This window comes from Gekko japonicus, unplaced genomic scaffold (assembly GCF_001447785.1).
Source record: "Gekko japonicus isolate JY-2015 unplaced genomic scaffold, Gekko_japonicus_V1.1 scaffold37, whole genome shotgun sequence".
NCBI classification, from domain to species: domain Eukaryota; kingdom Metazoa; phylum Chordata; class Lepidosauria; order Squamata; family Gekkonidae; genus Gekko; species Gekko japonicus.
Genome location: NW_015171503.1, coordinates 2,301,132 through 2,373,220, shown reverse-complemented (window position 1 = coordinate 2,373,220; position 72,089 = coordinate 2,301,132).

The window sequence follows — 72,089 nt, the reverse complement described above, 5'->3', positions numbered from 1 at the left end:
GTTTCTAGACACTCTAAATGACTGTGCTATGGAGCAGATGGTCATGGAACCTACCAGGGGAGAGGCGATCCTTGATTTGGTCCTAAGTAACACTCAAGACCTGGTGAGAGATGTAAAAGTGATTGCACCGCTTGGGAACAGTGATCATAATGTTGTTGAGTTCAACATTTGTACAAATAGGGAATTGGCCAAAAAGACTCACACAACCACTTTTAACTTTAAAAGGGGTAATTTTTCTGATATGAGGGGACATGTGGGGAGGAAACTGAAGGGAAAAGTAGAAAGGGTCAAAACCATTGGGGAAGCTTGGAAACTGTTTAAAACTACAATTCTAGAAGCTCAAATAAAATATATTCCGCAGGTTAGGAAAGGCACAAACAGGTATAAGAAAAAGCCTACATGGTTAACAAACAAAGTAATGGAAGCTGTAAAAGGTAAAAAGGATTCCTTTAAGCGGTGGAAAGCTAGTCACAGTGAGGCTGATAAAACAGAACACAGGCTATGGCAAATAAAATGCAAGTCTGTGGTCAGGCATGCAAAAAGGGAATATGAGGAGCATATAGCAAAAAATGTAAAGACCAACAATAAAACTTTCTTCAAATACATTAGAAACAGGAAACCAGCCAGGGAGGCAGTGGGGCCCTTGGATGACCAAGGGGTAAAAGGAGTACTGAAGGATGATAGGGAAATGGCTGAGAAGCTAAATGCATTTTTTGCCTCCGTCTTCACTGTGGAAGATGAGAGGTGCTTGCCCACTCCAGAGCCGCTGAGTTCGGGAGGGGTGTTGAAAGACCTGAGTCAGATTGAGGTGACGAGAGAGGAGGTCCTAAAACTGATAAACAACTTAAAAACTGATAAATCACCAGGCCCAGATGGCATACATCCAAGAGTTCTGAAAGAACTCAATTGTGAACTTGTGGATCTCCTGACAAAAATATGTAATCTCTCCTTAAAATCAGCCTCCATTCCTGAGGACTGGAAGGTAGCTAATGTCACTCCCATCTTTAAAAAGGGTTCCAGAGGAGATCCGGGAAATTACAGGCCAGTCAGTCTGACGTCGATACCGGGTAAATTGGTGGAAACCATTATTAAGGAAAGAATTAGTAGGCACATAGATGAACAAAACCTATTGAGGCAGACTCAACATGGGTTCTGTAAGGGAAGATCTTGTCTCACTAACCTGTTAATGTTCTTTGAGGGGGTGAACAAACATGTGGACAAGGGGGATCCAATAGATATTGTTTACCTTGACTTCCAGAAAGCTTTTGATAAAGTTCCTCATCAAAGGCTCCTAAGCAAGCTCAAAAATCATGGGATAAAAGGACAAGTCCTTTTATGGATCAAAAACTGGCTAATTAATAGAAAACAGAGAGTGAGTATAAATGGGCAGTTCTCCCAGTGGAGGGGTGTAAGCAGTGGGGTACCACAGGGATCAGTACTTGGTCCACTGCTTTTTAACTTGTTCATTAATGATTTGGAGTTGGGAGTAAGCAGTGAAGTGGCTAAATTTGCGGATGATACGAAGTTGTTCAGGGTGGTGAAAACCAGTGAGGATTGTGAGGCACTCCAAAGGGATCTGTCAAAGTTGGGCGAGTGGGCGTCAACATGGCAAATGGGGTTCAATGTGGCCAAGTGCAAGGTGATGCACATTGGAGCCAAAAATCCTAACTATAAATACACGTTGATGGGGTCTGAACTGGCAGAGACAGATCAAGAGAGAGATCTTGGAGTTGTAGTAGATAACTCACTGAAAATGTCGAGACAGTGTGTGACTGCAATAAAGAAGGCCAATGCTATGCTGGGGATTATTAGGAAGGGTATTGTAAACAGATCAGCCAATATCATAATGCCGCTATATAAATCAATGGTGCGACCTCATCTGGAATACTGTGTGCAATTCTGGTCACCACACCTTAAAAAGGATATTATAGCTTTGGAAAAAGTGCAGAAAAGAGCAACTCGAATGATAAAAGGGTTGGAACACTTTCCCTATGAGGAACGGTTAAGGCGCTTAGGGCTCTTTAGCTTGGAGAAACGACGACTGAGGGGTGACATGATTGAGGTTTATAAGATTATGCATGGGAAAGAGCAGGTAGAGAAAGAGGTACTTTTCTCCCTTTCTCACAATACAAGAACCCGTGGGCACTCCATGAAATTGCTGAGCGGTCGGGTTAGAACGGATAAAAGGAAGTACTTCTTCACCCAAAGAGTGATTAACACTTGGAATTCACTGCCACAGGAAGTGGTGGCAGCTACAAGCATGGACGGCTTCAAAAGGGAATTAGATAAGCATATGGAGCAGAGGTCCATCAGTGGCTATTAGCCACAAGGTATAGATAGGGACTCTGGGGCAAGTGATGCTCTGTCATCTTGGTGCTTGGGGGGGGTCAACAGTGGGAGGGCTTCTAATGTCCTGGCCCCACTGGTGGACCTCCTGATGGCACTGGTATTTCTGGCCACTGTGGGATACAGAGTGTTGGACTGGATGGGCCTTTGGCCTGATCCAACATTGGCATCTCTTATGTTCTTATGTTCTTATCATCATTTATTGCAATCTGCGATCGGCTAATGAAAAAACAAAACAAAACCAACCATGCTTGATACACATAAGATACATAAAACCAGCGTTCTTTGCAATTCATACAATTAATGATAATAAAATTATTAAAATACTATACCACTTGTTTTCTTAATGAGGATGCCAGTGCGCAAAATCTTGCTACCCTGAAGGTAGTTTCATTAAAACAATCACAAGAAGAAGAGAAATATGAAAACCATTGGGTCTACCTAAGTATTTGGATGTAATTGTGGTGTTATACGTACTGCAAATGTCCTTGTAAAATGGAAAATATAAAAGGACATGTTCGACTGTTTCTATCATACCAGACTGAGCTGTTGTACATATGTGGCATGTGCATATCTCTGTTCAAGAAGGGCAGATGGGAGAACAATAAAACAGGCCACAGTAAACGCTCAATGGTATTTGGGGACGTATGGATGTAATTTGTTGGGATCCTCATTATATATCAGAACAACCTCATTAAGAAGTCTGCAGGTACATTTTAATTATTTTACCTTACATTTTCCCTTAAAATGGCTGAGGTGGGCCTCTTTGGGTAATAAATTCCGTACTATTGGAGCCACAGCTGAAAAGGCCCTTGTGTATCCCCTTACAGGTTTTACTTTCTGAAAGACTGCCACTTTCTGCAGGCCCTCTCTTGCTGATTTAAAGTGAAGTGTAGGTTCATATAGAGTGTGTGCATGTATACATGAACTTCCCATGCTCTGTGTTGGATTTCCCCCCCACTAAATCAGAAGGGAGAAAAAAAGCCTTGACTATTACCTCTCTGTTGATACTATGGATGGCATACTGAGTGCAGACTCACAAGGATCAGAATGAGCACCTCTAGTTTCTGATCACTCTTTGCGCCTGCCGTTAGGTGGCAAAGTACAAAGCTCCCTCTGCATCTGTGTAGCAAGTAGCTTTATGGACTCTTAATTTCCATTAATTTTTAAGGACATTTCCAGGGCTTTTTTCTTCTTCTTCTTCTTCTTTTGAAAAAGTGGTGCTGGAACTCTCAAGAGAGAAATGAAGTTTTCCATTTGTATACTGAAAACTTATGAAGTTTTAAACATTTTAAAAAGAATTTTGTCAAAGAGGTTCTGGAACCGCGTTCCGGCGCGTTCCCCCAGAAAAACGGTACTGGCATTTCTATGGCCTATAGCCTCATAAACCAAGCATGCTAATTCTCTCTCTCTCTCTCTCTCTCTCTCTCTCTCTCTCTCTCTCTCTCTCATATTTTATTTACTTTTGTTGGAGAGAGATTAATAATTCATCCTCCCAAATATGCTGTAGCTGGGCATATGCACTTACATGCCAAATGGTCACAGTGTCAGCATGTGTGATGCTTCTCTCTCTCTCTCTCTCTCTCTCTCACACACACACACACAAACACACACAACATGTATGTAAAGGAATGTGCCAAGTGCCAACTTCTTAGAACACAAAGTCACAAAACACCGAGAAATGGCCCCTCACTTAAAAATCACACATACAATGAGCAGCACGGTAGAGTGTGGTAGCTGCTTGAAAATGTGACTACAGGGAGGGCTGCTGGATCTGGAAAACTCTGTGTGAGCATTTCCCTGCGTCATTTCTGCAGTCATCATTACGTCATTGCAAGAAAGGAAGGGCTTGGTCAAAATTGTCAGTGGTGGTGGGCAGTGCTCCCTCTAAGCTGTGGAGCCTTGTGAGCAAAAATTCTACTGGCTACTGCATAAATTAGTTTGCCCTGGAGCTATCATTCCTGAGCTAAGACAAGAATGTGTGAGCTGGAGGCTAAAAACCTATGAGCCAGCTCACACTAACTCAGCTTAGAGGGAACAGTGGTGGGGGGGACTTGCTTCTTGTGAACCTGTGGCTGGATTTCCAAGTGGCTATAGGTTGGTTGTTGTAGATTTTCTGGGTTGTATGGCTGTGGTCTTGGCATTGTAGGACCTGACGTTTCGCCAGCAGCTGTGACTGGCATTCTCAGAGGTAGAACACAAAAAGATGGAGTACTCTCTGTGTCAAGGTGAGAAGAAAAATGGTAGGCAGGTAATTTATATCAACTCAGGAAGGTGGGGTAGGGCTGAGTCATTATCTTATAGGAGTTCCCCAGGCTGTGACATGCTAATGGAGGAGCTTTCCTGAGAGGTTCTTTTGCATGTGGATTGGCTGTTGGAATTCTAATCTTATCTGTAGTGCTATTGTAAGATGTAGAACATTTTGTGTTTTTCAGGACAGGAAACCGTGCCCTATTTATTTTTAAACTCTCTCCTTTCCTGTTGAAATTTTGTTTATGTTTATGAATTTCAATGGCTTCCCAGTGTAATCTGACATGGTAGTTGGATGTGTTGTCCAGCCTTTCAGTGTCTTGGAATAAGATACTGTGTCCTGTTTGAGTTAGGCTATGTTCAGCCACTGCTGATTTTTCAGGTTGGCCCATCCTGCAGTGTCTTTCATGTTCTTTATTCTTGTCTGAATGCTATGCTGTGTGGTCCCGATGTAAACCTGTCCACAACTGCAGGGTGTGCGGTATACTCCTGCAGAAGTGAGGGGGTCTCTTCTGTCTTTTTCCGATCGTAGCATCTGTTGTATTTTTCTGGTGGGTCTGAATATTGTTTATAGATTGTGTTTTTTCATAGGTTTCACCATCTGATCAGTGATTTCTTTGATATATGGCAAAAACACTTTTCCTGTGGGAGACTATTGGTTGCTTTCACACATGTTGGCTAATGCACTTTCTCTCTCTCTCTCTTTTTTATAGGATTTTTTGTATTGCTTTTCACTATGAACTACAAATCTACACACTACAAATTCAGAGTAACACGGTACAGTAATGATCTATCTTGTGCTTTGGATGTTTCTTTTCCCTACATATTCATGGTTACAAGATATCATTTAATTTCTAAGTAATAAGTATTCAAATAGAAAGAACAAAAATTTCTTAATTTTAGTATCGCATATGTGCAATAATATCAAATCTTTAAGTTCTGACATAGAAAAATCTCAGATCTTCATTTGGATGTCTTCTTGCCTCTACGCTCCTTATTCTTTTGCCAGGGGATTTTAACCTTATAAGATCTGGGTGCAGCAGCTCCCAAATCAGAATCAAAGTCAGAGTCAAAGATTCCACCCAGGGACACCAAAGTAGATTAGGAGCTGTCAGTGGTTGGCGCCTGATCATCACTGTTTTCTTCTGTCACCTTCTTTTCTTTTTTTTGTTGGAGTTTGATGTTGCTTCAGGAATGCTTTAGAGAGAGAGTCAATCTTTTCTTTCTTCTCTTTGTAGTTGAATATAAGACCTTCTGGTAAAATCCATCAATATTGGACATTGTTCTTTTGAAGGAATGTTGTGATGTTTCTGTATTGCTTTCTCTTCTTACGTATTTCAAATGGAACATCTTTCAGTATTTTTATCTCTTCCTCTTGGATTTTTAATGTTGTGGCAGTAGAAGCTTTAAGTATTGAGTCTCTTGTTGATCTTTTTGCAAATTTAACAAATATTTTCCCTGGAAGATTATTTCCCCCCACAAACTCTGAATAAGTTCTATAAATCATATCTATGTCTGCTTGCAATATTTCAGGTTTGCTGTTGATCGGGGGCCAATGCTTCACTTAAGATTTCTCTTAAATTTTCATCTTTTTTTCCCGGTACCCCTTGAAATCTTAAAACATATAGGGATCTTTCCACTTGCAATTGTAGTAATTGTCGTTTTTCAGAAGCTCTTTCTTTATCTGCAATGTCCATTCTTTGATCCATCTCTTTGATCATATTTTCAACCTTTTTTAGCTTTTTGACCATCTTCTGTGATTCGTCTTTGGTCTTCTTCAGCTCCTTCTGCAAGTCGTCAAATTTCTTGTTGAGGTTCATCAGCTGATCCAGCAGGGGGCACAAGGCTTCAGAAATCGTACCAGCTAAATCAGTGGTAGTTTCCGGTCTTGTGACCGGTGATGCTGTGCTGGCACTTCCTGTAGTGCCTCTGCCTCTGGACACCATTCCCCCCCACACACGCTGCGACATTGTTTACATTAAGGTAAAAGTTCTCAAAAGTTCTAAGGTTTTTCTCTGAACTGAATAATGAGCCCCGCCACGATCCGCTTGGGTTGGGTGGGTTTCTAACAGCTTATTGTCAGCTTGCTTTCTGTTTCGCTGCTTTTTGCGCTGTAGGGTAGGGTTCTTCTTCCCAAGAGTCCCCCCCCTTTCTTTGTGGGGCTTTGCCATCTCACTGTCAGTTCCTCCTCCCTCTTTACTTTTGTCTTTCTTTTGAAACTTGTTCACTCACTATTTTTTTCCGCTGGGTGTCATCCCGTAGGAAGAGTTCTTTTGCTTACGTCCTTGTGCGCTCTGGTCCGGTGACGTCTCTGGTCGCCATTGCTGGCCTCGGGGCAGTGGGACCGTAAGGAGCTAAAAAGAGCCTCAATCCTTCAGCCATGGCGTTGGGAGCGGCTCCTCCAGCACTCCAGGCAAGAGTTCAGGGCGGGGGATAAAAAACTTCTGAACCCCCTCCCTGCTGCCTTGATCCGAATCGCACCCATCAGAGATCGATGGAGTGTGTTCGTTTACGAGTTGCTGAAGCAGTTGCCATAAACCAGAAGTCCAGTTAATGTGCTCTCAATGCACTTGAGCAGTCATTTTGCAACAGGATGTTCCTGTTCCACACAGGAAAACCCAATTATAAGCAATTGCCAAAAGGCATTGAAAGTGCATTATTCAATGTTTGTGAAAGTGTTGCCACCACTGGCTGTGTGCATAGGACCTGGTCTCTCAGAACTACACTGCTACAGTTACCATATGAGATGAGTCTGGTTCTCTGCCCCTGGATACTTAAGCTCCATTGAGCCAGCAGTATTGGTAAGAGTGCCAGAGAGTGCTCCTGCTTAGCAAGGAGCTGGAGCCTGGTGGAGAGAGAGAGGCCATGACAGCAACAAGCTGCTGCCACTGAAACCCTTTGGGAATGATTTCTGTAGGCAGATGGGGGGAGGGTGTGGATCCAGATGGAGACATCTGCTTCATCTGCTTTGTACATGGATCCATTCTGCATGCAGATGTAAATAGTTTCTTGTGTCCTGGTGAATTGCCACCTGTGAGAGAGTTTAGCATTATGAGCTACTTTACAGAGAATTTGTGGGCATATTCTAAAATGTTCAGTCCAATAATCCGGGCACAAGCCAGATCTATAGGCCTACATTGCCAGCTCCCAGTTCTCCATGAAGTGGCCCATGGCAGGACAAATTTAGTACCAACAGGAAAGGTGTCCTGCAGGGAAGCTTGACCTACATTATTGATAACAGGGGACCCCTGCTGAGCTCCAGAGGAATCCAGGAGCCAATTCAGAGTACACAGTTTTGGAAAGCACAGAGCTCTGCATTGCATGCTGCTTTCACTTCCTTTGATCGTTAGATTTTATGACACCCTCTGCATTGCATGCTGCTTTCCAGGGGTCATTTAGTAGAAAAAGAGGTGCAGGAGCTCATTAGCATAACTCATTAGCATAACTTATTTGCATATGTCACACCCCCTGACATCACTGGAAGTGTGTCAGAAGGCAACACCCACCACTCAGGCTCCACTGGACTGTTTTGGATTGCTAACTATTGGGGGGGGGGAGTGCAGATCCGTCCTCACAGAGGAGGGGAGAGCCTTTACCTGAAGGTGGGCCGGGGGGGGGGGCTCTGCAACTTACCTGGCTGCTTCTTGCTCCTCATGGCCCGACTGAGGGCTGTTGGGAGCAGGGGGTGGGGCTTGTTGCATGTGCCTGCCCACTGGGCTCCTTACTGCGGGAGCTCCGCTCCTGTGCGCTCCGGCAGGAAATGACCCCTGCCACTTTCACTTTCTTTGATCATTCGGTTTTATTGTCCCTTCTGCATAGATTTATGGCCGTTTTATGGCCGTTCAGGGGTGACTTTGCAGTCAGTACTGTGGGGTTGGCCAGGGTATTTGAATGTGGTTTTGAGCTGCACCTTTTCCTCAGGGCTGAGAAAATGTGGAGCAAATGCCAGATGCAGAACCAGGGAGTATACTCAGGGTCTGGATAGGAGACCACTAGAAGCCTTGTGGAGGCAGGTCTCCTAAGGAAATATGAGATCTTTCCACATAAAAATTAGTTTTCAGTCTATCACAATCTATCTTGATCAAAACCCAATTCTGGGTGGGATTAGGCAGCTAGGAGCAGGTTTAATGGACGGGAGCAGGTTTGGTTCCCCACCCAAATACAGTCCCCTATTGTACCCGTTTGGTTTCTCCCATATAAGTGAAAGGTTGCAGTCTGCTCTTGTGTGGGGCAAGTGAGGCTCCATGTTTGGGGATACTGCTGTGGTTGGGGGGCAAGGCTTGCGTTGTCACAATGCCAATGGGTGGCTTGGCTTCTCTGACTGAGACCCCACAGGAAGGCGAAGTGTATCTCTGTGCAAAGTGCTCCCTCTCCTCCAAAGGTTGTTGCAACTATGCAAGCCCTTCATTCATAATATACTGCCTGTCACAATGATGCCTGTTCTGGCAGTGTTCGGGTAACAAATAAATAACTAATCAGTGGCTCCCTTCCAGCCTTCTGGTTCTGTTCTAATCCCTTTCCACCAAATTCTGGGGGAAAAATGCCTCAAATTCTTAGCTACATAATTGGCATGCTTTATCCTGATAACTTAATTTGGGTTGTATATAGATGTACATATGTTCACAGAATTTGGGATTTTCCCCACAGAGTTTTTGTGGGGATAGGAGAGTTGTGCCAGAGTGTCTGCAAGCCGTCTCTCCTCCACGGAAAGGAGCCAGTGGAAGGGTCACAAAGTACATTGCAACACAAAGTAGGGATGGGGTGGGGTGTTCTCATGCTAACCCTGTGGCGACTCCTTGCTAGCCCAGATCTGTTCTGTCACCTGCATCCCTGGTGCTCAGTTGTGCATTGGGGTACAGCTGAACCAAGCAGCAATGCCAAGCGTTGGGGTTAGTTGCTCATGCATGGAGTGCAACAATTGTTAAGGCCACGTGGGAGTTAGGTGGATAGAGGCAGGGGGACACAAAAAGCAAGCCGTGCAGAATCAAATGGCTGTTCTGAGTCTGGTCAGCCATGGTGGTGTAGTAATCAGAGGGGTCAGCCTAAGATCTGGGAGACCCAGATTTGAATCCCTGCACTGCCACAGAAGCCTGCTGGGGGACTTTGGACCAGTCACACACGCTCGGTCTAACCTACCTCACAGGGTTGTTTTGGTGAGGATAAAATGGAGGAGGGAGAAACAGTGTTGTAAGCCACTTTGAGTCCCTCCTGGGGAGAAAAGCAGGGCGTAAATATCTGAACAAATACCGCCTTCCGCACATACATCTTGTTACAGAACTGAAAAGCTGATTGTCTTCAAAACTTGTGCAGAAGGTAGGAAATTGTGAACATGATAATATTCCATGAAAGTGACAGATTCCATGCTGATATGCTAGATTCCATGATTTGCATTCCTACCCTGTTTGTATAGATGTGTGTATTAATGTCCTCTTCCAAAAGGCAGCTGTCTGTGGCAGGGTCAGGTCCCCTCATTTCAAGTATTTGGGTTTTCAGTCTGCTGTGCTTTCTCTTCCACCCCCCCCCCTTTTCTGGCTTGCTAATCTGCTCTGTCCATGTGCCCATTAAACAGGCTGTTCTTTTTCAAACACTGCCAGCCTCTGATTCTTTCCTCTCAAGGGACTGGTTAAGCAGTTCATTATCACTTGCCTATTAACGTGGGATTTGCAGAGACTTCCTCTGGCAGTGCAGTCAACCACCCCCACTCTGGAACCATCCCTCCTCCTTGCTGCTCGGAACCCCTAAGCAGAAGGATTGGGAGGTTTCATGCTGGGGTTCATTCTCATCTGGTCAATCCTTTGGATGAGTTCCAGTATGATTATTTGGGCTGCTTCCCTTTTAGCTTGGCATGTTTTCCCCCTCCCTCCCTCCTCTCCCCCCTCCCCCTTCAGCATTTGCCTTCCTGCTCAGATGTCATGTCACTTTCAAATTGAAAAGCCAAATGAAATTTCCAGGCGGTTTGCAGCTTTTATGATTCACTTGTTTGCTTTTCTCCCTTTGCACTTCCTCCCCCCCCTTTTTTTCTCCAGCTTTTTATTTTTAATTTATTTCTCCCTCTCCACCTCCCGCTTTTTTTTCTATTCACTCTTGCCAGCTGCCTGCTTTGAATTTCGTTTGTACCGAGGGCAAGAGAAATTCATTTTCTGCCTTTTTATTTTATTAGAGTGGGATTCTGGGGGGGGGGGGGATAGATGCAGGATTAAATGGAGAATGTCTCAGAAGTGTGTGAGTGTCTGTTTAAAATGTCACCTCTTTTTGCCCTTTCCAAATATCTGCCCATCTGCTGAAAGTGCTTGACAGTTATACAGCAGTATTTCTCTCCGATCAAACAAAGTGAAAGGGAAATAATTATCCTGTTTCTTGGGTTAGGTGTTAATGCCTAGGACAGGGGTACTGCAGAGTACTATGAAAGGTCACACTTGACTACCAGGGATAGGGCAGCATCCACTTACTTGACTAAGTATATCTCACTTGACTAAGGCCTTGGTGATATTCTCTGGCTCCCCCATCACCCACTGTTGGTGCTCTGAAGTCTGTCTGAATATTTTATCCTGCTTTTCCTCCCCTTGAAAGGGGTGTAAGGGAGCTTCCATTAAGAATATATGATTCTATACTGTCATATAAGATATATGAAAAATAATCATAATATCAGAGAGAATAAGTGCAAGTACAAAATATTACCAGATACAAACAGCCAGAAAAAAATCCATTCACTGTATTCAGCCACATCTGTAAAGAAACCTCCTCAATGACCATCCTCAATAATAGCTTTCCGGGTCTTTCTAAAGGCAGGCAGAGTAGATGTCCTCACCTCTTTAAGGTCCTTAAAAAACTGAGCCAGCTGGGCTGGGAGAAAGAACCCAGGAGAGAGCTGGTGGGAAGGTGAAGTCCCCCGCCCCTTCTTAAACTGCTAAACTACTAGGGACCATTAACTGAGGTTGCTTTGTGAGAGGACATCGTTTGAGAGTGAGTGGGTGCTTGTGAGGGATGTGAGGGGTGAGGGAGAGTGGTGTTTTGGGGCCTGTTTAGGTCGTTTGCCTGGTCTATTGCTCATTGAGCAAGGTATGTTTGCCTAGGGTTGATAGCGGCCCCAACCTCTGCTGTTGCTGCTGGGAAGTGGGGGCTGTGGACCTCTGAACTGTACAGCTCCTCCTAGGCAGAGGGCTGAGCCTTTGGAGCTAGCCAAAGGGCGAGAGTCAAAGGGCTCTGAGCCTGGGGATCAGGCTTGAGGACTCTGCATCACTCTAGATACCTTTAAACCACTAACCAGTTATGAAGATAGAAAGCCAGCAGGGGAGCAGGGGCTATCCAGTGTTTTGCAGAGAGTGCCACATGTACAATTATCTACCCACTGGGTGGAAATCATGGGGGTGTGCTTGCTGCATAAAGCTTGTGGCCCTCAGGGAGCAGGTTCATTCCATGGAGGCTAGGGTTGCCAATCTGGAGAAGCTGAGGCAGAGAGAGAGAGGTTTGGGGAAGAGACCCTTAGGCACTTACCAGAACAGTCCCACTCCTGTACTGACAGCTCTTCTGCTGTTGTGAAGAGTGAGATTCTCAAGGTCAGAGGGTGTCAGTCTGAGGAGGAAAGGTGTGATCCCTGGCCATGGGATGGAGACGGCTCTGGTCGCCCTTACAGATGACCTCTGTAGACATCTGGATCGAGGCGGGTTAGCGCTGCTGTTGTTATTAGATTTAATGGCAGCGTTTGATACGGTCGATTATGATCTTATGACTCACCGCCTTGCCGACGTAGGAGTCCAGGGGACTGCCTGGAAATGGTTTTCCTCCTTTCTCCATGGTTGGGGACAGAGGGTCGTGCTGGGCGAGAGGGACTCCCCGCAGTACTCACTAAAATGTAAAGTGCCACAGGGGGTGATCCTCTTATTTAACATCTATATGCCCCCCCTCGCCCTGTTAGTCCGGGGTTATGGGCTGGGCTGCCATCAGTATGCTGATGACATTCAGCTTTATCTGTTAATGGACAGCCATCCATCCTCCATTCCTGGAAATTTGGCTGAGGCTTTGGATGCTGTGGCTGGATGGTTGCGGCAGAGTCGACTGAAGTAAAATCCATCAAAGACGGAGGTCCTGTACCTGGGTCATGGGGGGTTGGAGGTGGGCACCAGGCTTCCCACCCTGGAAGGGACACCTCTGGTTCCGGCCCAGTTGGTGAAGAGCCTGGGAGTAACACTGGATACCTCCTTATCTATGGAGGCCCAGGTTGCTGCAGTCGCCAGATCAGCATTTTTCCATCTTAGGCAGATCAGGCTACTGAAGCCCTGTCCCTACCCCCAGGACTTAGCTACAGTGACCCATGCAATGGTCACTTCCAGGCTTGATTACTGCAATTCGCTCTATGCAGGCTTACCCTTGAAGTTGATCCGGAAATTACAGCTGGTACAAAATGCGGCGGCGTGCCTGCTGACATTGATGCCTGTGCGGGCCCACGTTTGGCATGTGCTCTGTCAGCTGCATTGGTTGCCGGTTGAGTACCGGATTCATTTCAAGGTGTTGGTAATTACCTTCAAAGCCTTATACGGCCTGGGACCAACATACCTAAGGGACTGCCTCTTCCCATATATGCCTCAGAGAGTGTTACGCTCTGAGAGTCAACATCTCCTGGTGGTCCCTGGCCCAAAAGACGTCCGTTTAGCCTCGACCAAGGCCAGGTTTTTTTCTGCCCTGGCCCCCACCTGGTGGAACATGCTCCTCATTGAGATCAGGGCCCTGCGGGATCTTAATCAGTTCTGCAGGGCCTGCAAGACCTGGCTTCCACCAGGCTTTTGGTTGAGGCAGCGGGCATCCACATATGGCCCTCCTGAGGTTGCGATCTCCCACCTACTGATAACCGGCCATACCTAGTTACATCAATGGGCCGGATTCTCCCTTCGGCAGGCATGCCTACCAATTGTATATGTTTTAATGTGTTTTAAATTTTATTGTATTTATTAAAATGTTGTAAACTGCCCTGAGCTGATTTACGGGATGGGCAGGATATTAATGCAAAAAATAAATAAATGAAATAAATAAAAGGGACCCCTTCCTTGGGTGATGGGCTGATACCCTCTCATACCAAGGATACACCTGGGGGGAGATGGACTTCTGATAGTGGATGATTCAGTCTTTATGGATAAAGAGAGTGGGGTCCGTGGCAGGTGTTTTGACCGCATGGTGACTTGTCTGCCTGGTGTGAAGGTTGTGGACATCCCACGCTGTCTAGATATGTTGATAGATAGTTCTGGGGAGGAGTCAGCAGCCATGGAGCACGTTGGCACCAATGACATTTGGAAATGTAGTTGTGTGATCCTGGAGGGAAAATGTAGGTTATTAGGCAGAAAATGAAAGGCCAGGACCTCAAAGGTAGCATTCTCAGAAGTGCTGCCAGTTCCACATACAGGGTCAGCTTGACAGGCACAGACCATGGTTCTCAATGTGTGGATGAGAAAGTGGTGCCGGGAGGAAGGGTTTAGATTTGTTAGGCACTGGGGAACTTTCTGGGACAAGCTGAGCCTGTACAAAAGAGATGGGCTTCACTTAACTAAAAGGGAATCAGGCTGCTAGTGATTAATATCAAAAAGGTGGCAGAGCAGCTTTTAAACTAATTAGAGCTGGGGAGCCTCTCATTCAGGGTAAGTCAGTCCAAAGTGCGTAAACACTCGGGGTAATGTATTTATGTATTTATTTATTTATTAGGCTTATATTATATCCTAATGTTAATAGGAATGTAATAGAACTTGGATTAAGGGCATGATAGCAATTTAGGGACACATGTGGTGACTAAGGGGCCGAGGAAAGTGAAGATTACTGAGGGGGGGGGACACATTATAGGTGTCTATATGCCTATTCTAGAGTCTCCAAGCCAAGATGGGAGAGATGGTGTGCCTGGGGTTCAATGACAATTTATATGTAGTAGGTATCTCAGGTGAACATCAAAGGGCATAGAATCAAGTAAGTTAGAAAACATCAGGGGAATTAACTCCCCAACAGAAGCAATATGGGTGGAAATACTGGGCCCTAAGGATTACTTAAAAGTGGGGGTGTACTATCACCCAGCTTATCAAACCCTTGAGGCTGATCTTGAGATGAAGAAGGAAATAAAGGAAGTGGCTAAAGCAGAAAATGTTCTTATACTGGGAGACTTCAACTATCCTCCCACTGACTGGGTAAACATGTGCTCAAGTCATGTTGTAGATATGAGATTCCTAGGCATCATAAATGAATGTGTGCTGCAACAGTTGGCCACAGGGCCACCCAGAGGGGCAGTGATCTTGGACTTGGTTCTGAGGGGACCTGGCAACAGATGTAGAGGTTGTTGCACCAGTTGGGAACAGTGACCACAATGCTATTAATTTCAACATTCAGATCAATGCAAAGTTAACCCTAAAGTCCAAAACTGTAACATTTGATTTCAAAAGAAGGAACTTTACAAAAAAGAGAGGAATAGTAAGCTGAAGGGGAAACACAAGAAAGTCAGATCCCCAGAGAATGCTTGGAACCTATTTAAAACCACACTAATTGAAGCCCAAATAGAATGCACTCCACAGGTTAGGAAAGACACTGCCAAGTCTAAAAGAAGGCCTGCGTGGTTAACAACACAAGTCAAGGAAGCTATAAAAAGTAAAGAGGCTTCTGTTAAAAAGTGGAAGGTCTCTCCTATCGCTTTGAACACGAGGGACCACAGGCTCTGGCAAAAGAAATGGCAGTCAATAATTAGGCATGCAAAAAGAGATTTTGAGGAGTGGGTTGCTATAAACATCAAGAAAAACAAGAAACATTAAAAATATATATATATCTGGAGCAGGAAACCAGCCAGAGAAGCAGTGAGGCCTTTGGGGTGACAAAGGACTCAAACAATTGCTAAAAGAAGATAAGGAGATGGCAGAGAGGTAAAATGACTTTTTTGTACCAGAAGACTGGAGAGCAGCAAATGTTATACCAATTTTTACAAAGGGATCCAGAGGGGAATCAGGAAATTACAGGCCAGTCAGCCTAACATCTGTTCCAGGGAAATTAATAGAAACTGTAATCAAAGACAGAATTATTAGGCACATAGAAGGACAAAGCCTGCTGAGGGAAAATCAGCATGGCTTCTGCAAAGGAAAGTCATGCCTCACCAGCCTTTTGGAGTTCTTTGAGAAAGTGAACAAGCAAGTAGACAACAGTGACTTGATACTTGGATTTTCAAAAGGCTTTTGTCAAGGTACCTTACCAAAGACTTATGAGTAAATTTAGCAGTCATGGGATAAGAGGACGGGTTCCGTTATGAATTTAAAAGTAGTTAACTGACAGGAGGAAGCAAAGAGTAGGAATAAATGGACAGTTCTCACAATGGAGGGAAGTAAGCAGTGGGGTCCCACAAGGATCAGTATTGGGGCTAGTATTATTTAATTTATTAATATATTATCTGGAACTAGGGGTGAGTAGTATAGTAGCCAAGGTTGCAGATGACACTAAATTATTCAGGATGGTGAAAACCATGGCTGAGAAGAGCTCCAAGAGGACCTCCACAAACTGGGTGAGGGGGCGACAACATGGCAAATGAAGTTCAGTGTAGGTAAGTGTAAGGTGATGCATTTGGGACAAAAACTCCCAACTTCAAGTATAGGCTAATGGGATCAGAACATGCTGAGACTGAGAGGGAAAAAGATCTTGAGGTTATAGTGGATACCTCAAAGAAAGGGTCAACCCAGTGTGCTGCAGTAGTGAAAAAGGCAAACTCTATGTTAGGGATTATTAGGAAAGGGATTGAGGATAAAACAGCCATTATTGCGATGCCCCTGTATAGCTCTATGGTGTGGCCTCATCTGGAATAGTATATACAGTTCTGGTCACTGTATCTGAAACAGGACATTGCAGAAGTGGAAAAGTACAGAGGAGGGCAACTAAGATGATTAGGGAGTTGGAGCACTGTCCTTATGAGGAAAGGCTGAAGAGTCTGGGACTTTTTAGTTTAGAAAATAGACGCCAAAGGCGGGGTGGCATGATAGAGAGTTATAAAATTATTAACGGGGTGGAGAGAGTTGGCCAAGAGTGCTTTTTCTCCCTCTTTCAAAATACTAGAACTCGAGGGCATCCAATGAATCTGATGGACAGTAGGTTCAGGACAGACATACTGCTTTACACAGAGAATGATTAAAATGTGGAATTTGCTACCACAGCATGTAGTAATGGCTACAAAAATAAACAAATTTAAAAGGGGATTAAACAGATTCATGGAGGATAAGTCTATCAATGGTTACTAGCCATGGTGACTGAGGGGAACCTCCACATTCAGAGGCACTAAATCTCCGAATCTCAGAGCCAGGAGGCAACATCCGGGAAAGGCCTCAGCCTCTACGGCCTGTTGTTGGCCCTCCAGAGGAACTGGTTGGCCACTGTGTGAGACAGGATGCTGGACTAAACAGAGTACTGATCTGATTCAGCAGGGCTCTTCTTATGTACTCATTATTTGGACTAAGGCAAACCTTACTGCCCTAATGGAAGGCACAGCAAGCGAGCATTATTGAGAGGAACAAAATTGGAGTACGGTTCATATTGGACCCTCAATTACGTGGGTGTCACAGTATGAAGGACTTCAAAGGTAGAAAAACAGCACATTGAACTGGACCCAGAATCAAATAAGCAACCAATGAGGATTTCCAGCACAAGTATAATCTGTTGATAATTGGCTCACTCCAGCCAAAAAACTGATATATTCCAGCAGTTTTCAGACCTTCTACATTCCAGGTTTCCTCATTCTGCTGAGGAACCTCCTTACATTACAGAGGATTTAAAGAAGTGCTTTAGGTTCTATATACCCAGTTCACATGGATGCTGACAAGCCTGTAGGCCTCTTGGCTGCTCTGTGTGAACTCTGAAAGTACTCTTTAATGTATCCACAAGACTGCTGTCAGTGGGCAAGCAGTCTTTCATAGAAGCTCGTCCACGCCCTTATCCTTCCTTGTTCATATTAAAACATTCAATCAAAATTCCATGGTTAACCCATAGAGTTTTGAGCGACTGATCAAGTATCACTGGCAACATGCTGATATCACTTCCAGTCACACAGGAAGTGGCATTAGTACATTACTGGTGACATCAGTACATCACCATTGAGGAGCCCTCCTACCAGTTTGTGCCAGCCTCAAGATGACGATGCTAAATAAAATATTACTAGTCCCTTCTACTGCAGCTAACTAAGGCCTTTAGGAGGTGACAGTCTAACTTCCCTGGGGATGTATTTTAGGGGGAAATTAAATCTTATCTGTTATGAGGTATTTACATGAAGAGGTTTTCAGGATAGCAAGGGTTGGTCTCATGCCTTTCACTTTTAGCGCTGTTGCAACCTGTGTCACACAGCCATTTCCCTCACAGTGCAACTTTTCCAAATGCTCATTATTGCAGCGTTCTGTAAGTGTACTGTATTGCCTGGCACCTTTGTGCTATGTGATACAGGGTTTTATGCACATTTAGATTCAAGTCTAGAAGCACCTTTGAGGCCAAAAAAGATTTTCGAGAGTCAAAGCTCCTTTTGTGAGACAGGAGTAGGAATCTAACTGTTCTCCTCCAGACTGACAAAGCTACCCTCTGAAACTGTCTTCCTGGAGGGTGTATGTACGTGTTCATTACCTTTAAGAGAGGAGGGACCATTTGTCTCAACATTCTAATTGTGTCCCATTAAAATGCAAATTTGGGTTTATGGCTTGAAATTGTCAGTAACATCGCTATGGCAACAGGAGTTTGAGGGTGGAGAATTGGAAGAGGTGGGCCTGTGGAGTATCTTTTCACAGAATCCCCGCTGAATAACTCCAGGTAATTGAAATCTGCTGTCCTTTGTGAAAAAGGTCCAAGATCAAATCATAATCTGCTAGGAAAGTGAGAGGGTATTGGTAAAGCTCTTCTGGCATTACTACTGTCCTAGTAAAAGCAGGCCATTGGCGGATATTGCTCACTTTTGTATGCCCACCAAGGACCACGAATGATTGCTTTAGAAGGAGCAGTTATATTTGAGTCCAGTAGCACCTGAGAGACCAGGACGATTTTCAGGGCATAAGCTCCCTTCATCAGACACGAGTAGAAGGACATCCATGATACTTGGTCCTAATAATAGTTCTGTGAAATTGGGTATGTTCAAGATGGCCTGTCTACAGCATGTTGAAATCAGCAAGATGAGAGGGTACAGAATGCTTTTGGTCACTGTTGAGTGACCTGTCCCTTGTGTGTGTTTGCCATCGGATTCTTCGCCCAATGAGTTCACGCAGTAGCGACTTCTACAGCTCAGCAGCATTTTACAAAAAGTAAGCCTGGGTTTTCTTGCGAAGGCTTAGAAATAGGGCACATTTTATTGTCATAAACCCAGGGTGCCATGGAGATTTTTGCAAAGGGCGACAGGGGCTGACGGTGGGAGCAGTGGGAGATGTTTCTGCTGTGGAGTCTTCTCTTTACCTTTGTTGTAGGGAGGAGAGGAGAGGTTTAGAACATTCCCAGTATTGTTTTTCTTGGCTGAAATATCTCATTGGGCAGTGAGGATTGGAAGGAAAGAAGTGTGGAGAGAAATGAGAAGGGAGTAAATGATTTCATTTTCAGGGAGAAATTGTGCATCTCTGGTTTGATTGTTGACTGAAAATTTAATAACTGTGCTGGGCAATAAAGCATGAAGAGTTGTACATCGTCTGCACCACCACAACTGCTGATGCCGTGTCTCTCCCAACCCATTCTCTCTCTCTCTCTCTCTCTCTCCTCCCCCCTGAAGGACTTGTCCCGTTTACCATCCTTTCTAATGTCAGAATTAAACAACTTTCTGCTTGTGGTCCAGAAATCAGCTTTGCAGAAATCAACTCTGCATGAGAAGTATGAATCTGACTCTGGGATCATTGGCTGTAATGAGATGGGGGCTCATTGTTTGTGGAGCTGGTGGAATGCGGGACAGATCTCCAGTGCCTTTGTGGCTTAGCTTGGGGAGACCCTTGAGCTAGACTGAGGAGAGTGGAGACTGCTGACGTGAAACCTTGGCGCGTTTGTTTTCTTTCGCAGATATCCCAGGGTGTGCCATAAAAAAATTATCAGTTACAGAATGAGGTGGAATGAGATCCTGGGGTTTTTTTTCTAGTTGAAAGGGGGGGGCATGTTTTATTCTTAGCACTATACAAGCACTACTCCCAGTGTGGCTCAAGTGGTGCCCTCCCCATATAACTCATGGATGGAGCAGGGATTTAACTGGGCTGTACTGGAGAGGGCTGGTATAAGAGAGACTAGACGTAAGTGTTGGATTTCAGCTTCAGGGGGCAACGATTCTTCCAAACATTGAGACCTGTCATGCATTCCCTTGAGAGGATGCTAGCATTCTTCAGCTGTGGCAGTTGGGTCAAACCAGATGTACAAAAGGAGGGAAGTGGACTAGTGGAAGGTATGAGTAATACATGGAGAAGAGAATTTGGAATGCTTTGGCATGGTCTGTTGTTTTGATGCAGCACAGGCTAAGTGCTTCCTAGGAGTGTTCCATTGGGCGTCCCGTTAGATATAGACTTGGTGAGCGGAGCAACCCTAAAGTGTGCAGCATTAGCATACCGGCCGCACATCCTCTCAGGCAGCAGGCCACTGGAGTGGTGTGTGTGAGCTGGCACATGCATTAAGGGACAGTATCCGAGCAGAAGGCACGCACAGGTAAGTCAGCAGCGTTGTATGTAGGTAATCAGACCTCAGTTAAACCAACGAGGCTGTGGTATGCAAGTATTAATAATTATTGCATAGCAGTGTACATAGTATAGCCAGGAGGTCCTAAGACTGTCTGGCAGCCAGAAGTTCTAGCTCTTCTAGTGTTATGCACCACTAGGTGGCAAGCTAGACTTGTTTTTAAGGCAAGAGATGTTTCAGAAGTGGTTTGTTATTTCCTGCCTCTGTCCCACAACCCTGGCATTCCTTGGAGGTTGCCAATCCAAATAACTAGCCAGGGCTATTGACAAAGTGGAGAGATTCCAGAGAAGGTCAACAATGATGACCAAGGGTTTAGGCGGTGTGCCATCTGCCAGGGGAATTATGTTAGCAAACGATATGGTTACTGCAAAAAAAATTGTAATGGGACAGGTACCGGAATAAGGAAGATGTGAACCATTTTGCAGAAAGGCTAATATACGAAAAACCCGGGCATTGTAGGATGGAAATCATGCAGAGGGGAAGGACTAGGATCTGGGAGACCCAGGACAGAATACCCACTCAGTCACAGAAGCTTGGAGGGCGCCCTTGGGCCAGTCACACATTTGGAGTCTGACCTACCTCACAGGGTTGTTGTGAGGATAAAATGGAGGAGAGGGGAATGATGTGAAGCTGCTTTGGGACCCCATTGGGGAGAAAGAAGGAGGGTCAATGAAGTAAATAAATTAAAAAATGGCAGCTTTCCTGTTAAGTATAGGGATGCAGGTAGTACAGGTGTCTCACAGAAGCACTAGGATGGACTCGAATCTAACTGTTCTGCTGCAGACCAACACGCCTACCCTCCGACACGATCTTCATGGATTTCGTATTTCATTAAAAATGAAATATTTTCTGGAGGTAATTGCCTGCTTGCATCTCACAGAGAATGCCTGCAAGATCGGATCATAAGATTGTGACTGGCATAATCTGCTTCCTGCCTCTCTGTCCTGTCTAATTTCCAAAGAGTTCTGGTGAGCTGGAAAGCTTGCAGAATGTTTTGTGTCAGTCTGGTTGGCCCTAATGAAAGGCGTTACACAGATTTCATTCTTGTTTTTGGATAAAGGCTTTTTGCCTTTCTGTAACTTTCTCTCTCTCTCTCTGCTTTCTAACTGGAAAACAATTAAACATTGGCTGGCATGTCTAGCTTGGGAAAAGGAAGATCAAGGAGGAACACCAGTCATTTTAAAAACGCATAAAAGGCTTCTTCAAAGGAGCAGCACCGCCTCCACAGCAGGGCTGAAGAAGGGAGGGTGAAGAAGAGCCTGCGGCGGCAGGATGCGGAAGACCCACTCTTTGAATCTGGAGCTTTGGTGAACGGCATGGTCCCCAGCTTTTCTGTGCCAGCTCTGGGCTGACTTTTTGCTTCCCTTGTCTCTCCCCTGGCCAGCACAGTAGAAGAAGGCAGAGGGAGAAGGCTCCGGCTAACAGCAAACCGCAGGTTTAGAGTCAAATGAAAAAGAGAAACAGGGCAAGAAAATGAAGGGAATCTGTTGTACACAGAAAGTCTTGTCCAGTGAGGGGCGGCTTCCTCAGTTCCTTATGTTGTTATCCCAGTGACATCCTTTCTTTTAGTGAAGAGCCGGGTGCTTCCGACCCAGAGCCTCTGCCTGGCTTTACTGCTCATGATTCCCAATGTGCGTCTTCTTTCCATCCTACTCTTTAAGTCTGTTATCACTTGTGACATGTTTTCTTTACATCAAAGCCAAGGGGTTGCTGAGACTGCATTTCTTAGTTGGCTTCGGGTGTCAGGGGAAGAAAACATGTTTTTAACCCCCTGCATGCCAAAGAAGAAAGGTTTACAACCTAAGGCACAAGCTGCATACTCATGGCGTACTGCACAGCTGGATCAAACTCCGATGAGCTGTGATTTCTGAATGCAAACACTCCAATCCTGGAAGTGCTGACTGGTACCTAATTGGGATTTCAGCATAGTATTTCTAAATGATTTGATAGCCTCCGTTTATACTAACTGTGATTAGTTATGGTATCTGAATTCACAAACTGCTGTTCATTGAACGGAACCTGGAGCAGTTCCAGACCAGGTTTTACTCATGGCTCAGGGTAAGGTACCTAGGCAAGCTACTGTGAAAGACTCTGGTAGGGCTTGTCTTCCTTTCTTTGTTGATTGTGAATGAAGTTTATTTAAGAAGTTCCTTGGCATATTCCTGGGTGATTACAGCATCTTACAAGTATATGGGGAATGTCTTCCCTGCTGGGAGATGGAAGAGAGGCAAGAAGATGCCAAACTGGGGGTTATGCATGTACTTATGTCTAATGCACTAATCCAAGTTTGTTGTACATCATGATTTATTGTCTCATCTGAATGCAGCCTTATTGTCCTTTGATCATAATGGAAGAGAGGAGAATCATATGGAGAGTAAGAACAAGATGTACCTTTCATTCCCAGGCTACTAGTTCAGTGTGGAAGGAATCAGTTCTATTCCCAGTAGACAGTCACTCTCATAACCAAAGTAACCCTAGTTACCATTGCAACCCCATACTCAAGTTGTGTTTTTTGTCAGAAAAAACAAAAGCTGTCTTGGTGAAGCCTTCAGTATTCTTTTATAGCTCTTAAGTATGGGTTTGTTTGTCTAATGTGGTCTAGCAGGCAGTACTTGATTGGAACTGGGAAGACACAGGATCAAGACAAATTTATGACGATGGTGTGGTATGGCCCTGAGCCAATCTCTTCTCTCTCAGTCTTGGCCCCTCTTCCCTAAAAGAAGAAGAATAGTGGCAGGGGTCATTTCCTAGAAAAAGAGCTGCAGGAGCTCATTAGCATGTGGTATGCTAATGAGCTAATAGGCTATTAGCATATGCCACACACCCCTGACATCACCGGAAGAGATGTCAGAAGGGGAAGCAAAGGGGGGGGGAAGGCATCTTCAAAAGCCTTCCCTTCCCCAGCTGGCCTGCGGGGGGGGGGGAGCGAAGAGAGAAGGGGTTTAAAGTTTAACCCCCTTCTCACTAGAGTTGGGCCACAGAAGGAGGAAAGAGGGAAGAAAGACAGAGAGTAGAGAGAAGGAAAAAGGGAAAGAAAGAGAAGGAAAGAAGGAAGAAAAGAAGGAAGGAAAGAAGGGATAAAAAGAGAAGGAAAGAGGGAAAAAAGAGAAGGAAAGAAGGAGGGCAAGAAAGAGAGAGAAGGGAAGAAGGAGGGAAAGGAGGAAAAAAGAGAAGAGAAGAAGGTGGGACTGCACAACCACTTTACACCTTATACCCCTGGTTTGGGGTAATGGTGTCCTTGGAGGGATCAGGTGCACAGACTCCCATGCAACCTGGTGCCTTCTTTCCTCTGTCCTTCCCTGAGGTATGTTGGTGCCTTGTCACGTGTCCAGACCATTCGCACCTCATTCTCCTCTGTCACTTTGGTCCTTGTCAAAAATCTTTGTCAATGCAGCTCTTAAGGGCATATAAGGTTTGCACATATATTTCCTGGCAGATTTGATTAATTAGTATATTTTATTCTAAAAACAGAACTTCGCTTCCTTGGTATCATATTCTGATTCCTCTCTCAAGCCGTCTCACCGTCAGCATGAAATCCAGTTTACCCTCCCTGCTTTCAAGCTAGGGCTGACATTGTCTGTTCCTATTACATTTAATCGGAAATGGATAGGCAGATGAGCTTCCCTGGATAAATCTGCCCAGTCTGAGTAGCAGAGTTCTTCTCCTTGATGTCATAAACTGTACACCATCTGCCTTGCCAATGCTCTGACACCCCTTAGGCAATCCCTCCATATTTCTGAGCACATTGTAAGGCTGGTTCTGTTTGCGAGAATCTGGTTCAGAGGCTGGATTTCCCCTGGTAGAAAAACTCAGGATCCTACCCGAGAGCCGTGACAGCCAGTGGGGGAGTGAGGCTCTGCCAGCAGCAGACATTGTGTTGGCACAGGGGAAGAGGAGGAATGATTCACTTTCCTAATATTCCAACCCCTCCGCATCATATCTAATAGTCTAATTCCAATACTTGTGAGTTTACCGTGGATGGGCTGCTCCTAAAATTCACTTACCGTGGATGCCAGAAATTCCGCCAGGCCCTTTGAATGCCGGCTAAACAGGAAGGAGAATGCAGTGGTAGAGGGGGAGTAGACCCTTCCCCCATCTGGTAGCAGGTGTTTGCAAAATTTGGCTATGGAAAAGCGGCATGCGAGGGATGTTGTTGGAGGAAGGGAAAGGAGTGGCACCATCCTGGAAGTGTGCATGGGTGGGTGGGTGGGTGAGGAGATGTGGGTTCCAGGTTCTGTGCTGACGGTTGTTCTGCCCACCCTTTGGAAAGGAAGCAAGTTGCCGCCGTCTTCCAGGCGCCTACTGGGGAGAGCTCGAGAGCCAGCGCTTGATTGGTGCCAACTTGTCGTCACACAGAGCCTTCTGTGTAACTCAATAATTAGTATAAATTAAATTTCAATTATTTTTCAAATCAGTGCTGTTTAATTGGCAGCAATTATTTCAAATGTTACAGCCAGACGCAGGTTCACAGGAGGTGTTCTGCAAGCTGGTTAAGACTGCTGATGAGGGAAGCTCTGGTTCAGCGCCAGGTGACCCTTGCTGTCGGGAGGCAAGCAGGGTGAATGTTCAAGGCAGACTGGTTCCTGGACAGGCCGCCTCTTGAGTCCGGGAACAAGGCCAGACAACAAATACACTATCCTAAGGCCATACAAAAAGGGAAGGAGGGGGTCTAGTATAGACTTCGTTAGCACAGGAACTCTTTGGGACTGGTGGCAGCTAACTGAGGACCTCTTTAGCATGGGCTAAATCTATGCAGAATTTGACAGATGTTGAAGTATATTTCCTTATATTTATAATCCTGCTTTTCTCCCCAGTCGGGACCTAATATGGCTTACAATATCATTCTGTTTTCTGTCATTCTCCCTCCCCTTCTGTTCTGCACAACAATAACTCAATGAGGTAGGTTAGAAGAAGAGAAGAAGAGATTGGATTTATACCCTGCCCTTCACTACCCGAAGGAGTCTCAGAGCGACTTACGATCTCCTTTCCCTTCCCCTCCCCAAAACAGACACCCTGTGAGGTAGGTGGGGCTGAGAGAGCTCTTTTGAGAACTGCTCATGAGAGAACAGTGCTGGAAGAACTTGTAACTCACCCAAGGTTACACCAGCAGCTGCACATGGAGGAGTGGGGAATCAAACCCGGATCTCCTAGATTAGAGTCCGCACTCCCAACCACTACACCAAACTAGCTCTGAGGTTAGGCTGAGAATGAGAGTGACCGGCTCCAGGTTACCCAGTGAGCTCCCATGGCAGGGTGGGGGTTTGAGCCTGGCTCTCCCAGAGCCTGCTCCAGCACAATAGCACCACACCAGTAGTGCCATGGCTCTAGTATGCACCTAACTTGTGGTTCGACCTACCTTTGCCACACCACAGCGGAGATGTAGTAAGAGGGGTGAGTGGAGATTTGGCCTGAGTCATGAATGAAGCATGAGCCAAAGCCATTGCATGATTCCTTCAGCACACATCAGACTGTGCAGAACCCCCTCAACCCAGTCGCAACCTGCCAATTAGGAAATGAGAATTATCCCAGTGCTTTGGCATAGGGCTGGATGCCATTTATCTGGCTTATTGTTGGAAGTTCCCAGTGTGCGCACATTATCCTGGGAGAACAAAAACCACGAGGAAATCATCCAAAGCGGCAATGGAGCTGCAGCTATTTTGCTGAAACCCGAGATCCTTAATGGAGGAGAACATGTCTGCCTGCCTGGAGGCATAAAAGCTCCAACCACCTGTCCCTCCCTCCAGTGAGCGAGCCTGGACCATCCAGGCAAGAGGATTTATCTTTGTGTTCCACTCAACAATGGCCACCCTGGCAAGGGAGTCACTTGGCTTCCTGCCCGTCTCTGGGAAATGCCACCCCTGACCTCAGCCGTCATAGCGGTGTCAGCTGCACAGGGCTGAAACACCTGGGGCCCCGCTCTCTGCCAGTGACGTGTCTTGGGCACATTCTGACAGGCAGTCAAGACTCATTGTCTTTGTAAGGGACGAGGGAAAATAAGCCTGCCTCTGAATTGTCACAGGCAATTCAGACGCTGCACTGCCAGGTGATTCTAGGTTCACTCCACATTTCTTTTCTTTCTTTTTGCTGCTGCCAGTGAGCAAGGGCTTCATCTTGGGATGCCCTATGCTGGGACTCAAGGGAAGTTGAGTATGATTCATAGGGGTTCCGTATCAGCTGAACATTCCAGTCAGCTGAGTATGGAACACTCTTCTCCTTGCACATGCGTGCACACTTCTGGAGACCTGGGAATGAGGAATGGAATAGCATTCTGGTGTGCAAGGCAAGCGGAGGTATATAAATTGTCCCAGGCTACATGTATGGGATGTGATGGTCCTTGATCTTGGATGTGTGTTTCATTCTTCATGGGAAATAAATTATGCAAACTATGATTCGTATAGCACTGCTGTAACATTTACTCTTATTCCGGAGGTTTAAAAAAATTAAAATAAGGATTTAATGACCAGATAGCTGCTGAGCAATGACAAGTGGTCATGGGGGTGGTTTTTTCTTCTTCCAGTCTGCATCTCCATATATTTAAAAAGGAGTCCTAATCCTAGGAGGGGGAAGGGGCCATTGTTCAGTGGTAGAGCATCTGCTTGGTACGCTCAGTCCCTGACATCTCCAGCTGAAAGGGATCTTCAGGTAGCTGGTATGAAAAACCGTTACCCTGGAGACCTGCTGCCAGTCAGAGTAGATGATCTTGACCTTTGTGAACCAATGGTAAGATTCAATATAAGGCAGCATAATGTGTGCACAGTTATTCGTCATTTTCACTTTTTGCTTTAGTTGCAAAAATGTCCAAGGCCAGCACTGGGTGATTGCCAGGAGTTGGTGAGAAGTCAGGCATATGCGGCTGCCTTTAATATTTTTTAAAAGCCACTTTGCATATCACACTGCAAGCCAAGAATCTGATCTGTTCTTGTTTCAGCAGTACCTTGGACAGCTCTATAGACATCGCTATTGTCGGTGCAGTGCAATTCGGCAGGCCTGTTTTTCTCTCCCGCCCACCCCCTAATAGCGGTAGGGGTGAGCTGGCATAGCTACCAGCCTGTCTCCCCTCTGGGCGAAGTGACAGAGGGGGGAAGGCAGGCAGATTGTATTGATGTGATGGGGAGGAAAAAGACCACAAGACTTGGTTGTCCCACCTCAGGTGAGATGGAGCCTCTTCCACAATAGAGGCAGATGGGCTGACATGGTCTTGAGGAGGAATACTGAAGATGCTTGATCTGCACAATATATGTCCTGTCATGCTAAAAGCAGGTCATGATGTAGCTCTTTAGGCCCCTATGAAGCTCTGGCCAAAGGAAGGAACTGGAAGAGGACAGCTAGATCAGGCAATGCAGAGCTTCTGGATCAGGTTCATGCTTTAATCTGAACAACAAAGGATCCATCTTACTGTCTTCTTTCCACTGATTCATCTCGTCTCACCTAGCCTTGATCCTTTACCTTGCCCCCTTGTGTATTAGCAGATGCCCGATCTAGCAAATTTTAATAAATCAATTATGGCTGTGGTCACACGGAGCATTAGGCACGCTAGAGGGACGGAAGATAGGCGGAATTTCTGGGCGCGATCTCACCGCCACATCTGGGAAGCGTCGAGCTCCCGTGGGGAACCCGAGGCTTTCCGCGGAAGATGTGCGGTAAAAAACTAGTACCTCAGAGGTACTAGTTTCCTGAAACTGCGGGGCAAGGGTGGGCGTCTGATCGCGTTTCCGGTGGTAGTTCCGGCGCCCGCCCATGTCCCCTCGCAAAAAGGTGTTTTTTTCCAAAGTCTCCATAGATGCGCACAAGCACCCAAGGGAGCATGCGCACATTTGAGTTTTTTAAAAAACCCAATCCCGTTCGCCCCGCGCCCCGCTTCTTTGCTGCGCTGCAGGACTGTGGAGTGATCGGCACCTCCCCCCTGCCACGGGACCTCCACGGTAGGTCTGCTCGCACAACCGCACGTTTTTTAGCCCCGGGGCAAACAGCCACGCTCCCCCCCCGCATTTTCCTGCCCATGTGCCCGCAGCCTATGTTTAACTCTTGCCCATCTTTCAAAGAGTTCAGAGTGGCATAAATAGTCTCTTCCCTATTTTATCCTAACAGCAGCCTTGTGAGGTTGGTTAGGCTCAGCGAAGTTGTTTGGTTAGTGAGCTTCATGGCACAGTGGGGGTTTGAGCTGGGTCTCCCTGGTGCTTGAATGACACCCTGCAACACCACATGGTCCCTCGTGAGCAGAGGACTCTACCTTTGACAAAGTGACTCTTTTGATGACCAGGTTGCCATGGCTGCATTGATAGCACAGAATGAAAGAAATGGAATACAATTGCAAAGGAAATTATCTTGCCTCACGCTGATGTAGTGTTGCTCGGCATGGCTTACAGCCTGCAGTTCCCTCTGTTGCCTACTCCTCCTCTCCCTCCATTTATAATGCATATTGCTTTTTCTCATGTCCGTATGACCTAGGTTATGCATGTAGGATGCATCTAGATAAGTGACTGTCACTCTCATGGATTGACAATTAATGTTTGTTATTTTTAGCCTGTCACAATAGCACAACAAGGCATCCACAATAAGAGAAAAAGAAACCTGCCATCTGGACAGCCAAGGGTTAGGACTTGCTTGATTCCCACCAGAGGTGACATTGTTCAACTGTTTCATTGCCTCCTGGGTGTGATTCGTTTGACTTTGGGAGTCACTCTTTTGTCTTTAGGAGGAAGCTAATCTTTCTCATTAATAACTCTGCAGATAAAAGATTGAAAATGACAATGGCAAAATTTTTCTGACAATTCTGATGGAGCGACAAAGCTGGGCTTCCTGTTCCAGTCCTCCAGGTTGGATAGCCTTCAGTTCCCCTTGGAGCTTCATAAAATAACATCACCCAGAAGGCAATGGATAGCCCATTCCTTAACCAATGACAACACATAGCTTTTAATGAGTTGATGGATGGATGGATGGATGTCAGCTAGAAGTGGAAGGCACTCAGTAGGAGGAAGCTGCAGACACCACCTTTCTTTTAGCAAAGGTGGTTTCTTTTATTTCAATGAAGGTTGTTCTCTTCATGCCGTCACTTTCCCCCCTGGAAGTTTTGCAAGGCTTTAGTAAATGCCTGTGGCTTGCCTGGGCACACCCCTTTAGTGTGCATCGTTGGGAGCGCAAACGAACTTACTGATATTTAAGATGTCTCTAAATGTGGCTGTGCAGAAAGGAACCAGCTGAATTTCTATGTATAAAGTTCCATACTCTTAATTCTGTGTGCTTACATGACTCTGCACTAGCACAGGCAGAAAAGGTATCGTCGTAAAAGAGAACATAATGGGATGTATTCAGGAATCTGTGATCTTTCCCTTGGGACAAGGTCCCATATATGTCCCTTCCTCCAAGGCATTCCAATGGGGAAAATCAATTCAAGACTTTGTAAGTGTTCCAGTTGATGTATTTCTATGACAGCAGATCAGCCCTCTCTCTCTAATCTCACACCTGCATGACTAGAAATCCCAGGAAACCGGCATATGTAGTGATTTGAGAGATGGACTAGGATCTGGGAGACCCAGGTTCAAGTCCCCACTCTCCCATGGAAGCTTGCTGGGTGACTTTGGGACAGTCACACTCTGTCAGCCTAGCCTACCTCACAGGATTGTTGCTGTGGGGAGAAAGCAGAGGAGGGGAGAATTCTGTTGTCAGCCATTTTGAGTCTCCACTGTATAAGTATAAATACACCTCATCATAATAAATCCCAATCTCTGACTGGCAGTCTTGCTCTGAGTGTTCTATGCTGCAAATTCCCAAGCTTGTTCAGCAATGGACTGGCCCTTTCCGCCACCTGTTCCCTGTGTCCCTCGAGCACTAACTCTCCTAGCATTTTGGAAGGGAAATATGCCCAAACAGTGTGCTAGAGATGTATTAGGAAAAGCACATTCCAAGCTGCCAGCCTTACACCTCTGCTAATGGGAGTGATCAAGATAAAAATGAGAGGTGGGTGAGAGATGCTGCACAATGTGGATAGGTGATCACTTGAAAGGGGAACTGCAGATACCATTTCAGTGCACATCCCCTCCATTTGGTAGGCATCTTGCTAGTGTTCATTGTTTTGAACATACCTGTGTCTCTGTCAATTTCCTGGTGATTGATTGTGCCGTGAAGATCGAAAAAAACATTCTTCTCGAGGGGGTCTGCCACAAAGAATCAGTCTGCAGGAGCAGGTGATCCCCACTATATATACCGTGAATTAAATTTGTTTTGTTAGCATGGCAAAATTGGTTTGCAGATGTGGTAGCTAGAGCCTTTGTAAGTTTTTGGTGGCAGACGACTTTTTTTTTTAAGAGCAGATGGAAGGATCTGGTTGATACTGCCTGGCCTGAGAGCAAGGGTGCCAGGGGTCAAATCCAAAATTCCTCCAAGCCAGGAAAGGCCAATTACATGCCTGGTGAATTTAGATTATCAACAGTTAGATTATCAACGGAGACGTCAAACAGTGAGTCAGCTCTAGGTCAGGTAGAGAGAGGGAGGTAAATCTATGCAGGCTCCTGTGGAGAGATCTTGGAAAAGAAAATTAGTTTAGAGAGCAAGCTTGGTTTATTTTGCTTTAAAAAAAAAATAACCATGGTGCTTCTATATGAGATACTTAAAAACACACACACAACAACTGCAAACAGAATGCAGACCAAGATAAGAAATGGGGTTGGATCCAGCTAGCTTTTCTACTGATGGAAGTGGGTGAGGGGCATCCCTTTTGGTCACCCAGACGGCAGTGCTGTGGATCATGGCACCCATGTGGACAAAAACCAGGCAGGGTGGAGGCTGTAGTGAGGAGGAGAATTAGGTGAGATTGAGCAAAAAACCTGGTTGGATCCAACACAGGTGTTACACGTACAAAGTACAAGCTTCTGTAGCAGTGCATACTAGAATGAACCAACCTAAAAGTGGCTGGTATGGACACATCCTCAAGACTGACACCTTATATTTTTAGAGGATACATGTTATGAAACCATTTTATAGACTGTAAAATTGTTATATACCACTTTTTTATTGTGTATACACTGAACCTGATGGGAAGTCACAGCTTATTATAGACCTGTAAATTGTACCCACTTGTAATATATGTGTCTGTCTTTTAATGACTTCAGATAGAATAACGTATTTATTTATTATGTATTTTACCAAATACGCTTCCCACCTGTCTTCTCTCACAAGGGCCACAACTTCACCTGTCCACATCTCTTTCCTTCTTTTCTAAATAGATAGTGCTTTCTTACGTGATAAACTCTGTTTTACTGTTTGCAAATAGCTTGACAAATGTAAACTGTTCAGTGGAAAGCTGTTAAATTGAATAGATGCTGCTTAGGAGAAAAACTGTTAGAAGTATTTATTAAAAATTTTTTAAAAATCTATTTATAAATTTCTGTCCTGCCGTATCTAATGTTCTGAGCTGGCTAACAGCTATAAGAATCAGTACATCATATCAATAAGCACAGTAAAATAATTCACAGTCATTAATATCCTAATTAAACTGTGCTAAAATATTTACTACAGAAAGTAACTTGGCTCACATAAGGAAAGAAACACACCACATTTAATATCTGTCTAAAAAGAAGAGCCCTAAATTGGTGCTGCATTGTTTCTAGATGAAACAATGAAGATTTAGGGACTTACTGAATACAGGTAAGGCTCTGATGGTTATGAGAACAGCTACTGAATTGTGTATCTACAGGGAATCCCTGTATATTTTGTTTCTAGCAGTGTCTCCTGGGATTTATACCGTGAGCGTCCGCAATCTTTCTCCAGGGACAGACAGTCTTGTTTGTTTGTGTTGTCAGTCCTGCAAGAGGCAACTTAATGCAGTCACAGCAGAATCCTTTATAATCACAGCCAGACTCTCCTTTAAGAGCTTACTTGTTCAAGTCAGTCAATCAATCCGTCCATCCCACAACCATCCAGATCCATAAACAAGGATAAATAGTAATTAGCATGGTAAATAGTTTGGCCCTGTGTGTGTGTGTGTTCTGGTTACAGTATCGTGGTAATTATTGCTGGCTCCCTGCCTGAGTATTTCCTGCCGTCTGATTTCGTGGTCTGCACAGCCTTGCCAGCCTGATTATCGCTGGACTCATGTGAATTGGCAGTTTACTTTCTGCTGTCTCTTCTGTTTGGTCACCAGGAGGCAGAGCCGCAGGGAGGGGCAATTGCCCAGGTGCCTTGTTACTTCACAAAGAACAATAGGGCCTGCCCGCACTCACTGCACACAGCTGAGCCTGTACTGAGAACATCTGATAGATTCCCATCATTCAGATTTGTAAATAAGGCCTGAAGTTTACTTCTGTGTATACATGCTTAGGGTTGTGCTATGCTAGCCTATTAAAATGTTGCAATTCCCTGATGCTCAGAGTACTTATACTAGTTATTTGTGGCACACTGACATTGAGAGAGAGAGAGAGAGAGAGAGAGAGAGAGAGAGAGAGAGAGAGAGAGAGAGAACCAGCACTTTTTTCCTTCATACAGTTCCCTGCTTGTTTACCAGAGAGTAGACCTGCCACAGGTAACCAGGGGAATGGCTATTTAGAAGCCTGCCATCATGTGATAATATGGTGCTTTAAAACATGCTGCTTTGAAGAAGGATGACTCACCCTCTGTCTCAGGAGCTGGACATTCTGATTATCTCTGCAGGATGGAGCTGATCACTTCTCCTCCCTTGCCTGATGGAAATTGGTTTTGCTAGATTTAAGGTTAAGGTTCTCCACAAGAGCCCTTTGCCTCTGTCTCCCACCCCTGCCTCTGAGAAACTTCTGCTGGGATTCTTGCAGTGCCTGGAACAAGGGGTGCTGAAAGCCACCATGCGCTCCTGGACAAAGATTCCATCTGCCCCCCCCCCCATATGACCCTTATCCAAACCAGACATTATAACAAATCACTTGGGTGGCTGTTACTACACATTTATAATTATAGAAGGATCTGTGTGTCCATCTGCCCATCCTGCCCATTTGTGGCTGGCATAACTCAGCAGAAAATAAAACCAGGAACCCCAAAATTGGCCATCAACTTCAGGATGATTGTGGGAATTCCAGGGACAAAGATGAATGGATTCAGAATACCCTAGCCTAGGTTATCTCCAGACCCCCCTCCCATGCTATTTGAAATGGGGGCTAAGCCTATATAGTGGTTGAAATGTTGGATTAGGATCTGGGAAACCCAGTCTGGAATCCCCACTCTGCCATGGAAGTGTATTGGGTGACCTTGGGCTAGTCATACTTTCTCAGCCTATCCTACCTCACAGGGTTGTTGTGAGAATAAAATACAGGAGACAAGTACGATGTAAACTGTTTTGGTTCCTCACTGAGGAAAAAGACAGGGTATAAATAAAGTAAATAAGTTATAGCTTCTGTTCCTCATTTATTACTGCTGAGGCAGAGTAGCATTTATTATCATGCATGTAACAGGTGGAAGGGGGGGAAGCATCCTTTTACTATTTTGATAGATTATGAGGAAATGTTAACTTCTCACTTTTGTTCATAATATTAACAAAGGTTTGCTACTATACTACAATTAAATACATTCTGAGTTGCCAACCCGGATGTATGAGAAGCTGAGAATGAAAAATAAGGAGGGGGATTAGAAGTGGGGATAGAAGAATGGTACATGATGAAAGGAAGAGAGCAAAATGAAGGAGGAGAAAAGTGTGGAAAAGAGTTACAGAAATGTAGAGAAAGACAACAAAGGTTTTTTATTTTATTTTGCTGTCACACACTAACAGGTGCCCCTTTGCAAGACCTGGCTGTGCAGGAGCTGGGTGGAACTAAAGGAAAAATGAAACCATAGAGTGTTGAAGATAATGACCTTGTTAGGAGGTTGCATCCTGGCATTGATTGTAGCTTGTCTTGCCTTGCCTTGCTCCAAAGTTGGCTTGACTGATGGGTTTTTAGCAGGATCTGAGAAGCAAGGATTTCCCTCAGACTCCTAGTTTACTTTGCAAAAAGGCCCTACTCTCTACTGTGCTCTGCCTTCCCTGTGCCCCTAGTGGCTGCTGTTAAAACTGCACTAGAATTTTTTTAAAAATGTATTAGATGAATACAGCATGACTCTGGTTTCAGGGGCCCTCCAGCTGACTTGGACCCCCCTCAAATTTTGTTCCCACAGTCCCCTGCCTCAGTGGCCCTGCCTGGAATTGCCTCTTTATTGCAATTTGTCAGGATGTCTCTTCCTCCTCTCTTAAACAACTCCTACAGAACCACCTCTTTAGCAGACTCTTCAGCCTTTCTTGATAGGGAAGGTCCTCCAGCCCCCTCATCATCTTGGCTGCCCTCCTCTGTACTTCTTCCCGCTCTGCAGTGTCTTTTTTGAGATACGGTGACCAGAACTGTACACATTATTTCAAATGATCTATACAGGGGTATTATAATACCAGCTCTTTTATTTTCAATCCCTTTCCTAATAATCCCTAACATAGATTTTGCCTTTTTCACTGCTGTAGCACACTGGGTTGACACTCTCATTGAGCTATCCACTACGGCCCCAAGAACTTTTCCCCTCTCAGTCTCAGCAAGTTCAGACCCCGTTAGCCTATACTTGAAGCTGGGATTTTTTTGTCCCAATGTGCGTCACCTTATACTTACCAACACTGAACTTCATTGGCCACGTTCTCGCCCACTCACCCAGTTTGTGGAGGTCCTCTTGGAGCTCTTCACAGGTGCCCTTGGTTTTCGCCATCCTGAATAATTTGGTGTTCCAGATCATTTATGAAGAAATTAAATAGTACCGGCCCCAATACCAATCCTCGTGGGATCCCACTACTTACTTCTCTCCATTTTGAGAACTGTCCACTGATTCTTGCTCTTTGCTTCCTCATGTCATTTAACCAGTTTTTAATCCATAAGAGAACCCATCCTCTTATCCCATGACTGCTACGTTTACTCAGAAGTCTTTGGTGAGGTACCTTGTGAGGATTTTTGAAAATCCAAGTATATAATGTCTACCAAGCCACCATTGTCTACATGCTTGTTCACTTTCTCAGAGAACCTCAAAAAGTTGGTGAGGCAGAACTTTCCTTTGCAGAAGCCATGCTGATTTTCCCTTAGCAGGCTTTGTTCCTCCAAGTGCCTAATAGTTCTGTTTTTGATTGCAGTTCCTACTAAATATACTTTCACTGTAATCCTTGGACTGCAGAAATTTCTACCTACAGGCCTAATTATTTTCCATGATACCAAGGAGATGCTGAGGATAGGGTCTCTGTGTGAAATCCAGCAGATGATCTGTGAAATTCCCATAGATTGGATTCTGATCCGATTATCCTCTTTGAATGGGAGGGGAAGCAGCATCTGCTTTGGCGGGAGTTTGCAGTCATCCCTAGGGATGGTGCAGGGTACTGTTCTGGCTTATTGTGTCTCCCACTGTAGTGCTTAGCCCCATCACTTCATTTGGATTCATTACTGTTGCCTGAGTCCTGTGTCGATTATAGGAAGCAAAGGTGAACTAGAACTATGCAACTGCTGGGCAGTAATGAAAGACTCCTACATCTGGAAGGAAATCACAGTGCCAATCCTAAGCAAAGTTACACCCTTTTAAGTGTGTTAAAGTAAATGCACTTAGAAGCATGTAACTGTGCTCAGAAGAAACTGCAAAAGCCATTTAGACTTACCTGGTGCCTCAAAGCAAAATCAGACATTCCTGAGCCCACCCCTCCACCCACTGCTAAATGTGCTATTCTTTTGGGTCTGCATTTCAAAAGCTGAGACATAGTGCTTTGTTGCTTCAAAGACACAGACTAGACTTTATATTAATTCATTTATGTGTCTGCTTATTTCACTGTGTAGCTTGCCCTGTCCCTTGGGTTCAGTGCACCTGCTATTGCTGACATTTACCAATCCAAACAAGAGCTGAAAATCTGACTGACCGTGAAGTACATACCTAAAAAGCAGAATTGTTGAATAACAGACTTGTTCCATTCACTAGCAGGATCTTCTTCAATGCTAGTTAACTACCAGTGAAACAAAAGAATTACCCATTGTTTAGAACTGGATGCCGGGCTGTGTCTCGCTGTGCATCAGTTTGCGTTGCGAAATGAGGCTAACGCTGCCTTCATACTCTTTATTTATTTAAAGAAGATGTGTCCGTGAAAGATTCTGAGACACTTAGCAATTATATAACAGAGACAATGTATATATAAAGTTCCTGAGGAGGATTGGCCTTGGATTCTCTGCCTGAGAAAATAAATTACTTTCCTTTCTACCAAATCTCTATACTCTCCACTTCCCCCATCGCAGATCCTATTTTCATTTTAAATCAGAAGTATGATTTGCTTATGAAAATAATTGTCTGAAGCAGAAGGAAAGTTTTGGAAAGGCTGAGTGCACTTAACAGTGGGATGTGTCCTTCTTTTGACTTTCTACAATGGGGGAATTTCTCTTTTGCTTGCATGATACTATCTTGGAACTCCATTTTATTCCTCGTATTTTCCTCTCAGTCATTTCTTTTCCAATAATGAGCTTTGTGATTTGTCTTCCCAGACATTGTTTTGTTGGAGTGGCATGTGTAAAGGCAACCCAGTAAACTGCTCTGAAGCTGAAGTGCACTAAAACAAGTGCCCAAACTGGATTAAGGGTTATGCATAGGTTTGTTAGGACCACTTGCTTGCTTGCAGAGGATCCCCTTAAGACGTTCACTGGGGATTCTATGTATCTATGGGGACTCATATATCTGTGTTCTGTGTATTTGTACATATGGCGCCTGTATCTACGTGGGTAAGGGGTGCCAAAACTGTCTATTAAGACCCAGCCTGCAACAAGCTAGGACTGTGTGAAAACATCTCACTTTATGAAAATCAAAGAGTGCCCTTAAACTCTTTAGTCTCTGGGAATATGGGTAGTATTCCCTTAAGCAAAGCCTCTGTTGGTGGAAAAACTGGTTTTGCTAAAAAGCTATGCTACAAGGAATAGTCATCTTGCTAATTTTTCTGTCCTGTTAGTTTTGTCAGTGCTGTTATTGTTAGGATTTGTATGATTGTTTCTGGCACCTATTGGATTATGCCTGTGACATCACCAATGACACATTCAGTGTTCCCACCACACAAACAGTTCTGGCTTTATTTTCAATGTTTGCTGTTATTTTTATTTTATTTTTTAGAAGGCAAAAGCTGCGTACTTATTCACTTTATCAGGTAACCGCAAATGGACTCCTTTCGAAAGGTATGGTAACAACTTTGAAAGGTTACCTTTCCTCCTCATTCCCTCCCCCTTCTAGAAAATGAAATCAGATCCTAAACTGCTTTACAGTGCAATTCTAAACAGACTCACACTGTTACTCTAGTCAGTTTCACCACCATTAATTTATATGGGAACAGAAGGTGGTGCCTGCCAGTCACAAAATGGCTGCTGTCAGGGAGTGAGGTTATACATAACTCTAACAGTAAATCCAGCATTTCAGGCAGAAGCTCTGTTTAACAGGATGCCTTTCAATCTGCACAGCCAATCAGAAGCCCTGCTGGACAAATGCCCTACCCAGCCCCTCCCACTTTCTATAAAAGCACTTGGCTGTGGCCAGGAAAGTTGTCACCCTAGTCACCACACTGGGGAACCCCTACTCCATTGTATCTCCACGTTCTTTTCCTTCTAAACATCCAAAGCCCTTTCAGTGCTGCTCAGACAAGGGATCCTAGATAAATGGACTCATAGTGGCTGATGATGGGAATGATCTCTCCCACTTCTTAAGCAGTTCTTGTTTTTTAATTTCTCCCACCATACAGATGACTGTAGGCCTTCTATATTTCAGTCAGTTCCATTAGTTACTGTCTCCCCCCCCCCCCGCTCACATCTTTTTATTCGTGACACAACTGCGGTGACATATCACTGATGGTGTAAAAACACCTTCTGCCATTTCTTTAAAGACCTCTAAAAATTACCATCTTGTCATCTTCTCAAGAACTGTGACCGCACCATCCCAGCGCATTGTAACCTTGGTGGCATTCCAGGCTCCTGTGGCAAGCCTGAGGTCTGCCCTTCATTTACATATAATTTTTCATTAATGGGTACAGGGTTTTAATCAGAAGGCAATGCACACCATTAATTTCATCTGGGGAGGGCTGTTGAGTTTACACAGCTCTTTTCTAAGACTCACAAAGCCTAACTATGCTTTTGCTGGAGCAAAGAATATCGGCACTGAAAGCACTGCAGTGTGAAAACTGTTTTCTTATGCTTGCTTTTGCATTTGAAGTGACACATGCACCCCGGATTCTGCTGAGCTGTTGTAGCTCTTGGCTCATGGAAGGATTTGTGGTCAGAATGAATCTCTGTCTTTGCCATTTTCAGGGGACTTTGACAATTAGCAGTTCTTGGTACACAATACAGGCTTCCTGAGTATAGCCTGCTGATTGTTCTAGTACTAGTGACTATTTCAGACACGATCCAGACAAAATTAAGCATTCCAAAGCCCCACTGATTTTATTGGGGAGGGGGGGAGGTGTGTGTGATTTACATATGCTCAGTTTTGTTTGGCTTCTGTCGTTCGTGTTCACGGGATATGCAAGATACGGCACTGAATTAGCCATAACACAGTCCCTGCACGGAGGACTCATTGTCATTGGTAGATGGGTAAAAAGGAGAAGATGGAAGAGGTCTTTACACATAGTAAGTGGCGATGGAATAGCAGAGAATTAACCTGCTTCAGTTTCATTCTAAGTCATTTCTCAAATATAAACATCATCAGGGGCTTGGTAAACGATGTCCCATCACAGTTTGGAGAAGCTCAGCTGGATGGCTTTCTGCACACTCCGTGTTAGTGGAATGCTTTGCCAACCATCCTCACTGCAGAGGAGGCACGCAAGGGCACTTTTAGCCTGTGTTCAATCATATTTGAGTTTTCTTCCACTTATGCTCAAACTGCCTTTCAGCCTGCTTCATTGCCCCAAGCACATCAGTAAATCAAGGAGCAAAATCAGCTTTGGCAATGGATGACTAGGAGCGATTGTATCTTCTGCTTGGGTCATCTCTGTATTTTGCAGACACACCAGGGCTTTGATAGGAGTTCCAGCCTTGTCAGCACAAGGGCCATCAGCCTCTGGGAGCAGACCATTCTAATTGATTCCCTAACCCTTGAAGATTAAACCTCACAGATTAATGGTCAGCCATTACCAGACCATTTAGGACTGGATCACTACAGGTCAAGCATAACACTTGCCACATGTGTGGGAGCTAAGATGTTTTGGACTGTTCTGTAGTTCTCATAGCAGCCATGAAGTCCTAAGCTACAACAACAAAGGGACCCTTGGCATGATATTGAGGTCCCCAAGATCTAGAAACCTTGGGATTGTCAACGCCAGTTCCAAGACCACCTCCAGCAGCTCAGGTAGGGAGACTTTTAAGCAATACACCAATAAAATTCCTAATATGTCTTTTCTCTCTGGCACAGGTACAGATACTTGGAAGACCAAAACACCAGGAAAGGGTGATAGGATTACGGCAGAGGGCAGACTACAGCAACTTCCCCTCCATAGCCATCCAATTATATCTTCACTGAGAAACCAGATGGGCACAGCTGGGAGAGAACTATCCTTACTCTGGCTGCTACAGCCAAGCAACTCTTGGTGATGCATATCAGGTCAGCTAGAGTCTGCAACAGTACTCCAGGGAGCCCATTAATTCAGGGTAACTGTATGCTCATAGCTACTGATCCCTGTGATTTCACCCTGCTTCTACTCTTCCTACTTGTCCCCAGCTGGCTAGTTCCTTCCCTCCATTTCTTCTGCCCCTGCACCCCACAGGAACCCTTTCTTCCACTTCCCGCCTTTTTCTCTCAAGGCAGACAGAGTTTAAGGGGAATAGATCTCCCTCAGCCATAGAGTCAAAATATGATGAATTATTTTTTTAAAAACGGCCAGTCATGGTTGTCATGGCTCACTAGACTGCTTACAAGAACCCATGTCCATCAAAAGATGGCTTACATGTTTTTAGCAACTTAGAAGATCCCCGTCTCAAACTGAAGCAAAATGTAAATAGGATGCAGGCACAGTATTAATGCATACATAATGTGATGCTGCCAGTTTGCATGAGCAGCATGGTATAGAGCAGAGATAGCCAGCTTCTGATACCTCCGGAGCGGCTCCAGCACCCAGCCGACTAACATGGATAAATAAATAATGGTTATATTCCAAGAACAAAGGAGGTGATCTGGACAGGGTTTGTTGCTTCAGGTGGCCTTTCTTAGAGAGGTGGTTTAGAATGAGAATTTCCAACAGGCATGCAACCCCCCCCCCAAAAAAAAAACCCCCGAGAGAAAATGCAGTGAGGAAGTGAGGCAACTCTAGCTCCATTCTCATGTTACAGAGTAGGCCAGGGATAGCTGAAGTAAATAGGGAAGGATTCATTTCTCTTGTGGGTCTGGCTGAGCTCAAAAGGTCTTCTCCGGAATTTCTGTTGCTTTGGGGAGAATTTGCCATTTCCCAATTAGTTTCAGTCAGATTTAAACACTTGTTCTCCCTCTCCTTGAAGATAAGGTCTGCACTGGGCTGATCTCATCTGGGAGGAGGCGGTCAGTGTTTAAGTCTAGTGCATCTGGGCAGACTAGCATGCGGAAAACACCTGGTGTCAAATCAGCAGGCTGATGTGGAGTGATGGAATAGAAGGGGGGGAAGCAAAGAGAGGTAAAGCTGGAGATTTGTGAGTGGTGAAAAATTACAAATTCTTGTACTATTTTTTAAGGGGGGGAAACCCACAGTGTCCTTTAATAAAAAGTCTCCTTTATTTAACCTTGTATTCTCATACACTGGTTTTAAAATTCTCCCTCAGGCTGCCAGAGCTCGAGCATCACCTCAGATATTTATATCTTCCCGTCTCTCCTCCTTTCCCTTCTTATGTGGAAAGCCCACCCAAGGGGATTGTGGGACACAAAAGGGTTTAGAAACAGAGGGGCTGCCATGCCAGATCAGTCAAGTCCACCCCAAATCTCCTCCTTTGGCAGAGAAGATGAATGAATAAGGTATTTGGCACGTTGCTGTAGGTGGCCTGCATAGTGACACCCTGAAACATGGTGTTTTATTTATACAAAACTGGGCTGATTACCACCAAAGGTCCAGTGACACCTTAAAGACTAACAACATTTATTTCAGTTAAGGAGCTTTCATGAGTCACTGTTTGTTTCTCCAGATATTCAAAGGGGAGATCATACTGAGAATTCTTCTTATGGCAAAGACTTCGGGGGGGAAGAGGAGAGGCTGTTGCAGAGGAGAAGAATCCCCATATGGAGGCAAGACTTTGGATGGGGCAGAAAAGCAGAGTATGGGGCACCACTCTATACCAGGCTGCAGAAAGACCTGTCTTCCCATACTTGTCACTCTGTTTGAGGAAGTTCTCTGGGCCAAACATGGCCAGTGGTGGAACACTTTGTCTGTGACTGGTGAGTAACTGAGAAATGGTTCTCTAAGGCCCCTGCCACACGGCAGGGGAAAAGCCCTTTAAAGCGCGGCTTTTAAAAGCCGCGCCAACGTTGATACGGCTCGGCGGGATCCCACGGATCCCCCGGCCGAGCCGCCTTTTCTCCCCGGCGCGATCAAACGCCGGAGAGAAAAGACGGCTCTAACCGGGAGCCGGCCGATCTGCGCATGTCGGAGCATGCGCAGTTCGGCTCCGGCCCGGGCTTGAGCCGGCGCAAAGACGCGCCGGCGATCAGACGCCCGGGAAGAGGCGCCTCATCCATTTGAACCACCGAGGTAGGTGGTTCAGTTTGAGGCGGTTCTTCCCGGGTTTGGGCCAGTTTGGAGGCGGAAGCAGAACGCTTCCCAGATGTGGTGTGATCGCGCTGCTTTGATCCGCCTCCAAACTGTCCCGTTCCTGGGCCAAATCGCCTCGTGTGAACGGGGCCTAGGTCTGGCATTGCTCCTCACCACAGGAGCCCTGGTGGCTACCACGAGAAGTAGGAGCTTCTGCTACCCTTAGAAGCTACTCATACCAGAGTGAAGGGGAGCTCAGCAGTACTGGTGTCAGATCCTCCTCTCTAATTCACATCCATGCCTACGATATTTCAGTTGCCTATAAATAGCTAAGCAAGGTTGGCCCTGGTTAGTAGTTGGATGGGAGACCACCACAGAATTCTATGGTCACTACGCAGAGGAAGGCAATGGCAAACCACCTCTGTTCATCTCTTGCCTTGAAAATCCTACGGGGTCACCACAGGTAAAGCTGCAAGCACTTCACACACACACACACACACAAACAGTGAATAAATAGTTTCCAGGGAGAGAACTAAAGCACAAACCTGGACGTTTGTTCAGAGAAAAAAGAGCTTTTGACAATCCTACTGAAGTAACATGAGGACAGGAGTTGGTTTTTCTGTGATCTGGCTGTGGCTGGGTCAGTTTTGAAAGGTTCACACAATATGTTACTCCCTGAGAAGACAGCATCTAATTGCAGTTAGTGCTTTTGAAAAATCTACCTCCAAATGAAAAATAAATGAACATTCCTCGCAGCAGCAGAATTCTCAGAAGTTGAATAAATTAAATATACTGAAGGACATTTTGCTAGCTGAGGGCAGACTTTTTGTTCTCAAAAGTAGCACTTGGATAGAATCCACACTGCTGTAGAATTTCTGACTGTTAACCTTTTAAAGAACAGTTATGGCATTAGCCTGAAACTGAATCAATTTGGCTGTGAGTTTCGCTGAGGTCCAAAGAGTCAGTGGCAATTGTTTATTCTGGCTGTAGAAACAGAAATTTGTGTACATGTTCATTCTTACTTTACAATGTTCCGACATCTTAATCTCCTGGAATGGGAATTCTTCCATGTGACCAGAAAATGCTCTTGGGAAAATAAACCCACCTCAACCCAATTAAAGTAGATCTGTTGTATATTTGTGTGTGCTCTGTAGCTTTTATTATCATTTGACATCATGTATGTTTCAGATTTTCTGTATTTTTAATTTTGCCATGAGTAGAATGTGGGACATTCATTTCTTGGATCAACATTTCATTTCATTTCATTTCATTGGGGGGGGGGGAACCCTCTCACAGGGAACTATACCAAAGCAGGCACAGAAAGTTTCTATGAACTTGATGTGGTATAGTGGATAGCAGGGCTTTTTTTGTAGAAAAAGCCCAGCAGGAACTCATTAGCACAATAGGCCACACCCAAGAGCAGAAACTCACTAGCATATTAGGCCACACCCCTGACGGCACAGCTCACTAGCATATTAGGCCACACCCCCTTGGCTTGCCCGGGCACCCCGTGGCTGTGGAGAGCCTGGGCAAGCCCCCCCACCTTGAAAGGAAGGAAAGGCAGTTTAAACTGCCTTCCCTTGGCTTGCCTGGGCACCCCACAGCTGCGGGGAGCCCGGGCAAGTCGGCCCTTGGACAGCCCGGGGAAGGCACGGGGGCATTTAAATGTCTCCCTGGTCCTTCCAGGGCCCCCCCTGGTCCGGCTGCCTCGGAGTCGCTGGGGGGGGTCGCTCTCCAGGCCTTCCCTCTGTAGCCGCGCACGCAGAGGTTTTGGCTGTAGTGGGCGTGGCCAACTCTGAAGCCAGCCGGAACTCCGTTCCTGTGCGTTCCTGCCCAAAAATAGCCCTGGTGGATAGCATAGCACACAAAGCACTGGACTTGAACTTGTGAGTCTTGTGTTCAGACATCTGCCTTGTCATGAAGCTTGCAAGAGGGCCTTGAGGTAGTTCCTGGCCTGTTGGGAAATACGAAGAGATTTGGGGTGGGGTTTGGGGAAGGGAGGGACTTCAGTGGGGTATAATGCCGTCGAGCCCCCCCTTCCAAAGCGTCCATTTTCACTGGGTGAACTGATCTCTATTGCCTGGAGATCAGTTGTAATCCCAGGAGATCTCCAGGCAGCATCTGAAAGCGGGCAACCCTATTTCAACCACCCATGTACATAAGAAGGGGTCATTTCGTAGAAAAAGAGGTGCAGGAGCTCATTAGCATAACTTATTTGCATATGCCACACCCCCTGACATCACCGGAAGTGTGTCAGAAGGCAACACCCACCGCTCAGGCTCCACTGGACTATTTTGGATTGCTAGCTATTGGGGGGGGGGCAGATCCTCATGCTCCTCGTGGCCTGGGGCTGCTGGGAGCAGGGGGCGGGGCTTGTTGCATGTGCCCGCCCCCTGGGCTCTTTACTGCCGGAGCTCCGCTCCTGTGCACTCCTGCAGGAAATGACCCCTGTACAGAAGGCATACAGTGTTTCCCTTTATGCTTCTCCATTCCTGTTGCCCCTCCCAATCCCCAGAAAGATAATTCCTGGGGGCAGAATTCCTGGGGGCTGCAGGATCCATGCATCGGAACAGGCATGTTGGTCAGTGGGCTGAAGTGAGGAGAGGAGAGAAGCTGAACAAGGGGATGAAAGGAACCCATTTCCTAAGCAGCGCTGTGCTTGTGGAAGTGGAAGGAGAACCGATCTTACCCTCTTGTTCTTCCTCACTCCAGCACTCACAGCTATTCCTCCTCTTGGGAATGGTCTTTCCAGCGGTCAGAAGGGATTGTAGGAATGGAGAACTCTCCCATTCTGTGCACGTTGGGTACAGCTGCCGCTCTCTCTTCAACTAGCTCAGAGGATTGTTGTTGTGAGGATTAAGTAAGGCTCAAGTCTGTCACTGGGCTCAGAGCTGGCCTTCCCTTCTCCACAGCCTCCTTCCTAGATGGTCTTTTAGACCATCTAGTGGCAGTACTCAGAGGTAAGGTACATAGCATTCCATCCAGAAGAGACTTAACAGCAACAAGTCCAGGTGAGGAAAGGCTCCCTGCTGCCCCCCCCTTTATTTCTTCCTTCCTCCTCAAGGGCTGTATTTTTTCCCCTGCTGTCAAGTCACAGCTGACTTCTAATGACCCCGTAGTCACAGCTGACTTCTAATGGCCTGCCTCTGCATCGCAACCCTGGTATTCCTTGGTGGTCTCCCATCCAAATACTACCGCTGACCCTGCTTAGCTTCTGAGATCTGATGAAATTGGGCAAGATGGGCTATCCAGGTCAGGGCAAGAGCTGTATAGCCCCAGGGTTTTCAGGGATGACAGGCAGTCCGCTGAGGTCCTGTACTCAGTCTCACTGTCCACCTCTGAGCTTGAACTTTTGGCCCCAAGACTCCCCTTCTGGAGGCTGCTTGCATCCTTTATAGCTGGCTATCAGCAATATCCCCTGCAGCCTGGACATGCTCCCAAAGTTTCCAGCTTGCGCCCCCACTTCTGAGTCTTCTTGTGGCTTTGCAGTGGCTGCCATTGGCAGCACTTCTGTATAGCAAATGAAGCAGTGGAGCCAAGCAGGCCCGACGCCAGGGAAGCAAGCGGCCTGACCATGCACCCCGAGCTCCTTAGAGGAGGATAGGATGCAAATATAATAGATAAACAATAAACGGAATATCAATGAATTAAGCACTTTTGCAGCCTGGCCATCTCTGCAAACGAAACTCTAATTAAAATTCTGTAAGTGAGCTTTATTCAGTGAACCGTCTTCATTGTGGTTGACTTACATAAATAAAAGCAGGGTTTGATTGTAAGGGGTTTTTTTTCCCTCCAAAAGATGGCAAGGAAGCCAGGAGCAACCTCTTGGCATCAAAAACCTTTTGGCATTGAACTCGCTGCTGTGCAAATACATCTGCATCCATCAGAAATGTGTCAAGTATGCAGGGAAAGTGGAGTCAGTCCTGCAGTTCGTAGGGCAATTCTGCATTGGCTTTTCCCTGCATTGTTTTAGCAAACCCACATTGGAACAGAAATTCCCCTCTGCATTGAATGCTGCTTTCACTTTCTTTGAACATCAGATTTTATGGTACCCTCCACACTCCATGCCGCTTTTGCTTTCTTTGCTCATCGGGTTTTATGGTACCTTCTGCATAGATTTATGGCTGTTCAGGGGTGACTTTGCAGTCAGTACGGCATTGTCCCAAGGTATTTGAATGTGGTTTTGAGCTGCACCTTTTCCTCCCAGTTGAGAAAATGTGGAGCGAATGCTAGATGCAGAATTGCCTGTTGGCAGATAGGTTTGCACTGTCTGCTGTGAGGCAGCTGTTGCACCTCCCGCTTCATGCCTCCACTGGTCCCTTTGTCCAGTTTCTTTGCCCACTTGTGGGGTAAAACTGTTGCTGTTGTTAGCCATTCAGTCGTGTATGACTCTTGGCGATCCTATTTGTGAGCTCTCTCCACGTTTTCCGATCTTGTACTGTTTCTTTGAGTCATTCCATGTTCAGGCTGGTGTCAACTTTTATGGTGTCTAACCACTGTTTTCTTTGGTGGCCCGGTGTCCTTTTGCTGCAAACCAATCCAAACATCATTGCTTTTTCCAGTGAGTTCTTCCGCATGACATGGTTGAAATAAGTCAGTTGCAGATTTATGATTTTTCCTTCCAATGACATGTCTGGTTTTATGCGCTCCAGTACTTGCTTGTTTGTCACCTTTGCTGTCCAAGGAATGCGCAGGAGCCTTCTCCAGCACTGCAGGTCAAATGAGTCGATTCTCCTCCTGTCTTGCTTCTCCATAGTCCAACTTTCGCAGCCATAGGTTGCTATGGGGAACACAATAGCACCAATCTGCATTTGGTTGCTAGGCTGATGTCCTTGCTCTTCCATATTCGATTCATGCTCATCATTGCTGTGCGATCCAGCGTGATTCAACGTTTCATGTCTGGATTGCATTCACCATTTTGGTTGACCTGTAATCCTAAGAAAGTGAATTCTTCCACACATTCAATTTCTTCATCCTCAACTGTTATTTTGATGTTTCTCTTCTTCTTGGTGGTCATGAACTTGGTCTTTTGGTTCAGCAACTACAGCAAAGGAAACTGTTGGGGAAAGACTATCCTTGGAATAGGCCAAGGGCAGGCTGGATCTCAGAACTGCAATATGGCAATCTTACTTTCACAGGTGAACTGTAGTATTCACTGGGGAAGTGTTCGGATTCCCTGATCCTACCTTGTCCAGGGAAACTGTTCTACCTCCATCTCCAGAAGGGGGTGGCTCCTGATACGATTTTTGTTTCCATGGTTCTTAAGGCCTGCGTGTTCTTTGAATCCATTTTGTTGCATTTATCCAGACAATGTAAGCTCCAGATTGGTTTTTTAAAAAAGTTATTGTACAGGATTAACCCACCCAGGCCAGTCCAGGGATGAGAGGGAATCCTGTACTTTTAAGTACATTAAACAACAAACCACGAGATGGTCTATACCCTCTCTGGTTTTCAGAACAATTTGCCACCAGAATCTCTTTTCAATAGTCCCTGCTTTTCCTAAGGGAGAGATTCAGCCCTTAGTTGGCATCCGGGACACACACCAGCAGCTCTCTATTCAGAGACGCACACTTTACTCTTACAAAGGTAGCTTAAGTAGTCAGGGTTAGCCACAAGATTTAGCCTTGGAGTTCAAGTTACAACATCAGAGACAATTAGAAATAAGAAGGATCTTTATTCAGTACAAAGCATAGCAACAGACTATAAGAGATTACTGACTATAAGAGATTACTTTGCCTTAATTACACATTAAAGATACATAGTTACCAATTCAGGAACATCCAACAGTCCAGAATAGTCCAAGGGATTTTGAAGGGAAATCCCATCTTTGCACACCCATGTGCTCCAAGTCACAAAACAGGTCTTTGTTTCCCAGTAGACAGCATTTCAGGTGTCATTAAACAGACAATGACAAGAGGAGGAAGGGAGAGCTAAGAGAGTCACTCTCATAGGGATCAATCAATTATACCCCAATTCCAGTCACAAAGGGCAACTCAAATGATAAAAGGGTTGGAACACTTTCCCTATGAGGAAAGGTTAAGGCGCTTAGGGCTCTTTAGCTTGGAGAAACGACGACTGAGGGGTGACATGATTGAGGTTTATAAGATTATGCATGGGAAAGAGCAGGTAGAGAAAGAGGTACTTTTCTCCCTCTCTCACAATACAAGAACTCGTGGGCACTCCATGAAATTGCTGAGCGGTCGGGTTAGAACGGATAAAAGGAAGAACTTCTTCACCCAAAGAGTGATTAACACTTGGAATTCACTGCCACAGAAAGTGGTGGCGGCTACAAGCATGGACGGCTTCAAAAGGGAATTAGATAAGCATATGGAGCAGAGGTCCATCAGTGGCTATTAGCCACAAGGTATAGATAGGGGCTCTGGGGCAAGGGATGCTCTGTCTTCTTGGTGCTCGGGGGGGGGGTCAACAGTGGGAGGGCTTCTAATATCCTGGCCCCACTGGTGGACCTCCTCATGGCACTGGTATTTCTGGCCACTGTGTGATACAGAGTGTTGGACTGGATGGGCCTTTGGCCTGATCCAACATTGGCATCTCTTATGTTCTTATGTTCTTATGTTCTTAGCTGTGGCCATCAGCCAATTGCGAGTGGGCATGGGTGTGCCCAATTGTTGGTTGCCATGGTTGCTAGCATCAGGTTTGTGGGATTGGCTGGAAGTTTGTAGACCCTGCCTGCAGTCAGCTGACCCAAACTCCAGCTACTTCATTGTGTACGTGACTGGTCACAAGTGGGCCAGATTGTGGAGCCTCATTGTCTGACTCTCTGTCAGAAAGGTGTGAAGGAATGTGGTATATGGCATGGTTATAAAGTTTCTCCGGCCAAATGGTCAGGCCATTTGACTTGCAACAGAAAATAAGACACAGCATGTTATCAGAAAGATATCACAGGAGAAGGCAGGAGACTTTTAGAAATCAATATTTCTATACAGTTATGTTTGGAGGTGGCCCTTTAACAGATTTTATTTTCTGTTTTGTTTAAAGTATTAACATCTCACTCTCCAAAGAACAGTTTTTGACTCTTTGCTCTGCAGGATTAATAAACCCTTTTTTCCAAATCATGGTTTGTAGAACTGGCCATAGCAGAAATTAGCATGTGCTTTGGGTTCCTGAGTGGATGGATCTTAATGTCAGGGACAGACCCTAGAAGACACCTCCATTAGTACACTTCGAGTCAGGAAGGAATGTGTTTCCAGGTACAATTGGCTGGCGGATTTCCATATCAGTGGCTCCCCATCCCGTTCTGCAGCAGTGATGCCACTGACTCAGTGGCAGTTGGCTGGAGAGGAGGAGCATTCTGGGACTTTGTAAAAAAAGACCGATCTTCCTTCTCTGCAGAGTTCCATAGATACTGTTGCTGCCACATGTGGGATTGTGCTCTATTCCCTATCCAACCTGAGTTGCAGCCTCCCCCCCCCCCCGTATATTCAAACAGAAACAATTTAGCAGGCTGTCTTGCCTATAAAAAAGCCCTGCATTTTTCATGGCTGTTGTGTCTGTTTGTATGATGTGGCATGGTTGTTTTGAGTTTATGATCTCTTGCATTTTGATGTCCACCCTTCCTCTAAAGAAAGCTCAGGGCAATGTACATGGCTCTCCCCTTCTCTGTTTTACTCTCACAATAATATTGTGCAATAGGTTAAGTTGAGAGTGACTGGCCCAATTTAAATTTATGGCTGAGCAAGGATTTGAATCTGTGCCTTCCCAGTCCTAGCCTTAACCCACTAGCTACTACACTGGCTAGATAGGAAGAGGAGGAGTTGGTTTTTATACTCTGCACTTCACCACCTGAAGAAGTCTCTGCGGCTTATAATTGCCTTTCATTCCTCTTCCCACAGCAGACATCCTGTGTGGCAGGTGGGGCTGAGGGAGTTGTGAGAGAACTGTGGCTGACCCAACGTCACCCAGCTGGGTTAGGTGGGGCTGAGAGAGTTGTGAGAGAACTGTAACTGACCCAAGGTCACCCAGCTGGCTTCATGAGGAGGAGTGGGGATCAAACCCCGTTCTCCAGTTTAGAGTCTGCTGCTCTTAACCACTACACCAAAATGGCTCTCTTTTATAGATATGAATTGTCAATTTTTACTTCTTTTGGCCACTTATATCCCTGAAACCATTTAATTAAGTAATTCATCTAGTGAGCCATTTGGGGACCGAAGTATTTGCATTTAAGAAAACTGCCATAGGACAGAGCAGGATATACATTTAATAAATAAAGAAGTCTCCACCATACGCCTGGGAGCACTGGGCTATTATGTCAAAGAACCATTGATTGGAAGTGGATAGAGATAATTTTTTCTCCCTCTCTCATAATACTGCATCACTTGGGGGACACCCAGTAAAAACTGACAGGCAATAGATTAAGCACGGATAAAGTACTTTGTCACACAATTCAAAGTCAACCTATGGACCTTATTACCATAAAGTATCATGGAAAGCACTAACTTGGATGGCTTTTTAAAAGGACCTGGAAAGTTTATAGACAGGTAGATCAATGGTAGTCAGTTGGGGAGGGGCAAACAGTCGCAACGCCAATCAACATGCACGTTCACACAAAACTATAATCCCTCGTATTTATTGGGAATGGCTGGCCAACAATTTTAGCTGATTCCGTTTTTAAAATTTCTTCTGTGCTGGATGGGGTGGCGAGGAGAGATTGTTTGGAAGTAGTCTTTGACTGTTGCAGTTTCTTCAAAAACGTTTCTACAAAATCCTACTAACCTAAGCCCTAATATTTATTACCTAAGTGAAAATGGGTTACTACTCTTTGACCCGTTACTCCCAGCAACATCTTTTAATTAGTTTGTAAAACCTTTCTTGAAATACTGTCCTCCAGATTTAGGGCTGGTTAATACGTTATGAGAATGTATGGGTGATGTTATGAGAACATGCTATGGGAAATATTTCTTCATGTTTTTGAGAACCTTGTATGCTCTCTCAGTTTTTGAGAGACATCCTGTTTTGGGAACCTTGTTCATATTCTTATTATTCCCAGAAAATATGTTGTGGCATTTGTTGTGTGTTCGTCATCTGTGAGAAGATGGAAACTCGGTTCTGGGCCCTGGCTAATCATGGTTAGCACTGTTAAATTTGCTTTACACATCTGGATTTGTTGGAAGATCTGACCCTACTTCTCTGGGCCCCAGCATGTTTGGTTCCTCCTCCTTGTCTGTTTGAGGCAGATGATAAAACTGGAAATTATGGGCTATCCTATTGGGAATACTGGTCCTGCTTAGAGGGATTATCCCTTCCAGTCCTACATGCATCCGTCAGAGAACACAATGCCGTGCTGTGATTCAGTTATTCTGCAGAAAGACAGGTTGATTATTCGGTGATTTGACAAAGTGCGTGAGAATAGTCTGCTTCATCCTGGAGGGGGCAGTGAAGTATGGGAGAGGAGGGAAATGGTGATGGACTCTTTTGTCCAAGGAAGGAGAGACTTTCAGTGTCTTTCTTCTCAAGAATAGGGATGCAGGAAATGTGAAAGGAGACAGCAAGAAAAAGGCAGGGTGTGGCAACTTCTGGACAGCTAAATTGTGCGACTGTCAAACCCCACTTCCAGCACTGCTGATTGGAGAAATTTTCAGTGTAAACTGTGTCAGTGTTTTCTAGTCAATCTTCCTCTGCCCTGTCTCTCTGCACACCTCCCAGTATACTTTTTGAAATCTGGTTTCTTTTATTTGTCAATAAAGTGAACTGAGGAACTAAATTGAATTCCACCGTTGGGTGATTCCTGCCACTGGAACACTAACACACTCATTACTCTTCTCCTCTCTGCTTCATGCTTTGTCTCTAGCTTCTGTTTTCTAAGGTGTAGATTTTTGCAAAGAGTTTTTGTTTCTTCACACGAGATCCGTGTATTTCAGGGTCTCTTCTCTAGAGCCTTATTTGCCAAGCCCTGTTTCTTTTGCCAGTGGCAAAATTTGTCCCTGATCTTAACCAACTGGGCAGGAGTGCTCGTGCTAGGATCCAGAGACATGCTGCTTCTCCAGCTCCTACCGCCTGGCAGTCTCTGTCCAGTGTTCTATAATCTGTTGAACAGTGAACGATCAAAGGGCAGTGCTGTATGCCCTACAATCAGATATGGAGTGGGGTTACATGTTTTTTGAAAAATAGTTTAAAATTGGGATTAAACTGGCCATCTTCCAATATCAACCTCTTAGCTGATTTCATGAGTTTAAATGCAAAATACATTTCCTGTTACCTCCCCCACTCCCACCCAGTTAGCATGACATTCTCTGTGATTCCACTTCTTACCGGAGGCATTCTCCCTTCCAAATTCCTTGCAGATCAGAGAAAGTGATTACATGTCTCACTTGCAGTGTGGGCACAGGCAAGCATGAACTGGCAGGAAAGTAAAGTTTTTCCTCCTTTCTCAGTAGCCTGAAGCCACAGGTGGGGATACATTTGATTTATTATGAACATGAAGTGTGTGTGTGTGTTTTGGACCTCACTGCAATTCATTTCCTTGCATATTTTTCTCCCTGCCCTTTTTCTATTGGAGCCTGCCTGGAAGAAAATGTGCTTTAGGTACCAGAGTAAGAGGCAGGATGTGGCAGTGTTTAGCTCCAGCATGTGGGGGCATGAATTTGGAACAGGGCTATGGCATGGAGAGAGGGGGACAAAGGCACTGCCCTGCTGCTGTGGGCCATGAAAACAGCATGAGCGAGGGCTTAACCCCATCTCTCTGTATGCCATGGTTCAGATCTGAATGGTCCTCTGCATAGTTCCCTCTAAGCTGAGTTGGTGTGAGCTAGCTCACAGATTTTTAGCCTCCGGCTCACACATTTTTGTCTTAGCTCAGGAAGGGATGGCTCCAGAGCAGACTAATTTATGCAGCTGCCAAATCGCTCGCTCACAACTTTAATGCCAGTAGCTCACAAAGTAGAATTTTTGCTCACAAGACTCCACAGCTTAGAGGGAACATTGGTCCTCTGTGTACCTCAGAATTAAGTTCCAGCACAGAACACCCAGCATACATCTGGTTTGAGAGGACCCAGAATGGACCCCAAATGAGCGCTGAGGCTTTGAGACAGTGAGTTTCTGTGAGGTAAGTTCACTTTGAGGGAGAATGCTCTAGAACAGGGGTCTTCAACAAGTAGATTGTGAGCTACTGGGAGTTTGTTGGCTGCTGCAGAGTATCCTGGGTATCCCCTAGAAGACCCAGGAAAGACCACAGAAAGATGTGCTCCAGGTTTTTAAAAAGCTTTTATGTCACAGAATTCTTTGTTGTGCTGCTTGTTGTGTCGTCCTAGTCCATGTTCAGTTTCTAGGACAAAACAAAACTGGGTAACATGCCGGGGTGGGTGGCTGGTTGCTGAGCCTGGCAACCAGAAGAATGGTTGGGAAATAGGAAAATGGGGGGATGCACAACATTGGCTACATCGCAGCATCACTTCTGGGGAAAACTGGAAGTGATATAGGGTAGCTTGAGGAATCTGAAAACTCTATGGTAAAACCACAGAGTTTCTGACAATTCCTGGAGCTGCCCTATGTTATCTGTGTTTTCCCTGGAAGTGATGTAGCAACACAGCTGATGTAATTTTTTAAATTTATCTTGATGATGTTCTGACTGGTGGTGGGCAAAGCAAGCTGTTGACAGAAGACTTCCTGCCATAGTGGGAGGCCTGGAAGCCCTAGTAATCTGTTTTGTTTATAAAGGTACAGGCTGAACAGGTGTTACTGGGGTACAGAAGCAAGCATATAGAGTAGTCTTGGGTTTACAGCACTGTCACTATTCTGGAATTACTCCAACCAAAAAATTTGCCTAGCTTCTTCCTTTGAAAACTCCTAGCCTCTCTTACAGCCAAAATGAATTTCAAACTGTTCACGCAGCTATATGCTTTGCCAGGCTGGAAATAGCTGGTTTCCCGAGAGCATGGATGTGGCTCATATTGCTGATATTTGGAACAGTATATTAATTGTCCATTAGCAGCCAATCTGACTGAATAAGCCACACTGATTTTAGGGATGTTTTGCATCACAGAAGAGAAGAGCTCACAACAGTTTGTATCATTGACCTAACCCAAAGTGTAAGACAAACAAAAGTGCTGCATCCTTAATAACACACACACATATAAAACTCACACAGTTATAGAAGTTAACTGTCCCATTGTCCAACCTTGCTTATGTTCACAAAATAGACTAGTCTACAAAAATCTTTCTAATCTGCCTGAACATGCCTTTGGCAATCAACTATAGCCTAGAAGAACAGCTTTCTCCTAAATCTTGCCTAAGTGTTTGGAGGTAATTATTACGTGGTAGGGGTAACCAGGCAAGTGACTATTTGCAAGCCTGTTTTTATGTCCTTGTAATCAGGAACATATGAACCTGCCTTATACTGACTCTGGTCCATCAAGGTCAATATTGTCTACTCAGACTGTCAGCAGCTCTCCCAGTTGTTAGGTAGAGGTCTGTCATATCAGCTACTATCTGATAGTTTCAACTGGAGATGCTGGGAATTGAACCTGAGGGACCTTCTGCATGTAAAGCAAATGCTCTACCACTGGGTCATGGCCCCTCCTGGGTGTTGCACTCACACTGCAGAAAGGAGGGGTATAAAAGAAAAGAAAAATATTAATAGAATTATCTTCCACTAATACAATTCATTCAAATTTTGTTCTCTTTCACAGAAGAATCCCCTCATTCCTATCCCATGCCCTGCTTTGCTATCCTTTAAACCAGTTTCTCCAACAGATAGTTCACAAAAGGATAGACATGCTACTCAGATTCCCTGTTACTTGCTTCTACTGCCTATCAGCCAGCCCGGTTCAGGCCCTCTCCCAAGCTCAAACCTTCTGTCCTTGTTTGTGGTGGAGCTGTGTCTATTTTCTGACCCATTTCTCCCTTCGCTTCCTCTAGGGGTTGCCATGTTCCCAGCCACACTCAAAGACAAGTCTTCCCTCTGCAAAGTGTATATGCTTATCTTCCACAGCACGAGACTAGGGGTGGGAATGAAAAGGAGCAAGAGAGGACCAAATGTCCTCAAATGACTACCAAGTGGCTGGCACTTCAATGCCCCCTACAGGGCAACTGGTGACAAATCGCCTGGGCTAAGATTGCCTGCTGGTCAGTAATGGCCAGCTTTGTGGTGAGCATGGACGTGTGATCCCAGGACAGAAGCATTAGCTGTACAAAGCCTCTGCTAGCTGGCACTCTAAACAGAGGGAGCCAATGAAAGACAGCATGTCTTTCTCAGCATCCCACAACAAGAGTATTAGGAAAGGCAGTGGGGGGGAGGGGGGAGACTGACTGTTTCAAAGGAATTGGGGGCATTAAGAGGGAGATGAATCCAATGCAGATTGAAGTTGTCAGACGAGAACAGAAGAACTCCTCAATCTGTATATTTAGCTCAGTGAGGTATATACACAGAATTCTACAGCCAACTCATCCGCTTCAACCCTCCCCAAATGGAGTGAGTCATCAACTCTGAGATCTAAAGTTAGGCTCATGTCACAGTTTTATTTCTCTCTCTCTCTCTCCCTCCCTTATTCTTCTATTTTCATGGGTGTGGAGAAAACCAAGCAATTTCTGGAAAGGGGGGGAGGGCTGTCAGTCACGGTGGGTGGTAGCGACTGCATCAGCGTTAGCCTAGGCTCTGCATATACTGACTTGTGTATCTTGTCTCAGGCAGGGCTGCATCCTGACCTTCAGCAGCTTGGCGTTCTATGTTTGTGCCAGCAGTTGCATGCACAATGGTTATGACTCATAGGAGCTCATGCTGGTGTACATAACTGTGGCATTTATTGGGGGCCGGGATGGAATTTCTAGCAATCAGAGACATAAGGTATGAAATCACCTACTCAGCTTTCATTACCTCTGTATCAGACTGGAATTTATATTCCCCTCCCAGGTAAGATCTAGGACAAATATTTCCCCATTTCTTCATCCAGATGGACTGAAGCATTAGTTTACAGCAGCCTAGGGATACACTGTCAAGGTAAGGACCTATTTAAAGGAGATGCAGCCACTGGGAAAACACACATGTAGGCATTCAGCATAACACTGAAAAGCTGTTTAGTTCAGGTGTTGGTCAGTACATATCCATTGGGGCAGATCCAATCATTCTCCAAGAAGCCTTCCCCTAGCCTATGGAAGAGCCGCTGAAGTTAGAGGAAGGCTTCAAACTTTGCTTAATTGAGTGGTAGGACAGGCTAGTCCAATCTCATCAGATCTTGGAAGCTAAGCAGATAGATAGGCAAGCCTCTCCTGTGCAATTGAGAGAATCTGGTAAAGAACTAGCTGAGGCTCCTCCCCCTCCTCCTCCCAGGGGGAGGGAGGGAACAGCCAGAGCTCACTTCCTGGCCAGGCTGCAGGAGACAAAGGGAAGCCTTTCTTTCCTTTCACTGGCTGAGGCTCCTCCCTGGAGGGAGGGAGGGAACGAGGGAGAGCTTGCTTTGCTTGGCTGCCTCAATTGCACAGGAGAAATACCAGACACCTTTAAGACCAACAAAGTTTTGTTCAAGGTATGAGCTCTTGTGTGCCTTGCTACAGTGTGTGTGTGTTTTGTTGGGCTTTTTATGCCAGGGCTCTCCTGGGTGCAACTGGGCCCCCTCCCCCTTTCCACTGTATTCATGCCCTCATGATCCAGTCTTTCCCAGTAAGAAGGCAGTGTGAACTATTTTAGAGGAGGAATAACAACAAGCCAGTGAGGTGGATTAGGCTGAGAGTGTGTGTCCAGACCAAGTTCACCTGGCACATTTCCTTTGTAGGAAGTTGTAGTTATTTCTCTGGGGGAGACTATAGTTTTGTTGACAAACACATGGCCCTTAGTCTGTGTCAGGATGTCTTCTCATGTTCTCAACCAGCACATGAAGCAATTTATGTACAAAAGGTTGCAATGCCCAGCCATTTCATGTTTCCCCCTGAGTCCTAGGCTCAGAATACTGAGCATGAGATTTCTGTAATGAATGTCAATAAATCAAAAGTAGGTTTGCAGCTTACAGATACACACCTGAACAGCATACTCAAGATTGCTACAGCACAGACATTTTGATGCAGTATTTCAGAGAAAGAGGAGTCAGTTATCAGAGACTGTTAAATAGACAAAATATTGCAAGAGTGCTAGTGTTTTAAGCATGTTTTATTTAAAGTTTAAAAAATCTTTTGTATTTGTCTGTGTCCTTTATAAAGTTTATATCTCCGCTACCTGGCATTACATTTTATGACACACATGGCCCGACCCAACAAGGTCTCATTTATATTAGATCTGGCCCTCATAACAAATGCGTTCGACACCCCTTATCTACAGAGTACAACTTCTTCACTTCTGCCATCTGCAGCATCCCAGAATGCCCTCCAAAATGCCACTCATGGGAGACAGAGCACCTCCAAACAACATGGGGGGGGGGGGCTGGAATTCTGTAGCAGGAGGGGACAAATGGGCAAAAATCACCTCTCATTCTGTCTATGGAAAACCTCCAGGAGATCCAAGCTGTGAGGTTCCCATGAAGTCTCTCATCTGGGCACTGACTCAGACCTGCTTATTTTCAGTGGTTGCTTCATTATCCACATCCAAGGACAGAGTGTTGTGAGGGTTCAGTGGTGGCTTCTATGCATGTGGTTAAAACTCCTTAAACAAAGTAAACACCTTGGCCACATGGCCCATCTACAGAAGTAAATTTTAGTGGTTTTCAAAGAAGAGCTGAGCACAATATCCATTTTTAAATGTTTTATTTATAATTTTTCAACATTATAAACAGCTTTTAGCAAATTTATACTTATACGAGTCATTTTTTCACATCGTATTATTCAACCATATATACAATGTTAGCAAAATGTTGGAAATCAGATATAATACCCTCAAAGGAGGAACTGATAGAAAAACTGTCATGGTTGGTGGAAATGGATAGGTTAAGTTTAATATTACAAGGGAAAGACCAGGATGTATATGAGAAAAGATGGGGGAAATTGTAGAATATCCATTTTGAATGCGGAAGGTCCCAAGTTTAACCCCTGGTATCTCCAGTTAAAAGGATGAGGCAGTAGGTGATGTGAATGACCTCTGTATCTGAGAGGCCCTGGAGAGCTGCTGCCAGTTATGATAGGTGATGCTGACCTTGATAGACTCATGGTCTGTCTAAAAACAAGGCAGCTTCATGGGTTTAGGTCTGAAACATGCTTCAGGCCAACTTAGTGTAAGTCAGTAGAGAAGCCAGGGAACTATGATGCTTGAGACACAGATGATTAGACATATTATGGAAAAACTGGGCAGAGGAGGATCCAAGGATCCCAAAGCTGCTTCTTATCTATAAGAACCTTTCTTCCCTTCTTGTCCCTCACTGCCACCACCTTTTTTCTAAAGCTGTTTGCAGTTAAGTGACAATGGATGGTAATTGCCCCTACTAAATAAAATCGATAGCTGCCACTGAAGTAGATGTCCAGAAGGTATTACAGGGCCCGGGGCTCTTTAAAGCTGAAGCACAGACTCTCCCCCTTTCTTTTTATTAGTGAGCACCATTGATTCAGGTGATGAAAAGAAAGACAGTCACTGACTTCATTATTTGTCTCAAAAGCCATGCTGCTGGAGAGAAGCCAGGGAACAGCTGATGCTGAAGCCCATTGAGGTGTTTGTCTCCAGCTTGTATATAACTGATCTTGAAAGAGGCTTGGTCCTGCCCTCTTCCAGGAGTTGAAAAGGCTAATCCCTCAAGCTTCAAGATGTCTCTGGAGGGCAGACTTCATAAATGAAACAGCAGCTCAAGCACAGTGGATGGTGCTGAGTGGGTGGGTACTGCAAGACTTTGGCTCCAGAATGTTGGCAGAGCCTTCCTGCTGTCATTCCCCTTCCCAGTGCAACTGGGTAAGGTGATTGAGAGAGTGGTAGCCGAGCAGCTCCAGAGTTTCTTGGATGACACATCGACATTGGACCCATTCCAGTCCAACTTCTCCTCGGGCCATGGGACGGAGACAGTGTTGGTCACCCTGACAGACGATCTCCACAGACAGTTGGATCAAGGCAAGTCAGCGCTGTTGCTGTTGCTTGATCTCACAGCGGCGTTTGACACAGTTGATTATGATCTTCTGACTCACTGCCTTGCTGATGTAGGAGTTCGGGGAGTAGTCTTAAAGTGGCTTTCCTTGGTTAGGGAAGAGGATTGTGATGGCACAGGGAGAGAGGATGACAGCCAGGTACCCCTTAGTATGTGGGGTTCCTCAGGGGGCAGTCCTCTCCCCGGTGCTATATTTATTTATTTATTTATTGGATTTATATTCAACATCTACATGCGCCCCCTTGCCCAGCTGGTGTGGAGTTTCAGGCTGGGGTGCCATTGGTATGCTGATGACACCCAGCTATATCTGCTACTGGACGGCCGCCCAGATACCGCCCCGCATAACCTGGCTGAGGGTTTGAAGGCTGTGGTGGGATGGCTAAAAAAGAGTAGGCTGAGGCTGAATCCAATATAGACAGAGGTTCTGTGGCTGGGGGGGAGGGAGCGTCAGGGCTGGGGCTTAGACTTCCCATGCTTGATGGGGTGCCTCTAACACCAGCACAATTCATCAGGAGTTTGGGTGTGATCTTGGATACCTCTTTAACTATGAAGACCCAGGTCACAAATATTGCCAAACTGGCATTTTTCCATCTGTGCCAAGTGTGGCAATTGGCCCCTCTCTTGTCGCACCCTGACCTAGCCACAGTAATCCATGTGACAGTCACCTCCAGATTAGACTAGTGTAACTTACTCTATGCTGGCCTTCTCTTGCGACTGACCCAGAAACTCCAGCTGATCCAGAATGTGGTGGCACAAGTCCTGACAGGAACGCCAAGGATGGCACATATACAACCTGTGCTGCACCAGGTACACTGGTTTCCAGTGAAGTGCTGAGTCAGATTCAAGGTGTTGGTACTGACCTTTAACGCTTTGAGCAGTCTGGGACCAGCATATCATCAGGACCGTCTCCTCCGGTATGTCCCCAGGAGAGTAATCTGCTGGTGATCCCTGGTCCCAAAGTTATCTGGATGTCCTTGACCAGAGCCAGGGCTTTCTCAGCCCTGGCTCCAACCTGGTGGAACTCTCTGCCAAATTCCATCAAGGTCCTGCGGGGATTTAATGTAGTTCTGCAGGGCCTGCAAAGCAGAGATGTTCCGCCAGGCTTTTGGTTGAGGGCAGCAACAGTTTCCATCATAGCTGGCACCCTTCTCTTTACTCCTACTTTGCCCGCTTTGGTCTCCCCTTAACCTGCCCATGAGACAGAAGAACAACTCAGGGCAGGTTCTTAAGTTAAATTACAAATGCCATCTGGAGACTGAGCAATTGTGTTTGACTGATTGTCAATTTTAAATTGTACTTTGTGGTTCTAGTTTCGGCTCCTCGCCTAGCAGGCACGCACTGGCGAGCTCCGTACGGTGCAGCCTGTTCTGCAGTGGTTAGGAGGTGATCCGGCTGTGCCGGTTCCCCCCTGGGGTCCACATAAAGGACCCCTCAGCCATGGGGCTCGAGTAGTGCCGCTCCCGAGGCGCAATGCCAAGGGATTGAGGCACACTTTGCCCCGAAGGTCCTACAGCTGCGGTGCCATCATAGTACCTAGAGGTTCACACCGGTTGAGCATACAGGAGTTTTAGCGAAAATGCAGGACATCTTGGCAATTTAATGATACCAGAAGAAATGTGAGTGAATTTGCATCAAGCGCATGAACTTTGAATAAGCATTTTTAATCAGCAATATATATAACTCCTGTTAGCCTTTCTTTTAGTAATGCTGTCCTATCACCTGTAGTTGGTTAGTGTTTACTCATCCCTTGTTTCTATGTAGTGTGTAGTATAAAAGCAATAAACATTTATATTAAAAAAATAATTTGTACTTTGTATGTTTTTAATTCTGCTGTAAATCGCTCTGTGTACTCAGGGATGGGGTGATTCAGAAATCTAATTAGTAACAACAACAACAACAACTTGATACCCATGTTTCGGTGTGTGTTACGAATTAACACATCAGAATCAATCTCTCCCACCCCCATTCAGAGGTGATAAACTGTGGGACAACATACTCTGCTTAGTCTACCAAACTCTGGTTTGTTTGCTGCTTCCTTCATTCCTGCCTCACAAGGTAGAAGACATCCTCCCTCTGCTGTTATCTTTCAGATGGTCACAAGGGGTGGAACTACTCAAACAAGTGAGACATCACAACTAGTGATGTGAAAACCTGAGAACATTTGGAAAAAGAAATGGCACAAGACTGGTTATGTCCAAATAATACATTTTCCTTTGTTTCTTGCACAATTTGTTATTTATTTTCCCCTCATGGGGCGGGGCATGGGCCGATTCAATGGCGGATGCTAGTTGAAGGTGCTCTGAGAAACCCCTCCAAACTCTGCCAAAATTACTAAACCAATATCAGTTTTTCAAATGACACGGGATGGGAAAATCAGGCGGAGTGCGATACTGACCTGGAGAACCAACTGCAACTCAATTAAAGAGCTATTTTCAAGCTGACAAGGTAAGCGAACCGCCAAGTGGGCCACGGCAACTTGAAGACAATATGGCGACCGGGCCTACACACCAAAGTCAGACGCAAACGCCTTTGACTAAACAAGACCTTACCGACAGACTTTTTAAAAATGAGATGCTTCATAATATTAATGCTTTATTAAAACCTATGTCGGAACAAATGGAGATGCTTCAAATTTCAATGCAAAAAGTTGCACAATCTGCAGATATGGCATTGGAAGCCTCCATAGCCAATCAATAAGACATCAAAACTCTACAAAACAGTGAAACTTGGGCTAAAGAAAGAATATTACTTCTAGAACATCGAGCACGAGAATTTTTTTTTTTAAACTTAGAGGCTTCCTGGAGCAGGCAGAAGGTCCGGAAGAGCTTACCTCATGGCTTGCTTCGGTTATTAACTTTGAAGACGGGATTGCACCCATGCTTACAAGAGCATACCGCTTAGGTCCCAATGCAGCTGATAAGTGGAGAGGCCCCCAAGACATACTAGTTGAGTTCCTGGATCTATGCATGAGAAGCCAAGTATTACAAGAAACCAAAGGAGCTGGGAACTTCAAATTCAAAGATGAAGAAATTAATATTTTTCCTGATGTACTGCCCGAAGCCTTACAAATTAGAAGAGCCCTCAAACCAATAACTAGCTGCCTTCAGGAAGCAGGAATACAGTATCGCTGGTCTCAAAAGGGATACCTTCAGGTTAGATACCAAGGCAATAATCATCAAGCAGGTGATCTTGACTCAGGAGAAGCTCTTTTAAAAGCACTTGGTCTCAGAGCAGCACACGACATGTAAACTGAAACAGATCCCAATCTTCTTCATAAATGCAAATGCCCTGACCAAACTACTCTGAATAGATGGAGTAAAATTTAAACAAGGAGAAAAATGAACTTCTAACTGTTTACCAGGTTTACTATGCAAAATTTTTCTTGATATGTATTATTCTGCTGGTATTAATAAGTGTAGAACATGTACTTTAGGCGGGGGGAGGAGGGGAATTTTCTGACACTTTCATGGATCCCCTGAGGGTATTACAGAGTTTTGTGTGGTTTTGGGGTTTTTTGACAGCAACCAAGAAGGAAGAGTGTAATGAGCTCTGTGAGGATCTTTTCCTCACATACTGTGGTTGCCACAGGGGGGGAGGGGAGTTTATTGCAGTAGTATAAACTGTTTGTTCAAGTTTGTAAGTCAGATGATTTTCAATGTCTTTTAGGCATAGAAATGTTCAAATGTTTTTTCATTGCTTATTTCATTAGTTTGAGATGGTATAAGACAAGTTTATTGGTAAATGCTCATAACAAGGAGTTCTGGTGTTTTTCTGCTGTGAATTTAACGGTGCCATATTCTAGGCTACAATAATCGTTATAACCATAGTCAATGCTGGAATTATAATGCATTTTTTTATTGCCATACCATGGGGGAGTTAAAAATACTTACTCTCAATTGTAGAGGAATTAATAATAGGATTAAAGCTAAGTGCCTTGCCAAAGATTTGCAAAAACAGAAAGTACATGTGGCATTAATACAGGAAACACATAAAAAAAGGTTCTAAAGCTTTGCCTTCCAACTGGTTCACCACACAATATTTAGCATACGGATCCAATAAGTCGCGAGGAGTGGCTGTCTTATTTTCTCTAGATACCAATTTTACTGTAGAACATATTGAGAAAGACACAGAAGGTCGTTTTATATTTGTAAGAGGCAAACTCAATGAAACATCTATAACATTCGCATCTCTGTATGCTCCAAACAAAAATCAGATGCATTTCATGTCCACAACTTTGGCAAAACTACAAAAGTTCTGTAAAGGCCCCATAATTTTGGGAGGAGACTTAAATTACTTGATGGATACGCATTTAGACAGGACATCTCACAGTACAACATGCAAACCCCCCAAAATAAACAAACACTCAATCCTTTAAAAAGGCTAATTAAAAATCATGATTTGCATGATATATGGCGATTGCAACACGAGAAAGACAGAGACTATACTTACTATTCAAACCAATTAAAGACTTACACTAGACTTGACTATTTATTAATATCTACAGAACTAATTGACAAAATTAAATCATCAACAATCGGTATTCAAAATTGGTCAGACCATGCACCAGTAGACTGTATATTACAAGTAGGTCACAATGAACAACATAGACATAATTGGAAATTCAACAAGCTTTTATGGCACGAAACCAAAATATATAACATCTTACAACAAGAACTTCAAGATTACTTTAAATTAAACACATCAAATGAGGTCTCCATTTCTTCTGTATGGGAAGCTTCAAAAGCAGTCATGAGAGGTAAATGCATCTCCTTAATGGTTTTCTGTAAAAAGGAGAAAAATGAAATTAGGAATCATCTTATACATATTATTCAAGAGTTAGAAATTAAGCATAAACAAACATGCAACACAAACATTTATAAAAGACTACAAGATGTAAGAAAACAGCTTGAAATGATTGATGCTACAGAATTCTCAAAACATCCGTTGACTTTTACAAAACCAACTCTACCAAAACCTCTAAGAGACTACGTTTTTTATCTTGGCGGTTAAAACAATGACAAGCTGGCCAATTTGTAGGTCGTATTAGAGACCACCAGAATAATTTGCAGTATATCATTCAGGTTTTCGAATCATTTTATAAAACACTGTACACATCGACCAACCCTAACCCCTCTGATATTCAGAAATACTTAAATTCTATTGAACAACTAAAAAAACTAAAAGAACATCGCATTTTTTAGAAGAACCATTCAACATTAAGAAATTCGAACTAGTAATTAAAAAACTGAAAAACAATAAGGCCCCTGGTCTGGATGGCTTCACAGCCGAATACTATAAAGCATTTTTTCCAATCATCAACACTTCATTGCTAAACACCTGCAATTCAATCCTAGCCACTGGAGTACTACCAGATACGTGGAAAATGGCCAACGTAATACTAATCCCAAAAAAGGGAAAGATACCACAGATCCAGCATCCTTTTGACCAATATCTTTATTGAACACTGACTACAAGATTTTTACTTCGATGATGGCAGCACGGATGAAACACATTATTGGACATTATATCCACAAAGACCAGACAGGTTTCTTTTCTACTAGAGACATTTCGGACAATATCCGCAAAACCCTTAACATTATACATTTTGGGGGGGAAAGTAAAAATGTAAGCTCTTTATTAATGTCTATTGATATTCAGAAGGCATTTTATTCTTTGGAAGTTATTTACCTGGAAACCCTTTTACAGCTTATGCAATTTGGCCCCACCTTTTGCAAAACAATTCAAGCGCTCTATCAAGATCCAAAACCAAAACTTTTGGTCAATGGAGCAGCCTCAAACAGTATCTCTCTGCAAAGAGGTACTCGTCAGGGTTGCCTGTTGTCCCCAATTCTTTTCATATTAGTAATGGAACCCCTGGCATGTGCGTTGCGATCCAATTCACAATTTGAAGGAATCAAAATAAAAGAAAAAGAATTTAAAACTAGTTTGTTAGCGGACGATGTTGTTTTATATGTTTCTACATCCATAAAATCATTGCAAGCAATTCAATCATCTTTGGATGAATTCGGTCTGATAGCCGGACTCAAAATTAAGCAAAACAAATCACTTCTTTATCCAATAAATTTATCAAAGGAAGAAAGAACAACTATTAGTAATCAATGTAATTATCAATGGGCCGAACACCATCTTCAATATCTTGGCATTAAAATACCCTTGGACTTAAACAATCTTCTTAAAATCAACCATATTGAGACACACAAAGAAATAATACAAAAATTAACAAAATGGAATACAAACTCATTTTCCTGGATAGATCGTGTAAGCATTTTACATTCCTATATTTTATCTAAATATATGTATTATTGCTGAACTTCACCTATCTCTCTAACAGAACAACAACTTAGGACTTGGCAAAACGATATTAACAAATTCCTATGGAAATACAAACTACCTCAGATTAACTTCAAAACAATAAGTAAACCAACACAAAAAGGTGGTCTAGCGATACCTGATCTGACTCTTTACTACAAGGCAACATCATTAGCATCAATGATAAGACAACACCATGAGGACTCTTCACTAGACTGGAAATGGATTGAAGAAAATACAACAAAAGGACAAGGATTTCAGGACCTTTTGTGGAAAAACAATATTCAAGATATATATGCATTACTGACTTCTCCCTTTTTAAAGCAACTCTCAAAGTCTGATACCAAAATAAAAATAAAATAACTACACCATTCTCACAGTTAAACACTTTTACAGGCCAAAATGGTTTTTACCAGCAAATGATCCTAATTCTTTTCTCACCTGGAGAGCAGCGGCAATAACCAGAATAGTGGATGTGAATGATAAAGGTCAACTATTATCCAAATATGACCTGGAAAAGAAACACAAAATTAAAATCAGATGGTTTGAATACCTACAGCTTTGTCATCTCATCCATTTCAAAGATTTTAACTCTTTGATTAAAAAAACCACTTAACGATTTTGAACATATTCTTCTTAAATACTCCGGAAAACAAGGCCTCATCTCTAAAATTTACCAAATATTGCTTAATCTCTCCAATACAAATCCCCTAAGCTATCAAAAGGCATGGTTTTTGGATTTACAACAAATAACAGGAGAACAATGGAACAAAGTTTGGCAAACCCAGAATACAATGTCTAAATCTTTAAGTATTTTCGAAGCAAATATGAAAGTTCTCCTAAGATGGTATTTAACCCCTGCCAAGCTAGTACATCTTGTACCACAATCAACATCTTTCTGTTGGAAATTATGCGGCAAAAAAGCAACATACTTCCATAATTGGTGGTCCTGCAAACATATATCACACTTTTGGTCTCAAATAATCCAACAAATTCAAAGGCTTACTGGTTATAACTTACCTTTATCACCCGCTTTAATACCACTCAATTTATGGCCAACAGATGGCCCTCCTGCAAACAGAAGAAAATTAATAAATATTCTACTTACCGCAGCCAAAATAGTTATAGCAAAAAACTGGAAAGATAAAAATCCCCCAAATATTAGCAATGGTTTCATAAGGTATGGGACCTATTTATGTTAGAGAACATCTCAATTTATAATTCCGAAAATCAAACTGAATGTGTTTTTTATAATCTGTTGAATATATGGTACCCTATTTTAGATAAAATAACAATTGACAAATTTGATTGGGAAACAATCAAAGATGCTAAATATAAAATTATGTTGTATAACTAAGAGTTAAAACAATTGCATATATTATTTGTAAAATTGAAATTGTTGCACTGGCAGAACTCTGATGTACTTAATGTGTACATTGAATTTGTATAACACTAAGTTAAGTTTAGTACTATGCTGAGTTAATTGTATTTTATGGTTGACAATCTGACTTTCTGTTTGATTTTGTTAAGAAAAAATTAGTAAAAATTATATTAAAAAAATTTATTTCCCCCTCATTCTTAGATGGCAAAGTCATAAGGTTCTGCATTCTGCAGCTCTCACTCTCAAATGTGGGGTATATTTGCAGTTTTGCTTGCAGAAAGCTTAGCATTTGTACCTCTTAATTCCACAAATATGCAAAATAGTACTATTTTATATGTTAAGCAAGTTACAAGTTATGCATTTTATGCTGTTAAATTAATAAAATACTTTAAAATAAATACTCTAAGAAAGAAATATTGCATATATTTCAACACAACCCTCCCTAATTTCCATCATGGTTAAAAAAAAATAGAGGGAAAAAGTGTGTGTGTTTACTGGGTTCAAAGTCTCTGGGAATTTTACATCTGTAAATGACAAACCAAAATTGGAGTAAAGGACTCAGTTATAAACCAAAGCTTGAACAACTGGTTTGATACAGTTTGTCTGGTTTCAGGTCAATACAGGTAACCTGAGTGTGACATCTGAATGTGGCCCCACTCTTTGCAATCCATGTGGGGCCTAAATTGGATTTCTGTCTGAGATTGAACAGAAGCAACATGCTTGTTTTAATTTTTTACACAAACTAGCATTTGAATAAAGATAAAACATTCATTTCCCAACTGGCCTATCTTCCTTCTTAGATTCCACCCCCCCTATTATTTTAAGATTTTGAGAGTCCAGATTCAAGTAATGTCAGCCAGTGTGGATCAGTGGACAGCCTTGAAGATGTAGCTGAATCATTTTGTTCCCTGTTCTTTTCTCTATAGCTTTTTATTATTTTCTCTTTCTTTTCTTTTCTTTCCATTTTCTTTTTTTTTTGGCCCCCCGAAGGGAATTTTTTATTTTTTTGCATTTTCTACACACTACAATTATGGGATGGGGGAAGGGATACTAATACCCTAACACTATTACTATGGGTGATGGGTAAAGGCGATCTAATACATATATCTACTTGAAAGGAGAAGGAATACTACCATTCTAATCTATTTGATCTACTGGATTTGGGGGAAGGGAGAAGTCTAATACATGTCACAATATGAATAGTTGAAAAAATAACACTTTTTAACCTAATATTTCACATTATATCAAGATTTGGTTCAATTATGATAGTACACATTTAATAGCTTAGCACAATTACTGCCTTTAGTGCTATTGACTTAGTTCTAGAGTCTTTTCTTCTTGCATTTCTTTGTTTTCTGGAGTTTGGAGGCAGCCGTTCCTTTCTCCGATTCAGATGATTCTGATGATGGGGAATTTTGGCTTGTTGAATCCTGTGAGTAGGATTCTTCTTCTTCCTCTTCTTCCTGCCCATCTGGTTTTAAATTCTTTTCCTTCTGCTTCTTTTTCGTATTGAACATTTGATCCATAAATTTTTCCGCTTTTGGAACAGAGTCAATTATATATTTTTTGTCCTGGTAATTGAAGCTCAGCCCTTCCGGGAATAGCCATCTGTATGGTATTTCCTTTTTTTGCAGAGTGAGAGTAAGCATCCTGTAGAGTTTCCTCTGTTTTCTAACTTCGAAAGGAATATCTTTCAAAATTTTTACGTCTTCATTCTTGATTTTTAAGGATTTTCCCATTGTTGACTTCAGCACCAGTTCTCTGGTAGATCATTTCATGAATTTTAGATAGGTTTCCCCTGGGAGTTTGTTTTTCTTTATAAAGTCCGGATAAGTCCTATAAGCCACATCCATCTCTTTTATTAAATCTTCTTGTTTATAATCCATTAATGGGGCCAAGGCAACCGCCAACAGTTCTTTTAAATCCTCGTTCTTCTCTTTGGGGATCCCATGGAAATGTAAAATGTACATGGATCTTTCCAGCTGGAGCTGTATTAATTGTGTTTTATCAAAGGATCTTTCCTTCTCTGTTTCATCCACTCTTTTGTTAATGCTCTCAGTCTGTTTTTCCATCTTTTTCTGAGTTGCTGAGGTTCTTTTATCCATTTGATTCAGTTGCTTTTGGACATTGTCCAGCTTAGTGTTGAGGTTAGTCATCTGATTCATTAGGTGGTGCAGTGCATTTGCTAACAGTGAAGAGAAGTCTGTAGTTACTTCCTGGTTCTGGGAGGGAGTCGTTGGTATGTTATTTCCGGTCACCAGTTTTTTCTCCTGCACCCTCTGTCCTCTCCCAGCCATAATATCAACAAGAGGTAAGTTTTCCAAAACAAGACAAAAGTTATGCGATTTGGTCCCACTTTGTATACTTTAGCAGTTTTTGCATTTGCTTAACTTCTTATGCATTTATTTTAGCTCAAAGTCATTTTATTTCCGATTTAAAACTGTTTTTAAAGTTTACTCAAAAGAGGGGGAGTGCATAAATTCCAGCGCTTCAAACTTAGGCACTTCCAATTACTACCAAGGTTCAGTTCGCTTTTTTCACCTGAGCTTTGCTTAACTCACAGTTTGGAGCCTTGGAGATCTTTTGGAAGCATTTAAAAAGTTTGATCATGATCGCTTGCTCCGTCAGTCGTCTCTGGGTGCCATACCGGCTCTGTGGCGATGGTACCTTTTGGGGAAGAAGGTGAGCCTCAATTCCTTGGCTGTCGCCTTAGAAGAGGCTCTTCTCAGCTCCCCAGGCTGGGGGTTTCCTACAGAGACCCCGGGGAGGTCCAGGACGAACTCAGACCCCTCCCGTCAGCCGGGTCTCGGCGCGTCTCCATCAGAACGAGACAGGACGCGTCCGAGCTGCGAAACAGTTAAACCGGAAGTCTTTTCTTTCCATTTTCAACCCTCTCCTTTTGCCTGTCTCTTCACTTTTCACTCTCTCTCACCTTCCCCAATTGATATTCATGCATGAATAAATTCAGCCACATTTTTCTCCCCTTCCCCCGCGAAGGAGTTTGTTGGCAAATTGCAGACATTTAAAATAATAATTCTCTGATTTCTCATTTGTTGAATAGTACAGCCAGTCCCAGTACAAAAGTAACAATGAAGCTTCTAGTGAGAGGGGAAAAGTTGACAACTGTGCAGCCTGCTAAGTAAGGAACACAAGGGAAGTGGTGGCGGCTACAAGCATGGACGACTTCAAAATGGAATTAGATAAGCATATGGAGCAGAGGTCCATCAGTGGCTATTAGCCACAAGGTATAGATAGGGACTCTGGGGCAAGTGATGCTCTGTCATCTTGGTGCTTGGGGGGGGTCAACAGTGGGAGGGCTTCTAATGTCCTGGCCCCACTGGTGGACCTCCTGATGGCACTGGTATTTCTGGCCACTGTGTGACACAGAGTGTTGGACTGGATGGGCCTTTGGCCTGATCCAACATTGGCATCTCTTACGTTCTTATGTTCTTAAGGACTAGTTCACTTGTTTTAACTCTTTTATTGAGGTGGTATAGTTCTCAAATAGGGCTGTTCCACCTCAAGTTTCTTGTGGCTGATTGGAAGATGCCTAGCATGAGGTCATGCAAAGATCCATGGGCTCAATCCTATGACTTCCTTCTGCTAAGTTGGATCTGTGCCAGAAAGGCTTCCTCCAATGGAGAATGACCCATGCTGAGAGGGGGTACGAATGTACACACCCTCCTGGGACTCGTGCGCTGAGTCCCTTGCCACGAGGCGCTGAGTGTTGCCTCTCTGTGAGCACGCTGCCGGCAAATTGAGGCTTCCCTTTGCCCCGAAGGTCTCTGCGCTGCATTTCTAAATGGGACCAAGCTACGCACACCGGGACAAGTGCTTGGAGGTACAGCATTAAAATCTTTACCTGGTGAGATTCAAGTGATCAGACATTGAAGAGTGAGTCTGTTAAAGCAAGAACACCAGAAAATGAGCAAGTCCCCATTTACTAAAGCGAGGGGGGACTCTCCCCCAGAAAGAACAAAATAAGCAAAAAAAGAAAAGCAACTGCAGTGAGGACGGAGTTTTAAATGGTAATAGACTGTAGTAGAGAGACCCCAGGAGTTAAACAAGCGTTTGGGCAAATTTTCGGGACTTTAGCAAAATTTTGGAAAAAGTAAACATGCTTTAAAATGGCAATCGGCGAGGCAGCAGAAGCAGCAAGCGAGATCCAAGCTTCCATCAGGAAGTTGAAGAGCAACCAGCCCATGTGACCAAAACAACCATAGACTCTTTCAGACTGCAAGTTAAGCCTTTGCCCTCTGCTGGCAAAAATGAGTTACTTCATAAGAACTGGGCTATACTTTGGCTGCTATTTTCAAGGGACTGTGTTCACATCAGAGAAGTGACCAGCCTTTGATTACAGGGACTTCCAATATTAAACAGGAGAGTCTAATAGTAAGACTAAGTGGGGCCCCCTGTATATAGACGACTAAGCGAAGCTATGCCATGGACATACTCGAAAAAGTCTAACGGGCAAAAGAGCGGATAGACTCTCTATAAGTTTGGCTCTTAAAAGCAACAAATGGAATGATCCCCAAGATTGAAGGCACACATTTAAGCGGATTACAGTTACTGAAAAAGAAAAAGGGACTTTTTTCTGAGATGACCAGTTCCAGCAAGACAACGCCACAGGGAAAATGTTTAAGACGAATGAAGATAACAGCATGGGAAGAGAAATTGACTGTGTTATACTTACTTAGGGAAATAAAATTAGTAATTTGCTTTAAATGAAGGAGGGAAAAATAATTGTAAAATGAGATGCCACTGTTCTTTGCAATTTGTTTTTAAGCGAATTAGCAATTCTTCTGTAATGCTCTTTATATAGTCAGACTTGATGGTTTGTTAACATAATTGATGATGATTGACTACTCTCAATGTCAACAAAAGCAATTTATATATTGTTAAGCTAATACTTTTATAAGCAATGTATGACCTCCAACTCTTGGGTTTTAGTGGGTTTTCTTTCTTTTTTTCTCCTATAGTATTACATTCCCTCCCTAATTTCGTTGTAGTTTTTAGAAAATGCAAATTTAAAAAATCCCCTACGGGGGGCCAAAAAAAAAGAGAGAGAATGATCCTTGCTGATGAACAAAGGTTTCCTCTTGATAGCAACACCCTGAGGGCGCTAAGGTTCTTTGACTTGTGTGGCTAGCCAATAAACCACACAGTGAAATAAGCTATTCCAGGCAATAAAGGGTAAAAAAAAGGATTTATTTTAATAAGGAACATCTCACAGCAAAGATATTCAGTGTGTTACACAGGGATCTTGCTTACATGCTCTTCTTGCTCCTCCTCACTTTACATCATCATTGACATCATTTACACATGCTCAGTTCAGATTTCTTTGTCTGGTCAGTTATCAATCATATATTTGACAAACAGGATGTTACTTGGCCACGTCTCAACTTTACAATGCAGGTGCTTGCCTCGTTATATTGATTTA